At 44.1% G+C, this 69063-nt stretch overlaps 1 protein-coding gene across 2 annotated transcripts; it reads left to right on the top strand.

Moving 5' to 3' along the window:
• Nucleotides 1-10357: 10357 nt before the first annotated feature.
• Nucleotides 10358-65822, top strand: limk1a (LIM domain kinase 1a). Of its 2 annotated transcripts, XM_068009942.1 has the most exons (16): nt 10358-10509; nt 11005-11101; nt 30112-30250; nt 31309-31418; nt 32422-32628; nt 34475-34580; nt 35601-35779; nt 44642-44816; nt 52373-52459; nt 56897-57028; nt 59372-59431; nt 60144-60209; nt 60501-60672; nt 61703-61758; nt 62988-63145; nt 64526-65822. In XM_068009942.1, exons 1-16 carry the CDS (start codon nt 10452-10454, stop codon nt 64674-64676), a joined length of 1953 nt encoding a protein of 650 aa, XP_067866043.1. In that variant the 5' UTR covers nt 10358-10451; the 3' UTR covers nt 64677-65822. The 2 variants fall into 2 exon arrangements, with proteins under 2 accessions (XP_067866043.1, XP_067866044.1); XM_068009943.1 differs by lacking the exons at nt 10358-10509; nt 11005-11101 and adding an exon at nt 17136-17276.
• The last annotated feature ends 3241 nt before the right edge of the window (nt 65823-69063 follow it).

The raw sequence follows: 69063 nt of genomic DNA, 5'->3' as shown, positions 1-69063 counted from the left end.
GCTCTCTCAACATGTCTGACCATCAGTGCCTCAGGAGACTCAGACTCTCATGACAGGTCGCTGCTGACATCTGCGGCCTCCTAGAACAAGATTTCTTTCCCAGTGGAGCAGGTGGTCATGCATTGTGAGTAGCCAATAAGGTGCCTCTCACAGGAGAGCCATCCAAGCAACAGCCTCTCCCCACTGCCCCCCTAGGTCTCTGCCTCTCACCAAGGTTGTTGCTCTTTTCTCCTGCAAGGAGAGAAAGCAGAAAGGTGTGAGTGATCATAAAGGCTTTTATGGAGAGGAGGGAAGGAAAACACTTGTGGAGGGTCACTGTGAGCCATGGGTGCGAGAGGGCAATAGGCTGAGGGTGAGTATGAGTGTTGGGGCTGTGAGGAGGAGCCTGAAGAGAGAATAATGAGTGCAGCTTCAAGGTGTGTTGTCCTGAGGAGTGCTGTGCAGGATAATTCTGAGAAAGTCAGAGTGTGGAGCTTGGCACCTGAAAGTGTATGCCACTCACCTATCATGCCCTCCTGAGGTCCTGGATCTTCTTGGTGCACTGTCTCCAGGTTGGAAGGACCACACCTGCTGCTGACTTCCTCAGCCACTTCCATACATGGCTGCTTGGCTGGAGAGGCTGTACTCTTCCTCCCATCCTTGGAAGCGCTCACCTCACTGCAGCCTCAGATCCTACAGCAGTATCACCACATAAAAGTAAGAGACCCAGGGAGCAGCCTTACCAGGTGTTCTCTCCATTCCTGTGGTTGCTACAGCCTCAGAAATTCAAGTGCTAGTGAGCCTTTCGAACTGATGTCGTGGTCCCTTTAATTAGAATGCCACCCTTGGACAGATCCAGTGTGTCATCCTTCCCATCCTCCCTGATTGGCTGGTGAACCTGGAAACAGGGTGCTCATACCGTGGCTCAAAGAGCCTTGGCAAAGCCCGCTTCTTCATGATTCAGTTTCCCAACTCACTACTTGTCCATCGTTTAGCCAGCGACTAAGTTCACAGAATCACAGAATTGTTACACTGCAGAAGGAGGTTATTCAGCCCACCGTGTCTGCACCGGCTCTCCGAATGAGCAATTCACCTCATGCCATTTCCCGGCCTTCTCCCCTTAACCCTGCGCATTCTTTCTTTTCAGATAACCGTCTAATTACCTTTTGAATGACTTGGTTGAACCTGCCTCTCAGGCAGTACATTCCAGATCCTAACTACCCGTTGCATGAAGAAGTTTTTCCCCATATCGCTTTTGCTTCTTTTGCCAATCACTTTAAATCTGTGCCCTCTCGTTCTCGATCCTTTCACGAGTGGGAACAATATTTCCCTATCCTCTCTGTCCAGACCCTCATGATTTTGAATACCTCTATCAAATCTCCTCTCAGCCTTCTCTTCTCCGAGGAAAACAGTCCCAACTTCTCCAATCTATCTTCATAACTCAAGTTCTTCATCCCTGGAACCATTCTCATGTATCTTTTCTGTACTCTCTCCAATGCCCTCACATCTTTCCTAAAATGAGGTTCCCAGAGTTGTATGCAATACTCCAGATGAGGCCGAACTAGTGTCTTATACAAGTTCAACATAACCTCCTTGCTCTCATACTCTATGCCCCTATTAATAAAGCCTAGGATTCTGTATGCTTTATTAACTGTGCTCTCAACTTGTCCTGCCACTTTCAGTAACTTATGCACATAGGTCCCTCTGCTCTTGCACCCCTTTAGAGTTGTACCCTTTATATTATATTGTCTCTCCATGTTCTTCCTACCAAAATGAATCACATCACATTTCTCCGAATTGAAATTCCACCCATTCCACCAACTTATCCTTTTGAAGTTCTACACTATCCTCCTCACAGTTCACAATTGTTCCATTTCTTATCATCCACAAATTTTGAAATTGTGCCCTGTACACCAAGGTCTAAGTAATTAATATATAGCAGGAAGAGCAAGGATCCCAACACTGACCCCTGGGGAACTCCACTACAAACATTCTTCCAGCCCAAAGAACATCCATTAATGACTATACTCTGTTTCCTGTCACTCAGCCAATTTTGTATCCATATTGCTACTGATCCTTTTATTCCATGAGCTATAATTTTGCTCACAAGCCTGTTGTGTGACACTGTATCAAATGCCTTTTGGAGGTCCATGTACACCATATCACCAGCATTGTCCTCATCAACCCTCTCTGTTACCTCTTCAAAAAACTCCAAGTTAGTTAAACATGATTTTCCCTTAACAAATCCATGCTGCCTTTCCTTAATTAACCCGTATTTTTCCATATGACTATTAATTTGGTCCTGAATTATTTTTTCTAGAAGTTTCCCCACCGACGTTAAACTGACTGGCCTGTAGCTGCTGGGCTTATCTTTGCATCCTTTTTTGAACAAGGGTGTAACATTTGCATAAAAGGTTCTGAAGAAGGGTCACTGACCTGAAACATTAACTCTGCTTCTCTCTCCACAGATGCTTCTCGACCTGCTGAGTATTTCCAGCATTTCTTGTTTTTATTTTATATCATGTATGTAACATTTGCAATTCTCCAATCCTCTGGCACCACCTCTGAGTCTAAGGAAGACTGGAAAATTATGGTCAGTGCCTCCGCAATTTCCACTCTTACTTCCCTCAGTATACTTAGATGCATCTCATCCGACCCTGGTGCTTTATCAACTTTAAGCAGAGACAGCCTATCTAATACCTCCTCCTTATCAATTTTAAATCCTTCTAGCGTATTAATTACCTCCTCTTTCACTGTGGCCTGGGTGGCATCTTCTTCCTTGGTAAAGACAGATGCAAAATATTCACTTACTACCTCAACTATTTCCCCTGCCTCCATGCATAAATCCCCCTTTTGGTCCCCAATCGGCCCGACTCCACCTTTTACCACCCTCTACTATTTATATGCCAATAGAAGACTTTGGGATTCCCTTTATGTTAGCTGCCAGTCTCTTTTTATACTCTCTCTTTGCTTCTCTTATTTGCCTTTTCACTTCCCTCTGAACCTTCTATACTCAGCCTGGTTCCCCATTCTATTATCTACCTGACATCTGTCATAAGCAAACATTTTCTTCTTCATCTTCACCTCTACCTCATTTGTCATCCAGGGAGCTCTGGATTTATTTACCCTACCTTGTCCCATCACAGAATAATACAGTGCAGCAGAGGCCCTTCGGCCCTCGAGTCTGCACCGATGCATTAAAACACCTGACCTGTCTACCTAATCCCATTTGCCAGCACTTGGCCCATAGCCTTGAATGTTATGACGTGCCAAGTGCTCATCCAGGTACTTTTTAAAGAATGTGAGGCAACCTGCCTCTACCACCCTCCCAGGCAAGGCATTCCAGACCGTCACCACCCTCTGGGTAAAAGGTTCTTCCTCAAATCCCCCTTAAACCTCCCGCCCCGTACCTTAAACTTGTGTCCCCTCATAACTGACCATTCAACTAAAGGGAACAGCTGCTCCCTATCCACCCTGTCCATGCCCCTCATAATCTTGTACACCTTGATCAGGTCACCCTTCAGTCTTCTCTGCTCCAGCGAAAACAACCCAAGCCTATCCAACCTCTCTTCATAGCTTAAATGTTCCATCCCAGGCAACATCCTGGTGAATCGCCTCTGCACCCCCTCCAATCCAATCACATCCTTCCGATAATGTGGCGACCAGAATTGCACACAGTATTCCAGCTGTGGCCTTACCAAAGTTCTATACAACTCCAACATGACCTCCCTGCTTTTGTAATCTATGCCTCAATTGATAAAGGCAAGTGTCCCATATGCCTTTTTCACCACCCTATTAACCTGCTCTTCTGCCTTCAGAGATCTATGGACAAACACGCCAAGGTCCCTTTGTTCCTCGGAACTTCCCAGTGTCAGACCATTCATTGAATACTTCCGTGTCAGATTACTCCTTCCAAAGTGTATCACCTCACACTTTTCAGGGTTAAATTCCATCTGCCACTTTTCTGCCCATTTGACCATCCCGTCTATATCTTCCTGTAACCCAAGACACTCCACCTCACTGTTAACCACTCGGCCAATCTTTGTGTCATCCACAAACTTACTGATCCTACCCCCCACATAGTCATCTATGTCGTTTATATAAATGACAAACAATAGGGGACCCAGCACAGATCCCTGTGGTACACCACTGGACACTGGCTTCCAGTCACTAAAACAGCCGTCTGTCATCACTCTCTGTCTCCTACAGCTAAGCCAATTTTGAATCCACCTTATCAAGTTACCTTGTATCCCATGTGCATTTGCTTTCTTGATAAGTCTCCCATGTGGGACCATGTCAAAGGCTTTGCTGAAATCCATGTAAACTACATCAACTGCACTACCCTCATCTACACACCTGGTCACATGCTTAAAAAATTCAAAAAATTGCATGCACGTAAACAAAAGCAAAATACTGCGGATGCTGGAAATCTGAAATAAAAACAGAAAGTGCTGGACATACTCAGCAGGTCTGGCAGCATTTGTGGGGAAAGAAGCAGAGTTAATGTTTCAGGCCTGTGACTTTTCATCAAAACTGGCAAAGGTTAGAAATGTAATAGGTTTTAAGCAAGTAAAGTGAGGTGGAGGGAGGAAGAGAACAAAAGGCAAGGTATGTGATAGGACAGAGGGCTGGAGAGATTAACTGACAAGGAGGCCTTGGGACAAAGGCAAAGAAATTGTGCTAATGGTGTGGTGAAAGACAAAGCATTAGTGCAGAGAGAGTGTTAATGACAGAATAATGAACAGCCCTAGCCAAAAGCACAAACATGAAAAACCCAGTTTAAAGCAGGCACATGATAAAAACAATGATTAAAAAAAACAAAATAAAATAATGAGAAAGGGTTCAGTCATGCATTCAGAGGAGCCCCCTGAGAGGAGCCCCTAGCTGCAGCAGGCAGCTGCTCCTCCCCCCTTGTAAGGTAGGCTTGTGTCTCCCTGCTGACCTGAGAGGGTAGAGGACCTGGTGATGACTTCAGGTGCCTTGTCCCTTTACACCTTGCCACTGCAGCCTAAAGCTCATGGTCAAGAGAAGGGCATGCAGGTCTGCATGAATATCCTGAAGACACTGAGTGCTCTGCCAAATGTGGCTGTCCATGGAGGACGCCACTCGTGTGCCAGTCAGAGACAATGCAGCACTCAAGGCCTGGATGGACTCCTCCATCGTCCATGCTTCGGCACGTGTAGCCTCTTGCATCTCTGCCAGATGTTGCCTGATCTCTCGCTGCAGCTGTAGCATTTGCCTTGATGCTGGCGACACCAGAGGCACATCATGAGCCTGGGGCTCAGCATGGGCCTGGCCTCCCACAGTCCTCTGACTGTCAGTGGCCTGGGCTGTCATAGCCTCCATCAGCTGTTCGGAATCGTCCATGCTGCGCTCACCAGGTTGTGTGTCTGAACCTAATCGCAAGCACATACCCAGCAATGTGAGAGTATCTGCGCTGATGGAGGGTGCAGGGGTATGAGGTGATGGTGCATCCTCTGAGGCTCCCTCCTCCTCCTCAGAGGCAGCAGGCTCTCCCACACTCTCAGCGGCTCTTTGTTGATGTGCAGTGTGACCTGCTTGAGAGAACAGAGACATTGAAGGGTCAAGGGCCTCCCTTCCCAACCTTCCAATCACCCCTACGTTGGAGCTCCCTGTATGCAATGGTTGCCACATGAGCAGCATGGCCCCCTTTGCTGCAGATGCACCCTGCGCCCATGACGTTCATTCTCACTGTCTTGGGAAGGCGCCCCTGTCTCTCTCCATCTGCTATGGAATGTCCATCTTGCAGCCATGCCAACTCCATGGTCTCCTTCTCCATCTGGCTCAGTACATGGAGTTGTGGCAGTCCAGCTCCGTTTGCTCTCTGTGATTTGTGTGCTGTCTTCTCCTGCAGACAAAAAGATGACTGCCATTGGTCTCCCACTGGGGACAAGCCCAAGACATATGCTGGTGGTAGTCCAGCAGTCAGTGATGGGGGCACACAGATGCCTCCTGCATGAGGCTCCTTTCCAGGGATTTTGTCGAGGTATTCAATGACAGACAGGTGCCTTTCAGTGCTACTTAGCCATGCTTCAGTCAGCGTGGCTTTATGCCCTGACTCTTTGCCCACGACTGGGAGGGGTCTCCCTCTCCACCCAACACACCCTCTTGCTTTAACACATGTAAGGCTCAGAAGGTCGTGTTTATGAGGAACTCACTTTCACGGCCCGAATGAGGTCATAGAGCTACTTGCGGCATTGAATTGAGGTCCTTAAAGTGACCCCACAGCTCCTGAACTCCTCTGCCATCTACAGCTAGGCTTGCTTGTTCAGGTGGGCTGGTCTCACCCTCCCAGCTCTGGGGAAGAGGACCTCCCACCTTTCCTTTGCAGCCTGGAGGAGAACCTAGCGGACGGCATTGCTAAACTGTGGGGCCACCCGGGGTCTTCCTTCTGCCATGGTTGTGTTGCCTCTCTTCCTTGAAGAAATCCTTGCAGTTGAAAAGCCTATAATAAATGTAGGGTTGGCAGCCCTTTCAATATGGCACCAGCAACTGTCGTGGTGACAGCTTATGTTGCCATCATCGCCTCTGTGCCCACCACTGTCCCCTTCATTGGATGGCCCCCACGTTTCATTACTCTTAATTATCCGGCCACCACTTGATCGTGTGCAGCCAGCAGCGCATGGTCCAAATAGCAACTGCACCTGCTTCCGGTGCCGATATCGGGACCTGTGACTTCCGAACAAAATCCAGCACCATTTATACGCTCATAGACATTATTTGCAACATTGGGCTGAAATTTATACTCCCGCCGCCAATGGCAGCCCGCCCATGCGATCCATGTTGTGGAGCCGCCACGATATTTAAATACCTGGGACGGGCCGCCAACCCTGATGATATGGAGGGGGCGGCTATCCGTCCCGGCAATGACATCAGCTGCCTGTGCGTAGGTGCTGACGTCATCTTTAAAGGGCTTCGAGCCCTACTGTTCCATTTACATATTTAAAGAGACATTCAATAAAAAAATTAAATACATTTATTCTGCCCCTCTTCCACCCCCAATAACAATAACATTAATTGCTTGCCCTCTTCCCTGCCAAAACACTCACCTTGTCCACCTGACCTCCACCCCCCCCCCAAAGGAGAAGTACATAAATTTTAAACTATAACCCTTCCCACCATCCCCTACACCAATGATATTACTTTGACCCCACTCTCCACACCCCCACCCCCAACACACAACGATAAACTTACCTCCACCCCCCCTCTCCACACCAGTGTTCCGCCTCAGTTCCCTGAATGGGGATCCGAAGGTGCGGGAGTGCCAGCCTGTGGCACGAAGATCAAACTAGGACAGACAGTGGAAACGTAAGGGTAATTAATTCATTGATTTTAATTAATTTAAATATTTAAAGGGTGGTCCCGTCACCGAGCGGCAGATGGGGCCGCCAAGAGGCTTCACAACCGCCGGCAATATCAGGCCGGGCCTTCCCAGCATCGGGGTGCGTGGCGGCCCTCTCCCGGAGGCATTTTCCAGCCCCCCCGCCATAACCCCTGACGTCGGGGGGTATATAAAATTCAGCCCACTGACTTTGACATTGAATCTGTCCCTGCGACTGTTGGATTGGAAGCTCAATCTGTGCAGCAGGAGCAGCTCATTTTGCCCTCTCTCAGGATGTCAGCATGTCGGTTCCTTTGCCACCCCCTCACCAATACCAACAACAGTGTCAGAACTGCTGCAGTCTGCAGCTGAGCCCTCACAGGTTCCAGTTTCCTGAAGGTGCCGCCTGCAAGCATCTCAAGGGTCTTCACATGAGCAACAACAGTCTTCCACTGACTCTGAGGAAACCACTGGGAGAACATCTTGTAGGAATAGTAGAGTTAGTAAACCTTTCAAGAATAGCACTGTGGGATGCTCATTTTGGCAAGAAAATAATTCACTGTGTTATTGTGTTTGGAAATAAAATCAGCAGTTTTATCACATTGAGCACTTTAGTCTATAGTTTTATCATTGCAGCTTCTTAGTCTGTATTGTCAGAGTATTAGAGATTGGGTGAATTATTTCAATATTCAATAATCAAGGAGTGGCGAAGGGGATGAGGGACTGTTAATGTCAAGGAGCTTTTTGTAATCGTTCAGGTGAGGGGAGTGAGGAGGTAACTGAAAGCTCTGCTCTCTCAACTGCTGCCTAGCTCCTCTAACTGCAAAGCACTGTACTGCCCCTCTTTCTTGTGGTTTTCCCTCCCCTGTATCAAATTTTTCCTCATCTGATAATGGTTCCTCTTGTTGCTGTGCCTCTTCCAACTCCAATCACCTTTGAATTTCCAGGTTGTGCAGAATGTGGCACACTTCATCTGGGTTATATTGTAGGGAGTCCCTAGAGGAATCAAGACCCCTGAACCTTTGTTTCGAACATATGAACATATGAATTAGGCACAGGAGTAGGCCATTCGGCCCTTCAAGCTTGCTCCGCCATTCAATAAGTTAATGGTATACTCTCATGTTCCTCATGTTTTCATGGCTCTCCTTGTACCTGTGCTGTTCAGGTGAGGTGGTGTTGTGGAGATGTGCTATCAGCCATGGGTGTCCCCTAGGTCTGATGTTCCTCAATGGATGGGAAAATGAACAGCTGAATGAGTGTCTCGGATTGAAGGCATCATGGGACCTCCCAGTGAAACTGATACACATTATCCTTCTGGGGTAGTCATGCATTGGTTGAACATTAATGAAGTAGCATATTTTCAATAGTTTAATCGAGTCAGGGATAGTTCGCTTAGATTGGAAGTCAGCTCATGTTGTTCCTATTTTCCAAAAAGGGGATAAATCAGAGCCAGGGAACTACAGGCTAACATCCAGTATCAGGAAGATGCTAGAAGGGATTATAAAAGGTGCACTTTATGATCACTCAGAATTGGAAGGGGACATTAGAATTTCACAACACAGCTTCAGAAAAATAGGTCATGCCCAGCAAACAATGAGTTTTTTGAGAAAGTCACCAGGGTAGTGGATGAACAAAATCTGGTAGACATTGTCTACCTGGACTTTCAGAATGCCCTTTGATAAGGCACCTCACACTAGGTTACTTCACAAGATAGAATCTTCTGGTACAAATAGAAATTTGAAATGCTGGTTTAGTAACTGGCTCCAATTCAGCAGCCAAAAGATTGCAGTTAACGGATGTGGTTCAGCTTGGAGACTTGTTGCTAGAGATGCTCCCCAGGGATTGGTCCTGCGACCCCTACTCTCCGCAGTCTTTATCACACTCCTGACTTGGACAGACTTTGGGAAGTGAGGTGGTGAGTTACTCCCTATAGAATTCCTGCCCTTTAACCCGCTCTTGTCGCCACAGTATTTATATGACTTGTCCAGTGCAGTTTCTAGTTAATGGTAAGCCCCCGGATGTTGATAGTGGGGGATTCAGAGCTGGCATTGCCATTGAATGATAAATGGAGATGGTTAGATTCTCACTTGAAAGAGATGATCATTGCCTGGCACTTGTGTGACATGAATGTTACTTGCCATGTATCAGACCAAGCCTGATCATTGTCCATGTCTTGCTGTATGTATGGACAGCTTCAGTATCTAAAGAGTTGTGAATGGAAATATTGAAGCTCATAAGAGGACTTACCAGGTTGGATTTAATAGATCAGTATGAAAAAAGACAGAGGCTATGGGGCACAGCCAACTGTGTAACAGGCCCGACAAACAAATTTTTCTGCAGCACCTGTGGAAGAGCCTGTCACTCTAGAATTGGCCTTTATAGCCACTCCAGGCGCTGCTCCACAAACCACTGACCACCTCCAGGCGCTTACCCATTGTCTCTCGAGATAAGGAGGCCAAAGAAGAAGATGAAGTTTTGTATTGAGAATACTAATTCATTTAATCTATTTTAACAAATGGATGGTAAGGGGCCCTTGCAAACAATCAATTAAACACAGCTTCAATGGCTTATTTGCAAAAAGCAAAAGCAGCTGAAAAAGTGCAGGGGGCCATTCAGCTAAACCAATCAGACTAAAACAGCAGGAATACGATTGACAAGGCTTGTACTTTTCAACTCATTGAGAACATTATTGTCAGTTTAAAAGGTGCTCTGTGAAATTGTTGCATATTTAATATGTGTGCCTATTATAGGCCCCTATGAATCCAAAAATACTGATTGCAGTGTGGGTTCTAATGGCCTGAAACCAAAAATAAATCTATTTGACCATATTTTGCACTCCGTGATGAAATTCCAGCCTGAAAAGTAGATGTAGGGACTGCATTGGAGTGTTTCCATAATGATACAGAGGTTGCAGTGTCTGACCCAGTTCTGTTGGTGTTGTGACTGCATTGCTGTGAACCTCCCTGCTGCAGGAATTGCATTATTGTGCAGTTTGCAGCGATTCTGCTGCAAGTCTCAGGATCAGTTGCCAGTTGGCCAGCCGCTGTGTGTTTGAGTGCAGAGAGCTGCAGTTCAGTTCGAGCTTGCTCGGCACAGTCCGGTTCAAGGGTGGCAGGACTGTCGGCTCTGGATGTGGTTGATGCTGCTGTGCTGTACCTGGAGGGACGATCGGATGGGAGAGGAGGAGGGTGGGTTGTGCCTGACAATGTGTCGATGCAGTCAGTCATTCCGGGCTACTGCAACACTTGTGCCTTATTTAGGAGGACTTTGCTGTCCCGAGCTCGATTCAGTTGCATTTTATTACTCTTGAGTTACTTATGAGACTTTACTGGAAGCTAAATTTTGTAACATTGCGTTGAGCTATTTGTGTTGGTGTTTATATATTTCTTTCTGGTTGCATGTTCTGTTAGGCTCCATTCTGTTGCATTGAGTTGCTGTACTGTATGTTAATGTCTAGTTGCAGCAAGACGCATGGCCTTGCTGGGCTCCAGTCGGTTGTATTGTGCTTTGTCTCTGGCAGCAGCTGGGTGTATGTCTTGATGGGCCCTCCTTTGTATTGAGTTACTATACAGTGTGTGTAATGGGCCTGGTCTGATTGCAGGAACGGTGCATCGCTCAGCTGGGCTCTATTCTGTTACACTAAGTTACTGGGGTATGTGTTAACATTCAGTCTTGGGTTGCAGGAGGATGTTTGCCATGCTGTGCAGGATGTGGTCGCTCTATCTATGATGGTCAGTATCTTCAGGCTCTTAATACAGATTGGCACAACGCCTGCTTCAGGTAGGAACCCGAGCTCCTGACTCCGTGTGCAGTGTACACGCAGTCTGCACCCACTTCAGTCAGCATTAACCCTGGTCCACATCCTCTGCTCATTCAAAGCAATAGAGATTTATTGACCTGAAACTCAGCTCATGTTTATTCTGTAAATTGCATACAATGCATCTTTGTATAATACGCACTGCACAGTACCAGCATTGTCCATGGGATTTCAGTACATTGTAATGGTGACCTTGTGAAGTTTTCCAACTATATGTGCCAGAATAGTGAAAAACAGTTCAGTAAAATTCTTGATTTGGTCTTCCACATTTAGGTTGTATCTGAAGAGAATTTTTGAGCTGCATAACACTCAAGGTGAAGTACTTATGAGGGCACTGGCACGGGAGCGGTTTAAATTAAGAATATCCCACAAGTGTATTGGCGTAAATACAATTTTACCTGCAGGAAGTTGTACCGATAAATGTTTCAACAATACTGCATGTAGCAAGCAATGTACTGCAGACACGGGTGTACCACATGTGGTGTACACTGAAATAAGTACCATTTACCACATTTTCTAACCATCCCCACGCTGTTTGTGGGTGACCTATTCCACTATACAGTGATACAGTATGAATATTCTGCACTGTAGCATTTCAGGTATAAATAATGAACCAAATTACATCATAGATAATAGGTCACAAATAGAGCTTTATCAGACATTTTTGCTACTAGTTAATGATGAATCAATGTCTACTCTATTGTTAGGTTCATCTATCCTGCTCTGGTCTGTGCAGTATTTATTCTTGGATCAGTAGGTTTTACAGATATGTCTGCAGTATTATGGAATAATTCTGTAATCTTTTCACGCGGTTGTAGTGGATCTGTCAGTGATGTGCACACACTGTTGCACAGTTAACTAGTGTTACAGTGATGTGTGTGGTATTGAAAGACTGGTCTGTTGTACAGTAAACGGTGTGTACATTGCAAGGTTAGTCTTTCACATGGGTGGGCTGGGGGTTTGGGGGTTGTGTGCACATTGCCGCGGAACGCTCCGTGCAGTTGGGACGTGCCGTACCACCTATCCTTCGTGGAGCAGTTTCTGCGGAAAAACACCTTTGACCACCGGTCCATCAGGCAGTGGTCTGCACGGAATGTCCTCAAGGCCCTACGGGAAAAGGAAACGGTGGATCCTGTCGGATGGTTCCCCGAGCAGACCGTCAAAGTCATTTGGCGGAATGCCTCATCACCAGAACTTTCAAACAAGCACCAAGACGTAGCTTGGCTGGTGGTGAGAAGGGCCCTCCCCGTCAGATCCTTCATGCACACCCGAAGTCTCGCCCCCTCCGCACAGTGCCCCCGCGTTGGCTGTGGTGGGGAAGAGACGGTCGCCCACCTCCTCCTGGAATGTGCCTTTGCAAAGCAGGTGTGGAAAGAGATGCAGTGGTTTTTGTCAAGGTTCATCCCAAGCAGCTCTGTAACACAGGAGTCTGTGCTCTACGGGCTGTTCCCAGGGACGCACACCGAGACAAACATCAACTGCTGCTGGAGGACTATCAATTCGGTGAAAGACGCCCTTTGGTCTGCCCGAAACTTGCTGGTCTTCCAGCGCAAAGAGTTGTCCACCACCGAATGTTGCAGACTGGCACATTCCAAGGTCCAGGACTACGTGCTGAGGGACGCACTAAAGCTTGGGGCAGCCGCAGCAAAGGCTCAATGGGGAAAGACCACAGTGTAAGGTTCCCCCACCAAGCTAGACTGAGGGGCTGGATCCATGGGAAACCCCTCGAACTGTATCGTTAATATTCTGAATTGCTGTAAATGTAAAACTGTAATTGACATGACAATTGTGAAACGGAAGGGTTGGGAAGAAACTCATGATAGTATTGAAGGAAACTGATCTCCCTTGCAATGTTTGTATTTTTTGGTGCTGTTTGGAAACTGTTTGGCAATGTAATTTTTACAGATTTTTATGAATAAAGTATATTTTGGAAATAAAAAAAAAAAGTTTGGGGGTTGTGTGCACTATTGTAGAGTCAGACAGTGACAGTTTGAAATCCAGAAATCCAAATAAGATCCACGGGTACTGCCAGTCTGTAGTAATAGCAATGTTTTGCATGATGATCCCCATTTCTATCATGCTGGCATTTTATACTGTATTGATGAATATCAACATTCTGTAAATAATTGGTCACTGGCATTTATTAACAGTCTGTGCTATACTGCCTGTCTATAGAGGACTGTCGGCAATTGATATTGCCAGGTTGTAGAAAAATGTCAATAATTCTCTTCATCCTTTATAGCTTGGGAGAAACTTGCAATTACGCAGTGCCTGAAGAGGTGTCTCAAGTATTGCCAAGCTCTGTTTTAATACCAGTTTGTAGAACAGCACTGTCAGTACTTAGTAATGTCATCAATTAATACTAACTATATAGGATGGAAAGATAATATTGATGGGTATATTTATACAACATTTTTCGCAGCTTTTGGATGGCCCAATGTTTTTCACAACCATTGAAGTACAGCAAAGAGATAAAGACCATGTTATCTATTTTTAATGATAGTTGAGAGATAAATGTTGGCCAGGACACTAGGACTTTTATATCCACCCAGTGGGCAGATACAGCCTTGGGTTAACATCTCATCCAAAAGACAGAGCCACTAACCGTGCAGGAGTGGCTGAGTGCTGCACTAAAGTGTCAACCTGCATTATGTGCTCGTGTCTCTGGAATGGGGATTGAACTGACAACCTTCTGATTTGAGGCAAGAGTGCTACCACCGACCCAAGACTGATGCACTTCCCCTAGTCATAAATCCCTCTTGTACGCTCTTCTGCTCCGTCTGTTTATTGCTTACTCTTGGCTGAATGCATTAGTGGGTGCTCTGTTTAACACTATGCCCTGCCCTCTGGACCTCTGTCTGTAAGCCTTCATCATTTTCCTCTCTGCTCTTAAATGTCTCCCAAATGATCTTAGGGTCTTTTACTGACTACTAACCACCCCCATCTTTAGAGATATTTGTTCTTGTTACAGTTGATGTTGAAGTTTATGATGGGACAGTGGAGAGGAATCTTTTCTCAGGTTCTAATTCATGCTGTACCTCCTGGGAGTTTGATAGGCCAGTGGTAAGACTTTAGTCTGTAATTTGTGACCTAGTGTTTGTAGGCTTAAAAAATATCCAAGGTTCCTGTTCCTGATTGCTGCCTGGTGACTCCTACTGGGAAGTGTGCATGTCAAAGTTTATTCAGGACGTGTTTGGCTTGGACTGTTCACCCTCTGTGGGTGAATGACCTGCCCTATATGCTCACCGATGAAGAACGACTGCTTGTTTGAGACACCCAAGGGCTGCTGATGCCAATGGAACTGTCAGGGGAGGCGGCCCAACAGAGCACTTACCGTTTGGACGATATCACAGGAAGTAGTGCTCCATGTGTATAATATTGACCCTATCCTCTCCAGGCATTTAATGTGCATTTCATCTCTTAACCAAAAGAATTAGTGCAAGTATTAATATTTGCAAGTACAGAAAAATATACTTCCAATTTTCAGTTATTGAGTCCCAAGAGGGATACAAACTTAGTGTTCTTGAGCACAGTAATGTTTGCCCCTTGAATCCATAATTGCAGTTTAAAATCCATGTTCCTGTTAATTTAATGTTGGACATCTTATCGAAGTAAGTGTTAATAATAAAGCTGAACTATATAACTATAACTGGTCATAATGCTTTCTAAGATGCAAGAAAACTGTGGGATGCCTCAGCAAGGAAATGTGACTGGGATGGCATTGACTGTGTGAAGTATAACTTGAGTGGCTAGTGTCATAAACAGGTCAATTAACTATAGTATAGGCTGGATGTTTAGGAAGGCAAGCTGTTAATAAAACTACTAAAATTTTCAAGAACAGATGGTTCTAGAAGCCTTGTTTGAGGAAAATATATTTGAAGTAAATAACTAATACTGTTTATGTAAATTGTTTTCCACAGGATTCAGTAACATATGTCTTCTGTGACATCTACCTTTTTTGATAAAGGTAAACTAAGGTATATAAAGGAGCATGGTTTTCAACAGTTACTTGGAGAGCTTGAAAGATACAGAAATCGAAAGCTACTGTGTAGATAGACCTGCTGTATATGAATAAAGTACATTCTGTATGTTCCATCAAGCATGTTATTGTGAACCATAGTTGGCGGTTGATGTAACCTTTGATCCAACATCATCAACTTGCTGATACTAGCTAATCTTGGTGTTCTGTTTTGGGGGTTTATTTGTGAGCCAGGAGAATCTGTCCTTAGTGCTGTTGGCTCTGAATTCGAGCAGGGCAGGCTTAAGGTTGCCAACTTTGTTTGGATGTATTCCTGGAGACTTTGTCATATGACCTTCCACCTCCACTGCCCTGTCCAGTGAAACAGACATTTTTTTTTTCTCCCATCGCCGATATTTTTAGAACTATACGGAAATATTCAAAGAAAAATGGGAAAGCAAACACTTTTTTTATTTTCCTATGATTTCTCCTCCCCACCCCCCCACCCTCCACCAGTTGCTGTCAGCAGTGTCAAACAGATTAATCTTCAATTCCTGGAAGATTGGTAACAGTAGGTAAGTTAGCAAATAAAAGGAAAATTAGAACTGAGTTTCCTGAGCTTTGAGGGCCAGGGCTTGGAGGGATGTATGTGGCTGCAGTTTGCATGCACCTGCTGTAGTGCAGTGAATGAGTGGATTCCAACAGTGTCTGAGAGTTAATAAAAACAAGAAATGCTGGAATCACTCAGCAGGTCTGGCAGTATCTGTGGAAAGAGAAGCAGAGTTAACGTTTCGGGTCAGTGACCCTTCATCGGAACTGACAAATTATTAGGAAAGTCACAGGTTATAAGCAAGTGAGGTGGGGGTGGGGCAAGAGATAACAAAGGAGGTCTAGATTGGACCAGGCCACATAGCTGACCAAAAGGTCACGGGGCAAAGGCAAACAATATGTTAATGGTGTGTTGAAAGACAAAGCATTAGTACAGATTAGGTGTAAATACACTGAATATTGAACAGCAGCAAGTGCAAACCTGAAAAAATAACAGTGGGTAAGCAAACTGAACAAACTAAGATGAAATGAAATAAATGCAAAAAAAAAGATTGTAAAAAAGAAAGAAAAAATGACTAAAAATGAAAGTAAAATGGGGGGCTGTCATGCTCTGAAATTATTGAACTCAATGTTCAGTCCAGCAGGCTGTAGTGTGCCTAATCGGTAAATGAGATGCTGTTCCTCGAGCTTGCGTTGATGTTCACTGGAACACTGCAGCAATCCCAGGACAGAGATGTGAGCATAAGAGCAGGGAGGAGTGTTGAAATGGCAAGCAACCGGAAGCTCAGGGTCCTGCTTGCGGACTGAGCGGAGATGTTCCGCAAAGTGGTCACCCAGTCTGCGCTTAGTCTCCCCAATGTAGAGGTTTATAACCTGTGACTTCTAATATTTGTCAGTTCCGATGAAGGGTCACTGACCCGAAACGTTAACTCTGCTTCTCTTTCCACAGATGCTGCCAGACCTGCTGAGTGATTCCAGCATTTCTTGTTTTTATTTCAGATTTCCAGCATCCGCAGTATTTTGCTTTTATTTTAGTGTCTGAGAGTTGCATGAATCAGCTACATTGGAATTGGGGAGAGGGATTGTGTGAAGCAGTTCCACAGGGGAAGGGCAGGGCTATAGTTGTAACCAAATATGTCCATTTCAGAAGCTTGGGGAGTAACGTTTATCATTGTGAATCAAATCCATTTCCAGGTTAACTTCTCCAAACCAGTTCCTCCTTGGTGTCATAAAGAAATTGGCACAGAATACAAATGATGTTTCTGATAGCTGTTTGACCTTTTGGTTGGAGCAGGGAGTGGAGTTTGTTAATCACTTCCCCTATCTTCTATCTGATGCTGTTTGTGGGTTGCAATAGGAAGTGGGCTTGCTTGGTGTTGTGAGATCATCCATTTAGGTAAGCGTTACAATGGCTAATTTTGGAGTTAGTGCGTCCTGGCAGGTATCTGCCGAGTCCATGAGCCACCGCTGCTGCTGCAGGTTTCCTGTCTGAGTGGAGTTTCGGTGCAGACCTTTCTCAGATTTAGAAATTACTCAGCAGTGGCAAACAAGAACTTGAAGTGCTGTCACCCAGAGGGGCAGAAAATGTTAACGCGCTGCTACAGAGTACGCTCCTCAAACCATGGGATCAGGTGAGTAACTGAACCTCCAAGGTTACCCCTGCCTATTGTTAGAAAACAAACGGTAACATAATGGCTGTGTTATGGTTCTTGTAATCCAGAGGCCTGGACTGATAATCCAGAGACAGGTGTTCAAATCCTTCCTTGGCACCTGGGGCATTTTAAACTCAATTAAATAAATGTGGAATAAAAAAAGCTAGTATCAGTTACAGTGACCATGAAACTATCGGGTTATCGTAAGTTGGCCAGCCAAGGCAGTGATTACATTTACTTAGAGTACATTAGTACCAATATACTTGTGGGAAAACCGTACTTAAGGAAATGAGCTTCAATACTGTGCGATAATGTACGTCTTCACTAATGGCAGACCTGTACTGAAAGTACTGTATCCCAGTGAAGTACTTGCTGCAGCGTTTTAAAGTGACAGGCCCATTGTTAAAGGGGCAGAAACCCTCTAAGGTCTTGAATCAAATAGTGGCTTTGAATGAGCTAAGCTTCAGTGGAAGACTTCTTGTGGAATGTTGGGCGATGGAGAAGTAGCCATTTCTTAATGCTTACCCAGTCCTCCTGATCCCTACTGCTATAGTTCCTCCACCAAAGCCGCCTTTTGTTCTTTGTGCTTCAGCGACTGAAGGGCAGATAGGGGAAATCAGCCAGTGTCCCAACCCTGACTCTTCATCCTCCCCTGTCCTGGCCCCAGTGTCATTAAAAGAAATGTGGTGGAAGGAAAGTTCAGAGGGCAGTTTTCAGGATGGAGATGTGGTGGGTCTCCTCGCCCTAGTTCCTTCAGAACATCACTCCACAACGAGACAGAAACCGATGTGTTCCTGGAGAAAACTCCAGGTTAAAACCCAGTTGTCTCAATCTTGATTTGGACACAGGCTCAGATTTTGTATCTTGAGTCCAATTTGCTCAGGATATTGAGAGATGATATGGAGTTTGAGGTTTCTGTATTGGTGTAGGAACAGAAATGCAGTGTGTGATTATATCAACAATGCACTATGTAGGTCTTCTTAGCTTAAGGATAGGCAGTGACGTAGTGGAAATGTGATTTTTGGTTTAGATGTGTGCGTCAATGTTGAACACTCCCCTGGATGTGTTACATCAGCTGGAAGAAATAACCTTAGTGTAAAGCATCCAAGGGAGTGTTAAACCAAAGCCATCATCCTCAGCTGTGCAAAAAAAAAAAATCCAGACGCTAGCTAGCAACTCCAGCGCCCACCCACGTCACTGTCTCAGTGGAACCAGGCTGTTTGCAACCTCCGAATCCTATTCTACTCCAAACTGAACTTCAGATCCTGTCTCCTTTTGTCATAAAGGTCACCTACTTCCGCCTCCATAACGTCGCCCACGTTTGCACTATTTTATTCCATCTGCCGTTCCAACCCTCTGTCATGCCTTTGTCATCTCCAGTGATTTCTTGCACAGTCTTCCATTCTCCATAATCATCACCTCAAGTAAACCTCTGTAGCCTATAACCCATCTGTCACTAGATTGCCTCGGCAATCACCTCATCCTTATTAACTTGCACTTTACCCCCAGCCCCCAAGAACACAGATTTAAAATTCTCATCCTCGTGTTTAAATATGTCTCTGACCTTCTCCAGCCTTGTAAGTTACCCTCCCCGAACTCTCCACTCTTCTGACTTCAGTCTCTTGTGCATACACTCCCACCCTTTGCCCCACCATAGGTGGCTTTGCTTTCAGCTGCCTAGGCCCCATGCCTTCCCTAAACCCCTCTGCCTCCTATTCCTGCTTCATGATTCTCCTTTTACCAAGGTTGCCCTTCGTAATGTTTCCTCTTGGCTCAGTGTCTGTTTCCCTCATTTACTGTGAGGTGCTGTGGGATTTTTTTTTTACATGGAAGACGCTGCATATGAGTGCAAGTTGTTTTTATTGCGATGTCATCACCCTTTCACTCAAAGCAGTGATTGTGTCATAGTATTTGTATGCCTCTGGTTTTAAAAAGATGGCATGAAAGAGTTGAATGTAAAGGAAAATCTTGTCAACTCCGACTTCAACACGGCATCAGTATCTCACCGCTGAAATGGTCCATAACCTGGCCTCTTTGGAGCAGGCTCCTCCCCCCCCCCCCCTCCCCCCCTCCCCCCCTCACCCACCGCTGCCACTACATCTTCACTTTCAAAGGGGATCCCTGTAGCTCAATCTCTGGTGTCTGTGTGCTTGTGATGCAGTCTCTGCAGACCATACTCCTGTTTTGAGGGCCTGCCCTCTGCTTCAAAGGTGCTCAGGCCTATTTGCAGTATTTATAAAGTCGGACTTGAAAATCTAGCCAGGAAGAAATCCCCCAAGTTGTATTAGTGCTATGCAAAGATACCCGCAGTGTTTCGCACAAGTTTCTTTCTTAAATCTCAAAGAATGTGTGTGGAAATGTGCGGTGCACTGTCCTGATAGTCAACTCTCATCTTTCATGGTCTTACCACTACCCAAACTCAAATAGTTGCCAATAATTTTGAAGAGTGAAAGATCGTTTTTAGACTTCGAAACTTTTTTTTTAGAAAATGATTGCTGTGCGCAGGCTCGATTTGAGGCCTATTTCCTACATTGGCACATGTTCTTTTTGTAAGCAGACCCCGCCCCAGCTTAGTATGGATTGTACCAGGCTGCAGCCTTAGTCTTTAGTGAGTGGGGTAGTTCAGTATATAGTCTAGAGGCCTGACGATTTGTATGGCTGCTGTATTTTCTGTTTCTGATTTTTTTTTAAATTCGATCTCAGTCGCTGTCTGTTAACGTGTTTTCCTTTTCACTGAATATTCTTGGCAATGTTTCTTGAATTTTCTTCCGTCATTTCTGTTTTTGAGCCCATGCTTTGTCTGGCAGTAGCCTGTAGTTGAGAAACTGCTTAATTCCATTTTGCAACCCCCGCTCCACATAGGCTGTTGAGTCAAATTCACAGGGTGGCTACCAGTAATTTGGCCAATCGAAAGCTGGGCAGCTTGCTAAAATTGGTGGTAGGGTTTGAGTCTGCCTAATCAGCCCTATTTCTACTTGTATACCTGAAAGATCTGTTGCCTGTTTGGGATCTGTAAGACCTGTTTAGCACAGGCACCCAGCATGCTTAGAAATACTCCATTTGGTCTGCGTTTTGGACCAGGCAGCGTGACTGAGTGGCACTGCTATTCATTGGACAAAACACCTGTCGGTCAGGAGCTGTAAAGTCAAGCATGCTAATACATCTGTAGCTTCAGTACAGAGGTTGTGTTTGACCAGCGCTTTGCATCCAGAATAGTTGGGGAGGATTTTGATTGGATTATGAGGCAGGAGATTGAATCATTTTTCAGGAATCACTGAAGTTTATAAACCAGACTGATGTGATGTCACTATGGTGCTTATTACAACCATTCCAGTCTCTTGTATTGCCTCCTTTTTGTGAAGTAACCTGTGGTTGAATATCGAGCTGCAGCTGCTATTTTAAGGAACTTTCTCCAAAAAAGCTGTGGGAATGAGGTAAAAGCCACAAAACTGGTAACAGCTAATCGCAGTGCACGTTGCTGACGGTCAGGAGATTGGCAGGAGCTCCACCATCTCCTCTATGATGTGATGCTGTCAGGACCATTTGACCTGTGGTTTAAATGGATGGGGAAAAAACACTTCTCAATTTTAAAAATGGAAATTCTGGTGGCTGATCCATTATTTTTAATATTTCCATTCAAAACCCTGCCTGAATATTGAGAATCGGGGCTTGAGTACTGCCCTGGTGACTGTGTGGAGTTGCCCTAGGTATCACTGATTCCATCTCTGTGTGGTACAACACCCAATCATTTCTTTCACTATTGTCAGATCAGTGACTGGGGGCCCGCCTGCAATTTGTAAGTGGAACAACTGAAACATAGAAAGTTTACAGGACAGAAGGAGGCCATTCAGCCCATTGTATCAATGCCAGCTGAAAAAGAGCTATCCAGCCTAATCCCACTTTCCACCTCTTGATCAGTAGCCCAGTAGCTTATGGCACTTCAAGTGCATATCCAAATATTTTTTAAATGTTATGAGGGTTTCTGCCTCTACCCATCCTTTTCAGGCGGTGTGTTCCAGATCTGCACCACCTTCTGGGTGAACAATGTCTGCTCATCCCCTCTAATCCCTCTATCAGTGACTTTAAATCTATGCCCTCTAGTTATTAACCTGTCTGTAAAGAGAAATATGTCCATCCTATCCACTCTCTCTAGGCCCATCATAATTTTATACACCTCGATCTCCCTTCCAAAGAAAACAATCCCAGCCTATCCAAACTTGCCTCATTGCTAAAATTCTCCATTCCTTGTAACATCTTTATAAATCTCCTCTGTAATATCTCTAGTGCGATCACATCCTTTCTGCAATGCAGTGACCAGAACTGCATACAGTACTCCAGCTGTAACTAGTGTTTTATACATTTCCAGGTGGGACCTGTACAAGAAGGATGGCTTGCATCTAAACTGGAGGGGCACAAATATCCTGGCTGTGAGGTTTTCTAGCGTCACTCGGGAGGGTTTAAATTAGTGTGGCATGGGGGTGGGAACCAGAGCAGGTAGGTCAGCAGGTGAAATAACTGAGGGGGAACTAGTGAATAAGACCAGTAAGACTGAGAGGAAGAGCAGGCAGGGAGATGTTGCTGAGCACAGCGGGACTGGTGATCTGAAGTGCATTTGTTTCAATGCGAGAAGTATAACCGGTAAGGCAGATGAACTTAGAGCTTGGGTTAGTACTTGGAACTATGATGATGTTGCTATTAGAGACTTGGTTGAGGGAAGGACAAGGATTTAGATGCTTCAGGCGGGATAGAGGGGATGTAAAAGGGGTGGGGGAGTTGCATTACTGGTTAAGGAGAATATCACAGCTGTACTGCGGGAGGACACCTCGGAGGGGTCATGCAGCGAGGCAATATGGGTAGAGCTCAGGAATAGGAAGGGTGTAGTCACGATATTGGGGGTTTACTACAGGCCTCCCAACAGTTAGCGGGAGATAGAGGAGTAGATATGTAGACAGATTTTGGAAAGATGTAAAGGTAACAGGGTTGTAGTGGTGGGTGATTTTAACTTCCCCAATATTGACTGGGACTCACTTAGTGCTAGGGGCTTTGATGGGGCAGAATTTGTAAGGAGCATCCAGGAGGGCTTCTTGAAACAATATGTAGATAGTCCAATTCGGGAAGGGGCCGTACTGGACCTGGTATTGAGGAATGAGCCCGGCCAGGTGGTCGAAGTTTCAGTAGGGGAGCATTTCGGGAACAGTGACCATAATTCTGTAAGTTTTAAGGTACTTGTCGATAATGACAAGAGTAGTCCTCGGGTGAAGGTGCTAAATTGGGGGAAGGCTAATTATAACAATATTAGGCAGGAACTGAAGAATTTAAATTGGGGGCGGCTGTTTGAGGGTAAATCAACATCTGACATGTGGGAGTCTTTGAAACATCAGTTGATTAGAATCCAGGACCAGCATGTTCCTGTGAGGATGAAGGATAAGTTTGGCAAGTTTCGGGAACCTTGGATAACAAGGGATATTGTGAGCCGAGTCAAAAAGAAAAAGGAAGCATTCATAAGGGCTGGAAGGCTAGGAACAGACGAATCCCTTGAGGAATATAGAGAAAGTAGGAAGGAACTTAAGCAAGGAGTCAGGAGGGCTAAAAGGGGTCATGAAAAGTCATTGGCAAACAGGATTGAGGAGAATCCCAAGGCTTTATATACGCATATAAAGAGCAAGAGGGTAGCCAGGAAAAGGGTTGGCCCACTCAAGGATAGAGGAGGGAATCTATGCGTGGAACCAGAGGAAATGTGTGAGGTACTAAATGAGTACTTTGCATCAGTATTCACCAAAGAGAAGGACTTGGTGGATGATGAGTCTAGGGACGGGTGTGTCGATAGTCTGGGTCATGTTGATATCAAAAAGGAGGAGATCTTGGGCGTCTTGAAAAACATTAAGGTAGATAAGTCCCCAGGGCCTGATGGGATCTACCCCAGAATACTGAGGGAGGCAAGGGAAGAAATTGCTGGGGCCATGACAGAAATCTTTGTATCCTATTGGCTACAGGTGAGGTCCCAGAGGACTGGACAATAGCCAATGTTGTTCCTTTGTTTAAGAAGGGTAGCAAGGATACCACATCAGTGGTAGGGAAATTATTAGAGAGGATTCTTCGGGACAGGATTTACTCCCATTTGGAAACAAATGGACTTATTAGCGAGAGGCAGCATGGTTTTGTGAAGGGGAGGTCGTGTCTCACTAACTTGATTGAGTTTTTTGAGGAAGTGACGAAGATGATTGATGAAGGAAGGGCAGTGGATGTTGTCTAATTGGACTTCAGTAAAGCCTTTGACAAGGTCCCTCACGGCAGACTGGTACAAAAGGTGAAGTCACACGGGATCAGAGGTGAGCTGGCAAGATGGATACAGAACTGGCTCAGTCATAGAAGACAGAGGGTAGCAGTGGAAGGGTGCTTTTCTGAATGGAGGGCTGTGACTAGTGGTGTTCCACAGGGATCAGTGCTGGGACTTTTTGCTGTTTGTAGTATATATAAATGATTTGGAGGAAAATGTAGCTGGTCTGATTAGTAAGTTTGCGGACGACACAAAGGTTGGTGGAGTTGCGGATAGTGATGAGGATTGTCAGAGGATACAGCAGGATATAGATCGGTTGGAGACTTGGGCGGAGAAATGGCAGATGGAGTTTAATCCGGACAAATGTGAGGTAATGCATTTCGGAAGGTCTAATACAGGTGGGAAGTATACACTAAATGGCAGAACCCTTAGCAGTATTGACAGGCAGAGAGACCTGGGCGTACAGGTCCACAGGTCACTGAAAGTGGCAACGCAGGTGGATAAGGTAGTCAAGAAGGCATACGGCATGCTTGCCTTCATCGGTCGGGGCATAGAGTATAAAAATTGGCAAGTCATGCTGCAGCTGCACAGAACCTTAGTTAGGCCACACTTAGAATATTGCGTGCAATTCTGGTCGCCACACTACCAGAAGGACGTGGAGGCTTTGGAGAGGGTACAGAAGAGGTTTACCAGGATGTTGCCTGGTCTGGAGGGCATTAGCTATGAGGAGAGGTTGGATAAACTCGGATTGTTTTCACTGGAACGACGGAGGTGGAGGGGCGACATGATAGAGGTTTACAAAGTTATGAGCGGCATAGACAGAGTGGATAGTCAGAAGCTTTTTCCCAGCGTGGAAGAGTCAGTTACTAGGGGACATAGGTTTAAGGTGTGAGGGGCAAAGTTTAAAGGGGATGTGCGAGGCAAGTTTTTTTTACACAGAGGTTGGTGAGTGCCTGGAACTTGCTGCCGGGGGAGGTGGTGGAAGTAGGTACGATAGTGACGTTTAAGAGGCATCTTGACAAATACATGAATAGGATGGGAATAGAGGGATATGGACCCCGGAAGTTTTAGTTTAGACAGGCATCATGATCGGCGCAGGCTTGGAGGGCCGAATGGCCTGTTCCCTGTGCTTTACTGTTCTTTGTTCTTTTGTCCAGCATAACCTCCCAGCTGTTGTATTCTATGCCTTTGCTAATAAAGGAAAGCATTCCAAATGCTGCCTTAACCTTATCAACCTGCTACCTTTCAGAAATCTATGGACATGCAGTCCGTAGTCCCTCTGTTCCTCTGCATTTCTCAGTATCCTACCATTTATTGTGTATTCCCTTGCCTTTGTGTCCTCTGCAAATGCATTATTCACACTACTTCAGATTGAATTCCATTTGCCACTCTTCTGCCCACTCCACCAGTCCATTGATATCTTTCTGCAGTTCACAGCTTTCTTCATTAATGCAGGCCAATTTTTGTATCATCTGCAAACTTCTTAATCACGCCTCAGACATGTAAATCTAAGTCATTGATACAAACCATGCAGTGCAAGAGACATCGTACTGAGCCCTGTGAAACACCACTGGAAACCGCCTTCCAGTCACCAAGAGCACCTGTCAACCATGAGCCTTTTGCTTCCTGCCACTGAAATCAATTTTGGATCCAACTTACCACTTCCCCTGGAACCCTATGGGGCTGTTACTTTTCTGACCAGTCGGCCATGTGGGACCTTATCAAACGCCTTGCTAAAATGCATGTGGACTACAATCAAATGTGCTACCCTCATCGACCCACACCTTTACCTTCTCAAAATTCAGTGAAGTTAGTCAGACGCCACCTTCCCTTAACAAATCCATGCTGACTGTTCTTGAGTAATCCACACCTTTTTAAATGATTTCTACTGCTATTCAGAATTTTTACAGTAGTTTGCCCACCACTGAGATTAAGCTGACTGGTTTGTAATTACTTGCTGTACCCCTTCCTTTAAACAAAGGTACAACATCAACAGTGTCATGCTGGGCCCCCACCTGCCAAGAATGAGGCATATTAATTTCACCATCTGTACATTCAATTTCAAATTGTTGCTGGGAAGAGAAAGCCTGTTAAAAGGGCTACCAGACTTGGATGGAGGACATTTGCATACCTATAGGGACAAGAGAGGTTACTTCCCTTATCCAGTTTAACCCACAATGGACTTTGAGCACCAGACATTGAAGGTGAGGGAGTTCAAATTTCAGAATGACTGCTGGGATAGCCAAATCCACAAACAGACGTGGTCAGACCAGCTAGTCACGTGACTAGCCTGCTTGGCAACCTGGTTTTTCTGTATTGTACAAACAGTTTGAACTGAGAAAGACTGTTTGCTCCTGAACTGAGAAGATCTCTCCTGTCTGCTCCTATCTCTTTCTCACAAACCTCTGAATCCACTGAAGACAAATGAACCCCAAGAGAGAAAAGTCTCCTACAGCGAACAAGGTTTAAGAAGAATACTGGGCCCCAACGAAAAGCAAGATCTATCTACAATCAAGGACTCTACCGTGAGCTCGAAGAACCATAACAAAAACTCTTCAGATATTGCCTCAAACTTTTCCACTTTATTTTTCCTCTCTTTTCTGTCTCTATTTGCTTGTGTGTATCGTGTATGCATGCTCGTGTGGGCGTGTCATGTATCCGTAGGCGTCAACCGAATCAGAGTTTAAGTTTATTAAATTTCAACGTTTCTTTAAACCTAAGAAAACCTGTTTGTGTTGGTTTCTTAGCCTCATAATTGGAAAGCTGTGAACAAGGATTCACCAAGGGGGAGCTAAAAACATGGTGTATTTAAAATTAAACTTTGTTATGGTAAGACCAGGTGAAAGCTGAAAGGGATCCCTAGACACCTTTCTTACTTGGTCGTAACTGAAATTTGGGGCTTGTCCAGGATTTTACCCAGAGACAAACAAGAGAAATTGGAAGTGGAAGCCAAATTGCTCCCAATCAAAAACAAGAGCAAGATTTCAATACAGGTTTTCTTGTGGTTTTGTGATTGAATACTAACATGGCTGCAACTGAAGTGAGTAGCTCCCCAAGCCAGCGTGCAGTAACTTGGGATAAGTTAAAAGCATTGTCTATGGAGGAGTTGAGCAAAATGGCTGAGCAGTGTGGGATCACTGTACATGGCAAGGCTAGGAAGTCTGAACTCCTAAGGCTAGTGGCCAACCATTTTACCCTTGAATCTGAAGCAGCAGAAACAGGGTTAGAAGCAGACCCAGACAGGGTATTGTTAGCAAAGATACAATTGCAACAGAGGAAACTTGAATCAGAGGAGAGGGAAAAAGAAAGCCTTCCAGAAGGAATGGGAAGAGAAAGATAGGAGAAGGAATGAGAGAGAGAATATTCCAGAAGGAATGCGAAGAAAGGGAGCTGAAGTGGCTTGAGTTAACTCGGGGGTGACTGAGTAACCCCAGTGAAAGCATGGCCAATATGGGGCAGCAAAATTCACGGCTTGGTACAAAATTGTTAAAACTAGCTCAACTAATTCCAAAATTCAATGAGGAAGATGTAGAAATTTTTTGTGTCCTTTGGGAAACTGGCAAGGCAGCTAAAATGTCCAGCTGAGACCTGGCTTTTTATTTGTTATTACAAAGCAAGCTAACTGGAAAAACCCATGAGGTTTATTCCCTCTTGCCAGAGGAGAGTTCATCAAATTATGAACTGACCAAAAATGCTATCCTTGGGACATATGAATTAGTACCCGAAGCCTATCGCCAATCAAATTTATTTGGCGTTTGAAAGAAGTAGGAAGTAGCCACATTTGAACAGTGGCTGAGGGCACTAAAAATATAGCTCAGCTATGAGACTCTCAGAGAAGTGATTCTGTTAAAGGAATCTTTAAAAACTCCCTCCCACTCTCCAGAAAGACCCATGTAGAGGAGCAGCGGGTCTAGAGAGCCCGGCAAGTGGCTGTTCTGGCCGATGAGTTTGCTTTAATTTATGTCGGTTGATTAAAACAAATAAGATCCTGAGGGATCTTGACAGGGTGGACGTGGAAAGGATGTTCTCCCTTGTGGGAGAATCTAGAACTAGCGGCCCCCCTTTAAAAATAAGGGGGTCACCCATTTAAGACAGATTAGGAGAAATGTTTTCTCTGAGGGTTGAGTCTTTGGAATTCTCTTCCTCAAAAGGCAGTGGAAGCAGATTCTTTGAATATTTTTTAAGGCAGAGGTTGATAGATTCTTGGTAAGCAAGGGGGTGCAAGGTTATTGGGGTAGGTTGAAATGTGGAGTAATCAGTTCAGCCATGAGCTTATTGAATGGCAGAGCAGGCTCGAAGGGCTGAGCGGCCTACTCCTGCTCCTAATTCGTATGTTTCCCAGGGAGAACCTTTCCTCGTCACCCCCACAAATCCGAAATGGACAAAGGGTGGGAAGGTGATAGGAGGCCGAGCAGCCCTGGGAGGGAAAGGAAAGCAGGAGACATGGGGGGGCTCTCCTCTAGCCAAAAACGAAGGTGCTGTGAGCAAGAGTGAGACCTGGAGACCTGTGTGCTTCCACTGTAATAAAGCAGGGCATTTAAAAGCTGACTGCTGGAAATGAAATGGAAGACCTGTAGGGTTAATCAGGGCACACCTGCTAGTGAAAACAGGAACCTGATGGTAAGCACAGCAGAACAAGCTGTGGCTTTAACTGCAGTAAGAGTGAGACCCAGGAAGCTTACACCTGCAAGTGCAGGAATATTTAATAGGACTCCTGAAGGTTATCAGGGTTTTGTATCTGAAGGGATAGTAACCCCATACCCCTCGAGTGGGGCAAGCAAGCCCATAGTGATTCTCAGGGACACAGGGGCCACTAGATCCCTTTTACTGGGAAAAGGCCTGACCTTTCTCCCAGAGAGTGCAGTGAACACCAGAATGGTGGTGAATGGTATTGGAGGGCAGTGTATGCCTGTACCTGTACACCGGGTGCACCTGGAATGTGACCTAGTTTCGGGACCGGTGACCATACGGATTGCCCCTAGTTTGCCTGTGGACGGGGTTGACCTGCTCTTGGGTAATGATCTGGTGGGGATGAAGGTGGTAGCCCCCCCCCCCCACAGTAGTGAAATACCGCTGGAGGTCAGAGACAGACAGTGGCAGGAGATGGACCCCTGCAGTTTCCCTGAATGTATAGTGGATCAGGCCATGATCAAACCAGATCCCCCAGAGGAGACTGAATTAGCACTGCAGACAGATGACCAGGTCTGTCTGTCTGATGCTTTCTTTGGAAAGCTAGGAGACCCAGGGTTCTTGCATAGTTGGCCAGCTAGTGCTGCTGACTGCAGACGGGGAGGAAAGGGGTACTCACGGCATTGACCTCAAAGACGGCAATTGGTCCAGAGGTCATGGGTCAGAGCTGTGCTTTATTCTCACCTTTTGAGAGATCCAATTTCTGAAGCCTGTATGAAATTAGCTGAGGCCCTGAATAACGTTGCTTCCTTAGCCTGGTTGTTGGGGAGCTGCTCTGTGTTGTAATAAAAGGTGGGAAGAATGGATGCAAGAGCTCCTGACGGTGCTTATTTCGCTGCAGAGAGGAGAGGAGTAAATCAAAGCCTCGCAGTGTTCATTGTCTGACTGCCAAATCTTTCTGTTAATCCCAGACCCTCTGACTGCAGCTCCCTGCGTGGGATGTTTTACAAGATGCAGCTCTTGTGATTGCTGCTGTCAGAGGGAGGGGCATGGTTAGAGGCAGCGGGGGAGGTCACAGCTTGTGTGCTGACCAGGAAAATTTATCAGAAACCTTAATCAGCTCCATAATTAACGTGTCCATATCATAGGACTCAAAGTAAAAGTGGAAAAGAGTTTCATATTTAAAAATCAGGACTTAGGCATCTGATTTGCACCTTTAGAAAATTCTGTTGAATCCACTTTAAAAACCTGAGTATCCAGTTCAAACTGGTGGGAATGAGGGGTTAATAATTTCCACAATCCTTTATAACATTTGCAGTGGACAGGTCTCTACACTACCCGTTAGCGACTGTTATCCATTTAATGATCAGCTGTTAACTGCTTCGGGGACTCATCAACCCTTGCGTCTCCCACAGAGCAATGTCTAACAATACATTTCTTTCCTGGTTGTCTTCCTGACCTGGATTGCAGCCTGTGCTAGGGTGTCTGGCCAGTTTTGGAGTGTTGGTGAAATGCACAGAAACAGTACTGATGCCAGTTCCCTTCAGTATTCACTTGGTGCCGGAGATCACTCAGCCCTGTTCACAATAGCCCTGGCTCTTACACACGTCCTTTTCTATTCGTTCATGGGATGGGAGTGTCGCTGGCAAGGCCAGCAATTATTGCCCTTGAAGGTGGTGGTGAGGCACCACCTTGAACCATGCAGTTGTAAGGATACTCAGTGCTGTTTAATTGAGCTGCTGTTCAATGTGTTTGTTTGTCTGAGGTTGGGTCTGTAGCTCGGCAGACCCCAGAATATGAGAGTGGGTGATATTGAGTTCACTACCTGGAGCAAAGATGTGCAGGAGCTCAGCCTGGTAACCTGCGCTGCCCTTTGTTGCTAATATCTCTTGTTTCTGCCTAATGCAGATGCTGTGAGTGTAACGTTTCACTCTCTCACTGGTATTACGAGAAGGAGGGCCAGCTGTACTGCAAGAAGGATTACTGGGCCCGATTTGGGGAGCTGTGCCATGGCTGCTGTGAGCGTATCACCAAAGGGCTGATCATGGTAAGGGGCCTGCAGCAGGGGATGGGGCAGCAATAGGTTGCACGTGTTTCCTGAAATGCAAGGGTTCACGCATTAATACTGCTCTCCGACTGTCCCGCAGCCCTTTCACTGATCAGAAATCTCTAGACCTAAAATAAAGACATCTTGCATGAATTTGAGGGATAATAGTCCACGCAGGCAATGACAGATGTAACGGAACTCATGGAGTCACCATGTGTAACTGCTCACAAGAACAAATGGCTACAGTTCTGATGTTGTGAAGCTGAAGTGTAATGAGTTGAATTTCATTCTTGTTAACACAGATGAACGTGGAGTGGCTGGTGTATTCCCTAGGCAGAAATCACCGACAACCTCCAAGTCCAGCTAACTCCCAGCACCTCTAACAATCTCTCTTTGCAGGAATGAACGGCTTACTGGGTCTTGGAATGTATAGTCGGGGCAGTGTGTAACTCTCAAATTAATACTGATTGTGCACCACATTAGCCTTGTGAACTGTGCCCAATTCAAGTCCTCAAATAACAGTATAGCATTGGAGATGGTGCCGAAATTAATAATTAAATTAACTTGGCTTAAAGCAGCTGAGCTGTAAGGAGAAGTTTAAAAACTGGGAATTGTTTACTTTTGTGGATGAGTGGGCTTGGGGAAGGGGTGAAGAGAACTCCAATGATATAGGGACAAGGAGCCAGTTCTAGAAGAAGGAAGGTGCACAGGCAGTTTAGGTTTGAGTACCTGATGAGCCTGGTGTATGTGTAGAATTAAGACAGTGGAAAATTTAAAATGAGAATTGGAGAGAGTTGAGGTCGTAAGAAGTTGAGGGAGTTTAGTCTTTGGGATTAGCAAAATGGACTCCCCCCCCCCCCCCCCCCCCCCTCCCCCCCGAAACACCAGCACCTCCAATCGTTCCATTAACAACATCAACTGCTCAGGAAAGTGAACACTGCAACCCCATCAACATCCGCATGTCCAACCATCTGAGCAACATAACCAACAGCTGTGCCATGTGACCAGCCGGATGTAACTATCTGCTCTGTCTGAATCTTTGCTGGCTCATCTTGCAGGTCGCTGGAGAACACAAGTACCACCCAGAATGCTTTTTGTGCCTGAAGTGCGGTGCATTTATTGGAGATGGCGACACATACGCGTTGGTAGAACGCTCCAAACTCTACTGGTAAGAACTGACTGAGGGCATTGGACACTGTAGACCCTAAGCTGTGTCTCAGTTAAATTGGGTCTGTGTTTTTGATTTGCTATTACACGGGTAAGCTGATGATGGGGAGGGGGTGGGGGTAATTCTTCGTTTTGTGATTGAAGACAGTCCAGTTTATTCTACAATTTTATCAGTACTTTGTTCAACACCTAAGGCTTGTCAAGAACCAGTTGAGTTTTCAATAGTGGAGGAATGGCCAGTTGCACATGAGCAGCACTCTCAGCTGCCAGTGTTAAGTAATTGTTGGAAAATTGAACACTTCCCTGATGTGCTGAAATCTGATACCATGTGGTTCCTGTATGGCTTATGTTGGTAATGTCTCCATTCATGCAATTTGTTCCTGGTCTTTGCATAAACGTAAAACTGAACCATTCCTCTAAATGCTGTAGAGCAACAAGACCCATTCCTCAATGTAACCAGCTTCACCAAGAGGGATCAGTGTGTAGTGCTTGAGGCATCAGTTGTAGTAGCAAACTTTTTTTTTTAACAAACAGCTTGAAGATGTGACCATTTTCCTTGTCAGTTTTCTCCATCCTCACCTCTTGCTTGTCGACCACAGGAGGCATCACAGCTAGCTCAGTCCATTCCTCACCGGATACTTACTCTCCGGGGAGCATGGATTACTGGTTAGCAGTCTGAAGTGGCAACAGAAGCTGTAATTTTTTTTTTCTGGTCTCCAACCACCCCCACTCAAGTTGAGTTTAGCTGACTCCGCACAGGTCACAAACTGAAAGTGGGATGATCTGTTTTTTATGCTTTGAAGCCACACTGACTGCCTTAAAGATATTACATGGGTAAGATGATGATGGTGGGGAAGGGGGGGTTAATTCTTAGTTTTGTGATTTAAGATGGTCTCATTTATTCTATTGTAATAGATTTTTAAAATCTTTTGTACAGTTTGGTAGCCATTTTGATTTGTTATCTTGTGTTCCTGTATTTCACTTATTCATTGTGTCTCCTGCAGTGGTTGCTGCTACTATCAGACAATAGTGACGCCTGTCATTGAACATATCCTCCCAGACTCTCCCTGCCCTCCGATCCCGCACACTGTGACATTGGTTTCAATTCCAGCCTCCACAGAAGGAAAGCGAGGCTTCTCTGTGTCTATTGATCAGCTCTGCAGTCCCAGGAGTTCCTCTTCAGAGCATGTGCACACCGTACGGGTCAAGGAGTAAGTGAGAGTGATCACTATAATGGACAAGAGATTGTTGCTGTCCCTTTGTACTGGGTGAGGTGTTTATAGGTAGCTGCACCTTGATGGTTTGCAGCCAGTCTGCCGTCAGTGGTCTTCCCTCAGTTGGTGGGGATAGAGTGATGGGCAGGGTCAGTAGATCTGAGCTTTTTCCTTTCCTCAAGGTGCTAGTTTATGCCTGGCTATGGTCCCTACAGGACTGCACCCAGTGCCAGTGGCTACCAACTGAATGTGAACCTAGGCAGTGAGTGTTGATGACCTTTTTGGCCATGAAGCTCATCACTTTCGAGTCCTGTCCCCTCCCAATGGCCATGCTCGTCGATTTTCCCAGAAGGAGCAGCTGGGTAGCAGTCACATACGGGATCCTAACTGACCCTTGCCCTCCTGAAAGAGAGATGCTGAATTTAGTTGTGTAGAGCACCCACCGCTGCCAGTGCGTAAGTAGGGAGTTCCTGGCTTGTATGGCTCCAGACTTTTTATTTTAAACTGACTGGGAGAGGTCAGCCTTGAAATCTGAGAGCAGCTTGAATGCATAGCTCAGAATGGCCTCCTCTGCCAGAGTCAGCAGCACTGGTCACTGTGAAAACCTGCAGCAGTAGCTTGAGGAAAAACTTGGTTTGAGCTACAGTAACCCTCTGAATCAGCCTCACATTGTGAAATGAACACTAGCCTTGCCAAATCTGAGTGGTATCAATAGAGGCAACAAATGTAATACAACAATACAAGAGTTCAAAGTACTAGCCTGCTCCTGAGCTTGCTGACTGACAGAATTAACAGCAGCTTTTATCAAGTTTTCCTGGAAAATATACCATTAATTTTTATTAGCAAATTGAGAACATTCACTATGTGCAATTTGAGCAATGTCAAACATCTGGATCCCAAAGTGTTGCAGAGACACAGCTGGTTCTGGGTGAAGCTGCGAGAAAGTGTAATGGCAGTAACTTTGCTGGGTTGCAGCAGGGATTGTTAGTGATGAGACTTTACACATATTCCAGTTGGTGTTTTGCACAGGTAAAGGTCAGGAGCAGCAGTCTGAATTTCTGGGGGTGCTGGCCGGAGTATTATGCATTAGCCTTGTGTTGTTTCTTTTTTCTGACTTGTACAAAATGTCTGCTTTAGAAGAGATGGATAATCTAATTGTAACTTTAGGACAGAGTCATAGTTATATAGCACAGAAACAGGCCCTTCGGCCTATCGTGTCTCTGCTGGCCATCAAGCAGCAAGAAGGGTCACTGACCTGAAACGCTAACTCGGTTTCTCTCTCCACAGATGCTGCCAGACCTGCTGAGTATTTCCAGCATTTCTTGTTTTTATTTAGGAGATGTGTTGCCTGGAAGGGGTCTTGTAGGGATTCATCAGCATTTTCAACCACTGAATAAAGTTAGCAACCAATGTTCCCACTAAGCTGCATGTGTGCTCGGCCACGCAGCAGCCTGCAAAGTACCACACAGGCCTTGTTCCATTTAAATACTGTACGTGTAAAAAATGTAAAGGGACCACACAATGAAATACTGTTTGTTTTTTTTTAATCTCTTGGTACAGTTTTTTAGTTTTCTCTTTATAGTGCATGTGGTTGAGCTAATGCATACTGAAGACTGGCTTGTATAGTCACACAGTCACTGTTAATTGAAATATGCTTTCAAAGATGTTACCATCTCTGCCCTCAAAATTGGATAGACTTCATGGGCATAACCAATTTTTGAGGGGCTTGATCAAAACCTTGTTTTGCAGGTATCCGTGATATAGTCAAGAATAACCTTGTAGTGATGTCCTATCAGAAACCAGTAATGGTAATTTTATAATTCTCATGATACCTTTGTTGCAGAGTCAACGTGGACTGCATCAGTCCAGATGTGAAAAACTCCATTCACATTGGTGATAGGATCCTGGAAATCAATGGAACACCAATCAGGAATGTGCCTCTGGATGAGGTAAGCTGAGATGGTAACACAAGGAATCAGCAAGTTACGGTATCTTTCTCCACCTGTAAATTCCATAAAATCCTGATGTACACTTGTTAGACTTAATGCATTTAAAATGAATGTGAGTCTATTAAATGAGATTAGCCATAACTTCGTGACAGCCTCTTGAGGGAGAAAGGAAGATGCTAACTGTATATAGTGGGATAAGGGAAACTAGGAGAAGACAGCTCCATATAGTAGGGGACTTTATATATGGAAATGTCAGATCCATATAGTGGGGAAGGGGAAACCGCTAAAGCCAGTCATACAAAGTGAGCCAGGGAAGTGTGGGTGTTAAGTTATATTTGGTAGGAAAAGATTGGAGATTTCGAGCTGTATATAGTGGGGAGATGGATGTGGAATATGCCAGCTGTTTATCGTGAGAAGTATGTACCCGAACCTTATACTTGGATGGGAACTGAGAGTTGAATCGTCAACTATTTGATGGGAAGGGAATGAAGGATGGCAACTGTATAAAGTAGTGAGTGGGAGATGCCAGCTGTGTATAGTGGCGGGGATGGGAAACATGAGCTGTGTATCGGTTTCGGGGTGATGGGGTGGGTATTGAGTTTTAGAAGTCAACTGGAAATAATGGAGTTGGGGAAAGGGAGATGCCAACTGTATGTTGGAAGGGAGAATAGGAAACACTAACCATATGTAATGAGGAGTAAGAAGAAGCAACTGTAAGTGATGGGACAGAATGGAAGATACTGATATTAAGAAGGGACTGGGGGCCACCTAGTGGGTGAAATGGGATAAACCAGTTGAGGAAGGAAGGTGGGAACAATTTGAAAATGTCATCTATTCAGTCAGTAACTGTATGTATAGTAGTGAGGGGAGTAATGTTGACAGATACTACTGGAGGATAATGTGATCCATTGTAAAGTGATCGTGACGTTCCACCTTCATCCCATCTTGTCCTTTGAAAGATTTACTGTTTGGATCCTGAAGCTGGCAGTGTTTTGATTGTGTGATCTTTGACCTTCTCAGATTGACCTCCTGATTCAAGAGACCAGTCGTTTGCTCCAGTTAACCATTGAACACGATCCACATGACGTGTTGCTGGAGGATCACGTGGACACCATCAGCCCTATGTCGGATATTTACAGCCCACGGAGATCGAGCGCCCCGAATGGAGAAGGTAGCACGGTCAAAAAACGTCCTCTCATGTAAGGACACACTATAGTTTGTACTGAATGTCCGGTTGACCTGCTATTTCTTAACTTAGACTATCCTATAATCTGACTTTTAAAGTAACGGAATCATCGAATAATAATGCACAGATGGATGATTAATTTGGCCCATCATGCTGGCTCTTTGAAAGATGCATGCTCCTTTTCAAGCGCTCATTCTTGCATTTACAAAAAACAAACCATAAGACACTCAGTCAATCCTCCATTCCATTAAGTTCTCAATCTTGGCTGTGGGGAAGCATCAAGTGGAAGATGGACACCAGTCCACAAGGTTGGAGGGATGAAATTGGGGTGTGAATCATCCTTGAGACACATCTTTGCCTTTTTCATGACTGCCAATGCGACTCTGAACCAAAGATCTGACTGAAGTTAAAGCTGAGTTCCCTCAATCAGAGGACCTCCGTTGACCTGGCATTTGAATTATCCTTTACCATTAAGGGAACCAAAATAAGCTGAACTCCTGCCAAGAACATGAGCCTGTAAATTTCCTATTTGAAATTGTTTTCTCTGTTCCATCCGGTAATGTTGTTTGGATGAAATCAAAACATTTTACCAAAAAAGGCCCAATTTAAATAAAGCCTCCTTGGCATGATCCTGGGAATTACGAATGTTTCTATACTGGGGTTAATGAAGGAAAATACCTGACTTAAATACAGGAGAGGTTTAAATATTCTTGGATACAAGGTATTCAGAAAAGATAGATAACGGGGAGGGATGACTGTTTTGATTAAAGAGAACATTGCAGTGCTGAAACAGAGGATATCCCAGAGGGGTCAAGGACAGAATCTATTTAGCTAGAGCTAAGGAACAACAAAGATACAATTACATTGCTCGGTCTAATCTATAGACCACCAACTAGTGGCAAAGATGTAGAGGGACAAATGTGCAAGGAAATTAGGTGCAAGAATTAGAGTGGTTATAATAGGGGACTTTATCCGAATAAAGACTGGGATAGTAGTAGTGTAAGGGGCTGAGGGGCAAGAGTTCCTAGAGCATGTTCAGGAAAATTTTCTACAGGACTATTTTTCCAGTCCAACGAGAAAGGAGGCACTGCTAGACCTGGTTCTTGGGAATGAGGTGGGCCAAGTGGATCAAGTGTTGGTAGGAGAACAGAGAACATTTAGGGAACAGCGATCATTGTACTATAAGGGTTTAGGTTGGCTATGGAAAAGGACAAGGAACAATTACAGGTAAAGGGATGTCTGGCAAGTGGGAGGCTTTTAAAAGTGAGATAGGAAGAGTTCAGGGCCGGCATGTTCCTGTTAGATGGAAGGGCAAGGCTGGCAAGTTTAGGGAACCTTGGTTGAGGAGGGATATTGAGGGTCTGGTCGGGACAAAGAAGGAGGCATATGTCAAGTATAGGCAGCTGGGATCGAGCGAGGAGTATAGGGGATGTAGGAGTACACTTAAGAAGGAAATTAGGAGGGTGAAAAGGGGCCATGAGATTTCCCTGGCAGATAAGATAAAGGAGAATCCTAAAAGATTCTGTAAGTATATTGAGAGTAAAAGGGTAGCTAGGGAGAGAGTAGGTCCCCTTAAGGATCAGTCTGGCAATCTATGTGTGGAGCTACGGGAAATGGGCGAGGTCTTAAATGAATATTTCTCGTCTGTGTTTACTGTGGAGAAGGTCATGGAAGCTAGTGAGTTCAAGGGAGGGAACACCGATATCCTGGAGCATATCAACATTACAAAGGTGGAGGTGTTGGAGGTTTTGAAGCGCATTAAGGTGGATAAATCCCCAGGGCCTGACCAGGTATATCCTAGGATGCTATGGGAAGCAAGGGAGGAGACTGCTGGGGGCCCAGCAGAGATTTTTGTATCATCATTGGCCACGGGTGAGGTACCAGAAGACTGGAGGATAGCTAATGTTGTGCCTTTATTTAATAAGGGCAGCAGGGATAAGCCAGGGCACTACAGGCCGGCGAGCCTTACATCAGTGGTGGGAAAGTTATTGGAAGGGATTCTGAGAGACAGGATTTATATGCATCTGGAAAGGCAAGGTCTGATTAGGGATAGTCAGCATAGCTTTGTGCATGAGAAATCATGTCTCACGAATTTGATTGAGTTTGTCGAGGAGGTGACCGAGAGGATTGATGAGGGCAGGGCGATGGATGTTGTCTACATAGACTTTAGCAAGGCCTTTAACAAGGCCTCGCATGGTAGGCTGGTTCAGAAGGTTCGAACTCATGGGATCCAGGGTGAGCTCGCAAATTGGATACAAAATTGGCAAAATTGGTGATAGGAGGCAGAGGGTGGTAGTGGAGGATTGTTTTTCAGATTGGAGGCCGGTGACCAGTGGTGTGCCGCAGGGAACGGTGCTGGGCCCTCTGTTGTTTGGCGTATATATTAATGACTTGGATGTGAACGTAGAGGGCATGATTAGTAAGTTTGCAGATGACCCCAAAATTGGACAGTGAAGAAGGTTGTCTAAGATTACAACAGGATATAGATCAACTAGGAAAGTGGGCAAGGGAGTGGCAAATGGAATTTAACACAGACAAGTGTGAAGTGATGCATTTTGGGAAGTTAAACCAGGCAGGACACATGCAGTGACTGGCAGGGCCCTGGGGAGTGTTCTTGAGCAGAGAGACCTTTGGGTGCAAGTACATAGTTCCCTGTAAGTGGCAACACAAGTAGACAGGGTGGTGACGAAGGCGTATGGCATGCTTGCCTTCATCGGTCGAGGCATTGAGTACAAGAGTTGGGACGTCATGTTACAGTTGTACATAACGTTGGTTAGGCCGCATTTGGATTACTGTGTGCAGTTCTGGTCACCGCACTACAGGAAAGATGTGATTAAGCTAGAGAGGGTGCAGAAAAGATTCACAAGGATGTTGCCTGGTTTGGAGGGCTTGAGTTATAAAGAGAGATTGGATAGGCTGGGTCTGTTTTCCCTGGAGCAAAGGAGGCTGAGAGGGGACATGATAGAAGTATATAAAATTGAGAGGCATAGATAGGATAGATAGCCAGAGTCTGTTTCCCATGGTAGGTGTGACTAAAACTAGAGGGCATAGATTTAAGGTGAGAGGGAGGAGGTTTAAAGGGGATCAAAGGGATAAATTTTTCACACAAAGAATAGTGGGTACCTGGAATGAGCTGCCCGAGGAGGTGGTGGAGGCAGGAACAGTAGCGACATTCAAGAGTCATCTGGACAGGTACTTGAATGAGCAAGGCATAGAGGGATATGGAATTAATGCAGGCAGGTGGGATTAGTATAGATGGGCATTATGGTCAGCATGGACACGGTGGGCCAAAGGGCCTGTTTCTATGCTGTACGACTCTATGACTCTAATCCAGAGCAAGAATAATTAACTGGGGGAAAGCCAACTTTGGTGGGTAAGAATGGATCTGGGCCAGATAAAGTGGAACCAAAGGTTGGCGGGGAAAACTGTAACTGAGCAATGGGCTGCCTTTAAAGAAGAGAGAGCTCGGGCACAGTCAAGGTATATTCCCACGAAGAGGAAAGGTAGGGCAAACAAATCCAGAGCTTAATAGAGATTAAGATGAAGAAAGTTTGCTTATGACAGGTGTCAGGTGGATAATACAACTGAGAACCAGGCTGAATATAGAAGGTTCAGAGAGGAAGTGAAAAAGCAAAGAAGCAGCGAGAATATGAATAGATTCTAGCAGCTAACATAAAAGGGAATCGAAAAGTCTTCTATAGGCATATAGACAGTAAAAGGATAAAAGGAGTATGGCTGATTAGGGACCAAAAAGGGAATTTACACATGGAGGCAGGGCACAATGCTGAGGTATTAAGTGAATACTTTGCATCTGTCTTTACCAGCGAAGATGGTGTTGTGCAGGACATGGTAAATGAGGAGGTAACTCAGATACTTGGGTTTAAAATTGATGAGGAGGTATTTGATAGGCTGCCTGTACTTAAAGTGGATAAGATGCCAGGACCAGATGAGATGCCTCCAAGGATGCTGAAGACAGTGAGTGTGGAAATTGCAGAGTCACTGGCCATAATTGTCCAGTCTTCCTTAGGGGTGGTGCCAGAGGACTGGAGAATTGCATTTGTTGCACCCTTTTTCAAAAAAAGATGTACAGTTAAGCCCAGCAACTATAGGACAGCCAGTTTAACCTCTTTGGTAGGGAAGCTTCTAGAAATGATGATTCGGGACAAAATTAATAGTCACTTGGGTGAATGCAGGTTAATTAAGGAAAACGTTTTGTTAAGGACAAATTGTTTAATTAACTTGGCGTTTTTGATGAGAGTTGATGAGGGTCATTCTGTTGGTGTTGTCAGTAGCCATTTTATAAAGTGCCAAACAACAGACTTGTGAGCAAAATTATAGCTCGCAGAATGAAAAGGCGCAGCAGCAGCATTTATACAAAATTGGCTGAGTGACAGGAAACAGTAGTAGTTAATGGATGTTTTTCGGACTGCAGGGAGGTTTGTAGCAGAGTTCCCTAGGGGTCAGTATTAGGATCATTGCTCTTCCTGATGTATAGACCTTGGTGTACAGGGTACAGTTTCAAAATTTGCAAATGATGCGAAACTTGGAAGCAGCATGAACTGTGAGGAAGGTAGTGTAGAACTTCAAAAGGACATGCACAGGTTGGTGGAATGGCTGGACAAGTAGCAGATGAAATTTAATGCAGAGAAATGTGAAGTGATTCATTTTGGTAGGAAGAATGTGGAGAGACAATAGAAAATAAAGGGTATAATTCTAAAGGGGTGCAAGAGCAGAGGGACCTGGTTGTATATGTGCATAAGTCATTGAAGGTGGCTGGACAGGTTGAAAGAGCGGTTAATAAAGCATACAGTATCCTAGATCTCATTATTAGGGGCAGAGAGTACAAAAGCAAGGAAATTATGTTAAACTTGTATAGAACGCTGATTTAGCCTCAGCTGGAGTATTGTGTCTAGTTCTGGGTGCCGAACTTCAGGAAAGATGTGACGGCATTGGAGAGAATGCACTAAAGATTCATGGGAATAGTTCCAAGGAGGAACTTCAGTTACATGACTAGATTGGAGAAGTTGAGACTGTTTTCTTTGGAGAAGAGAAGATTGAGAGGAGATTTGATAAAGGTATTCAGAATCATGAGGGGTCTGGACAGAGTAGATAGGGAAAAACAGTTCCCATTGGTGGAAGGGTTGAGAACAAGAAGGTACAAATTTAAGGTAATTGGCAAAAGAAGCAGTGGAGACATGAGGGAAAGCTTTTTCCATATCCCTTGGTTTGACCACACTTGGAACCACTGTGCACAGTTCCAGTCTCCATATTCCTTAGTTTGACCACACTTGGAGCACTGTGTACAGTTCTGGTCTCCATATTATTAAAAAAGGATAGAGGCACTAGAGAAGGTGCAATAAGAGATGAGGAAAAGTTTTTCACCCAGAGGGTGATGGGGGTCTGGACCTCACTGCCTGGAGGGGTGGTAGAGGCAGAAACTCTCCAATCATTTTAATAGGTGTCTGGATATGCACCTAACCTGCAGGGCTATGGACCAAATGCTGGAAAGTGGGATTAGGCTGGGTGGCTTGTATTTCAGCCAGCGCAGACATGATGGGACAAGTGGCCTCTTTCTATGATTCACAGTGAGTGATTAGGATCTGGAATGCATTGCCTGAGATTGGAGGCAGGTTCAATCAAGACATTCAAGAGGAAATTGGATTATAATCTGAAAAGGAAGAATGTGCAGGTTTATGGGGAGAAGGTGAGGGAACAGCACTAGGTAAATTGCTCCTTTGGCGAGCCAGCATAGACACAATGGGCTGAATGATCTCCTTCTGTGTTGTAACAAATCTGTGAATTCAGGAACATTTCTTTTTGAATGAGGTTGTTGGATGGCTGCCTGGCTGCCTGCTGTTGGGGTTTGGATGGATGTTAAAGATCCTCTGGCAATGTTTGCAAAGGAAATGGGAGTTACATAGAAAAACAGATATAATTTACAGTACAGAAGGAGGCCATTCATTTGTGCCAGCCCAAAAAAAAAACTTTCCAGCCTAATCCCATTTTCCAGCTCTTGGTCCATAGCCCTGTGGGTTATGGCACTTCGCATATCCAAGTGCTTTTTAAATGCAATTGGGTTTCCGCCTATACCAGTGGTGGTGAGTTCCAGACCCCATCATCCTCTGAAATAATTTCCCCTCAACTCTCCACTAATCTGCCAATTACTTTAAATCTATGCCCCTGGTATTGACCTCTCTGCTCAGGAAAATAGGTCCTTCCTATCTACTAGCTAAGCCCCTCATAATTTTTAGCATCTCAATTCAATGCCTTCTCTGTTCCAAAAAAAAAAAAACAACCCCAGCCTGTCCAATCTAAAATTCCACATTCCTGGCAGTATCCATGTAAATCTCCTCTGAGCTTTCTAGTGTGACCACATGCTTCCTGTAATATGGTGACCAGAACTATACACGATACTGCAGCTGTGGCCTACCCAATGTTTTCTGCAGTTCTAGTATAACCTCCCTGCGCTTGTATTCTGTGCCTCGGCTAATAAAGGCAAGTTTCCCTTATGCCTTCCTCCCCACCTTATCAGTCTGTCCTGCTACCTTCAGGGATCTGTGGACATGTACTCCAAGGTCCCTCTGTTCCTCTACACTTCTCAGAATCCTATCATTTTTATTTTGTGTGTTCCCTTGCCTTGTTTGCCTTTCCCAAATGCACTACCTCACACTTCTCCAGATTGAACTCCATTTGTATTTTCATTTGTGCCTTTCTAAATGACTATTTATATACTCCCTCAGAAATTTTTCCAATAATTTGCCCATCACTGAGGTTAGGCTGACTGTAATTACTCACTCTACCCCTTCCTCCCTTTTCAAACAACAGTACAACGTCTGTGGTCATTCAGCATTACGCCTGTAATGGAAAGGATTGGAAAATAGTCAGAGCCTCCTTTTTATTTCCTACCCACCTGACCAGTCCATGGATATATTCCTGCAGTCTACAGCATTTTTCCTCACTTATCAAGCATACACAGCCAATTTTTTTTATCTCCTGCAAACTTCTTAAATCATGTCCCCTACATTTAAGTTTAAATCATTGATAAATACCACGGAAAACAAGATACCTATCACGATCCCTGCGGAACCCCACTGGAAACAGCCTTCCAGTCACAAACACCCATCAACCATTATCCTTTGCTTCCTGCCACTGAATCAGTTTTGATTTCAGCTAGCCACTTTCGCTTGGATCTTGGGCTTTTACTTTTCCGATCAGTCTGCCATGTGGGACTTTGTCAACAGCCTTGCTAAATCCATGTAGACGACATCAAATGACTACCCTCATTAACCCTCCTTGTTAACTCCTCTCAAAACATTCATTTGAAGTTAGTTGGACAAGGCCTTCCCTTGTCAAATTCATGCTGTCAATCCATGCCTCTCTAAATGAAGATTTATCCAGTCTCAAATTTTTCCAATAACTGAGGTTAGGCCGATTTAGTCTCTAATTATTCAGTCTATCCCTTTCCTCCCTTTTTTAAACAATGGTACAATGTTGGCAGTCCTCCAGCACCACACCTGTAGTTGGGGAGGATTGGAAAATGCTGGTTAAAGGCTGCAATATTTCGTCGCTTGCTTCTCAACAGCCCGGGATACATTTCATCCAGACCTGGCATTTATCCACTCTCAAGGATGCTAGACCCCTTGATACTTCCTCTCTCACTATGTTTATCCCATCCAATGCATGGTCACCCTCTTTTATGAAGACAGACACAGACTTCATGTAAAAATCATGCCCACGTCTTCCACCTCCACACAGTTTACCTTTCTAGTCTCTAATAGGCTCTACTCTTTCCTTCGTTTTTCTCTTGCTCTTTGTCATTATAAGACATCTTTGGATTTCCTTGATTTTTACTTGCCAATGTTTTTTCATGTGCTTTTTTTTTGCTTTTCTAGTTTTTTTAATTTCACTCCACTTTCTATACTCCCTTGGTTTTTTGCCGTATTGAGCTCTTGGTATCTGCTATAAGCTTCCCTTTTTTTTTTGCCTTCTACTCTATGTATGTTGTTTGATATGCAGGGGAGGGATGAGCTTCGGGAATCCTATCCTTTTTCTGTTTGTGGGAACATTTTTTTTGTTCTGAGCCTTCTCTCTCCTTGAACGCCTCCCTCTACTCTGACCTTCAAGTAGCTATTTCCAGTTCATTTTGCCAAATCTAATCTCAGCTGAGTAAAATTGGCGCCTCCCCAATTTAGACCAGGAATAAAAGTTGTCCTTTTCCATAACTACACTGTACCTAACTGAATTATGATCACTACTTCCAAAATGCTCTGCCACTGATGCCCCTTCCACCCACCCAGCTTAATTCCCTAAAACTAAGTCCAGAACTGTCTCTTTTTTTTGTTGGGTTTGCTATGTACTTTTTTTTAATAAAGTATTCTTACAATACCACCAGAATTCTGCACCCTCTATACCTTTTTTTAACTCTGATTTTTATCCCAGTTAATAGTGGATTGAACTGCCCTGATATTACTGCCCTATTGTTTTCTGCACTTCTCAGCATTTTGTCTACATATTTGCTTTTCTATCTCCCTCTGACTGGGGATTGTAGTACACTCCCAGCAGTGTGCTTGCCCCTATTTGTTCCTCAGGTCAACCAATATTGACCCTGAAGTGTTTTATTCAGGTCAATATTTTTGACCTAACCTAGAGCCCCATTTATTGTTTTTTAATTGTAGGCCTTTGCTTTGCTAGAACTTAGACACACACGGGCTTACAGAAACTGTGCGTTGTCTCCTATGCTAGTCCTGGCTAGAACCTTCAGTTTATTTAATAACTGATATTTTAATGTAACAAAACATAGACTGGAACTCAGTTTAATTTATTGGACCATTGTCGGTGCCATTCGTTATGACTATTGCTCTCTGTCCACCTCCAGGAGAAGCTGCAGTACTGACAAATCTCCAAGCACTGGATCACCTGCCTCTCAAAAGAAAGATTTGGGTCGCTCTGAGTCACTGCGAATTGCCTCTAAAATGCATCGTATCTTCCGACCTTCTGACCTGATCCATGGGGAAGTGCTGGGAAAGGGCTATTTTGGACAAGCCATTAAGGTATACTTTTCATAAATCCCTTTCCCTATTCCTCTCTGCTTCTTGGAATGTTTTACTGGAGATAACTTTCTATTCCCTGCTCCGTTCTGTCCTAGAGAGTGCTTTCCATCGAGGGCCTATGTTGAAAAGGGTTGATGACTACATAAACAGCTGAATGGCCCCGTTGCAAAGTGGTTGATCTTTCATTATCCACTGGATCACAGACCAACATTCTCTTGTGAGACTGAAGAGCATTATAACCGGTCTCTGTGTCCTTTATTTGTCCTTCATCTTCTAACAGACGTTGAGGTACATCCTCTGAGATGGAGAAGGCTAGAAAATGCTGTTTCGTCAGCCAAAGACACTGAGGCTGGAATTTAACAGCACCCAACCCCCCACACTCCCCTGGGAACAGGTTAGGCGGGAGGGGATAAAATCATGTGGGGGGTGCCATGCCTGTTGCCTACCAGCAGTGGGAGAGGTGGTAAATGGCCTGCCAACCCCTTATGTGGCCAATTAATTGCTATTTAAGGGCCTCTTCCGCCACCCAGAGCAAGGGCACTTCACCTGAGGAGGCTGCTTAGTAATACTTGGAGGCTTCCTTGTGGTTGGGGGCAGCACTCTGTTCCCCATGGAGGAGCCCCCCGCCCTAGACTCTGACCTACACACCCCCATTCCCCTTTGCCAGAGCCTGGCTGATTATTCCAGCAAAGCCCTACCCCGCACTTACCTTGTTGGAGGCTGGCGTCCATTGACAGAAGCCCCGACTGAAGCCAATTAAGGGCCTGGGCCACGCAAAATAGCAGCATGGCTTTTAGGCCCAGCAGAGGCGAGCTCACCCCCACCTTTTCAGCTGCTGGGCGGGACCACTACCTCAGTTAAATTCCACCCTGAATATTCCAGCCCAATCCAAGAACCTTGACTCAATGGCAGCACTCTGGCTTCTGAGTCAAAAGGTTGTGGATTCAAGACTCATTCCAGGGACTTGAAAACAGTGTAGGCTGATGTTTCAATGCATACTGAGGGAATGCTGTCCTTTTTTTTTGATGAGATATTAATCTAAGGCCCCACCTTCCCCCTCAGTTGGACATAAAAAATCCTATAGTGCTGTCTTGAAGGGCAGGGTGTTCTCCCTGGTTTATTGGCCAATATTGATCCCTTAGAAAATACTTAATAAAACCACCTTATCTGGTCATTATTGCACAGAGCGATTGGAAAAGGAGTGCATCATAGAGTGCAAAAATTGGGAATTTGATGCCGTGGAAGGAAGTGCTGTTGCTTTTTGACTCCAATATTTGCAATGGTTTGTGTAAGCTTGAGGCAATAAGCTTTTTAAAAATATTTTGTTCCATGTTGTGCTTCATGAAGTAGAAAAAAAGCTTACAAACTAAAAAGTTGCTTGTTACGGCCAGGTGAGAAGGAGTCTAGGGGTTCCCTCTCAGCCTTTGCCTGGTTTAACCGTAACAGGGTTTAATTTTTAAAAACTGATTTTAGCTCCCACTTAGTGAATCCTTGTTCATTGCTCCAATTGTAAGGCAAAGAAATCAAACAGATTTCCTTAGATTTAAACAAGAAAGGTAGAATTTTATTAATCTACACTCTAATCCGGTTAACGACTGCAAATATGCAACGCGACCACACGAGCATGCCTACGTGACAAAGACACGCAGATAAAGACAGAAAAAGTAGAAGGAATAAAGGGGAAAAGTTTGAGGCACTTACCTGGTAGTTACAGTCCTTTTAAGTTCAATCTGGAGTCTTTGGTTGCTGGTAAGTCTTGCAATTTGTTGGGGTCCAGTTCACACTTCAACTTGTTCCAATGTAGGAGTCGTTTCTCTCTTGAGGTTTGCGTGTCTTCTGTGGGTCCAGTGGCTTGGGAGAAAGTGAGAGAGAGAGAGGCTTCCTTATTCCAGCTTCAGTTGCACACTGCCTTCTGAATTCAAACTGTCCTGTGGCTAGTTCAAAAAAAAAACCTGACCAGCCAGTTAGTCATGTGACCAGCTGGTTTAACCAGTCCTGGCTTTGGATTGCATCATCTTAGCAGGGCCTGGAATGCGCTTCCTTACACCTTCAATGTCTGGTGATCAAAATCCATTTGGGTTATTTGGAGCAGGGCATAGTCCGTTGTCTCCACAAGCAGTGTCTCTTAGTATGCAAATATCCTTCCAGCCTAGTGTCTGGTGATCTTCAAACAAGTCATTTCTTCACTCCAGCAACAGTTTAAAGTCAATGTTCATATGACAAAATTAATATGCCTCATTCTTGGCAGGTGAGGGTGTCTGCATGACAATATAAATAATTTTAGACTAAGATATGACCAAGCAGGTTGTGTCTAGACTGCAATAGGTGGGACAGCAGTAGATGTCTCTATCTTTAATCTCTTCAGCTCAGGAGCTGGAGACACTGTGACAAAAGGGAGGGGAGAAGTACCTGGGCAGTTAGCTCCAGACTTTGGTCACACCTCATAGAGAGGTGCAGATTCAAAACAGAGTTGGTATAAAACAATTACGTACAGATTAAGGAGACCCCAGATCAGAAACACAAATCTAATGCTATCCAACAGGTCCAATAAACTTGCTATCTATGAGGATAAGGATAAAGACTGAAAAGATAAGGCAGAAGCATTTGCAACAATCTTCAGCCAGAAGTGCCGAGTTGATGATCTATCTCTGCCTCCTCCTGGCGTCCCCAGCATCACAGATGCCAGTCTTCAGCCAATTCAATTCACTTCATGTGATATCAAGAAATGACTGAAGATACTGGATACAGCAAAGGCTATGGACTGTGACAACATGCTGTCAATAGTACTGAAGACTTGTGTTCCAGAGCTTGCTGCGCCCTAGCCAAACTGTTCCAGTACAGCTACAACACTGGCATCTACCTGGCAATGTGAAAAATTGCCCAGGTATGTCCTGTCCATAAAAAACAGGACAAGTCCAACCCGGCCAATTACCACCCCATCAGTCTACTCTCGATCATCAGTAATGTGATGGAAGGTGTCATCAACAGTGCTGTCAAGCAGCACTTGCTTAGCAATAACCTGCTCTGTAACACTCAGTTTGGGTTCTGCCAGGGCTATTCAGCTTCTGACTTCATTACAGCCTTGGTTCAAACATGGACAAAAGAGCTGAACCTCAGGTGAGAGTGACTGCCCTTGACATCAAAGCAGCATTTGAACGAGTATGGCATCAAGGAGGCCTAGCAGAACTGGAGTCGGGAATCGGGGAAAGTGCTCCGCTGGCTGGAGTCATACCTAGCACAAAGGAAGATGGTTGTGGTTGTTGGAGGTCAATCATCTCCGCTCCAGGATATCATTGCAGGAGTTCCTCAGGGTAGTGTCCTAGGCCCAACCATCTTCAGCTGCTTTATCAATGACCTTCCTTCAATTATCAGGTCAGAAGTGGAGATGTTCGCTGATATAGTTCCAAGTCACACACCATCCTGACTTGGAACTATATCGCCATTCCTTCACTGTTGCTAGGTCAAAATCCTGGAACTCCCTTCCTAACAGCACTGTGGGTGTATCTACCCTTCATGCACTGCAGTAGTTCAAGAAGGCGGCTCACGACCACCTTCTCAAGGGCAATTCGGGATGGGCAATAAATGCTGGCCTATCCAGCAATGCCCATGTCCCATGAATGAATTAAAAAAAAAAAAGTAGCCAGAATGCAGACCATAGCAACTTGATGCAAGAAACGGAATGGGGTGGTGGTGTGAGGGGGAGGAGGAGAAGTGTAATGCTTTTAGTTGTAGGGGATTCAATAATTAAGGGCTCAGATAGCATTCTTTATAAGCAGAATCAAGAGTCCCACATGGTTTGTTGCCTGTTGGTTTAAAAGGATATTGGAGAGACAGGGGAAGGATCCATGTTGTGACCAACACTGGGAAGAGTAGGCAAGAGGTTCCATCTGGAGAGTAGCAGGAACTAGGAGCTAATTTTTTTTTTCTTTTATTTAAAAAAAAAAAGGACCTCCAGTTGTAATCGCTAGATTATTACTTGGGCCATGTGCAAATTAGAGTAGGGATAAGCAGATGAGGGAGGTGACCGTGTGGGTAAGAGGGGTTCCATTTCATGGGACACTGGCACCAGTCCAGGGTCAGGAAGGGGCTGTACTATTGGGACCAGGGTCCTCGCAGAAAGGATAGTGTGGTCAAGAGGACTTGAAACTAGTAAATGGTGGGGTTGGGGGAAGTTCTAGTGGAAAAGGTAGTATAAGTAATAGTTTGAAAACTGAGAGGTAAGAGAGTTGAGTGACTATCAGAAACTGTGCTTTAGGCAGTACAGGTAGAGCGAAAACTAAAATATGTAAAGCTATTAAATCAGGAGAGAAAAAGAAGAAACATGGGTAAAACACTAGAACAGAAGGGCAGGGTTAGGGTGTGTGGCCCAAATAAGCGTTCTTTTATACAATGTATGGAGTAGAAGGAACAAATTGAATGAATTGCACATTCAAGTTGGAGGGAAGATATGGTAGCCATTACGGAGATGGCTGCAAGATGGACAGGACTGGAAACTAATTTATACCAGGTTATACGATCTCCAGGAAAGACATAAAATGGTAGAGGGGACAGAGAGAGTAGCCTTGCTGATTAAAGATAATTAGGAGAGAGGATAAAATGACTGGTAAACAGGCAGTGGAGACTTGGAGACAGGGTAGAATTGAGAAATAGAAAAGGATTTAAGACTTTAGGGGAGTTGTGTATAGGTCCCCTGGCAGCAGGTGTGAAGTGGTAGATTGTATAAATGCAGAGATTAGACAAACATGTAGTAAAGGCAGAGTTTAATGAGGGATTTTAACTTTCATATACATTGGGTTGGGTAGACTAATGCATGTAAGAAAGGTAGTGAATTTCTTGAGTGTGTCCAGGAGAGATTTCTGGAACAATGTCCTAAGCTAACAAGGGGGCATGCCATATCAAATTTAGAAATGAGCCAAATTTAGTTCACCGCCTAATAGTGAGTGAACGTTTATCTAATAGCGATCACAATATGATGAGTTTAATGTAGTGTTTGAAAGGGAGAAACGCGAAACAGCTGCTAGGATTCTAGATTTGGGTAAGGCTGGCTTCAATGGGGTGAGACAAACACTGTCCACAGTAAACTGGGCAAATCTGCTAATGGGCAAAATGACAGAAGGTCAGTAGAAGGTGTTCAAAAAAGAATTTAATGTGATACAGAGCTGGTTTATAACCCCTAAGGGGAAAGAGCTCTACTTGCCAAAAAAAAAAGCCATACATAACTGAAGAGGTAAGCAACAACATAAAACTAAAAGGAAAAAGCATGCAAAAATGCAAAGGAAAAGAGGACAGATCCTGGCAAATAGGAAAGACAAAGGATGACAAAACAGGTAGCAAGAGCAACAAAAGGAGTAAGAAAAACCTGCAAGGGATATCAAATTTAGCACAAAACCTTTACAATTATGTTAGGAAAAAAGAGCGTGGTCAGGAACAATGTGGGCCCTTGAAAATTGATAATGGTGATATTGTCTGCCATTTCTGTATTTCCATTGACATGTTGAATAATTACTTTGCATTAGTATTTATTTCAGGAAGAGGTCAGCATGCCAGACATTCCAAGAAAACTAATAGTAGAGACTCACAAATTAAGCAAAGTGATAGTAATGAAAATAATGCCTCTGAAGAGTGTAAAATCCCCAGGAGTAGATGATTTCCATCTCCGTGTTTTAAAGAAAGTAGGTGAGGACACTGCAGATGTCCTAACTATAATCTTCCAAAGTTTACTTGATTCAGGAACCATTGCTTTAGGTTGGAAAATCTTACATGTCACCGCTATTTAGGAAAGGTGAGAGGGAAAAGCAGGAAATTATAGACCAGTTAGCTGAAGATTTATTGTTGGGAAATTACTAGAGCAAATAATTAAGGATAGGGTGATGAAACATCGAGAAATTTTTGAACTGATCAGAGAGAGCTGGCATGGATTTGTAAAAGTTAGATCATGCCTGACTAATCTGAGTGAATTTTTTGGAGATGACAGGGAAATGTCTATAGATATTAATCATATGGACTTCCAGAAGGCATTTGATAAAGTCCTTCGTAAGAGACTGTTGAAGTTCATGGAATTAAAGGCAAATTATTGACCTGTTGGGAAATTGAGCAGCAGGAGACAGAGAATAGGGATAATGGGCAGGTACTCTAATTGGCAGGATGTGACCACAAGGATCTGTGTTGGGGCCTCAACAATTCATCATATTCGTTAACAACTTTGGGATAAAAAGCCACATATCCAGATTTGCTGACATTGCAAAGATGGGCAGCATTGTAAGCAGTGTAGATGGAGTCATAAAATTACAAAAAGATATTGATTGGGTAAAACTGGCAAATGGATTTCAATGTAAGCAAATGTGAGGTCATCCACTTTGGGGATACTTTCAAAATGATGAAAAGCTAGAAACAGTAGAGGTTGGGAGTCCGTGTACATAGATCATTAAAATGTCCTGATCAGGTACAGAAAGTAATCAAGAAGGCTAATGGAAAGCCGGCCTTTATATCTAATATCGAGAGAGCTGGAATATAAGTGGGTAGAGGTCATCAGCTTCAACTATACAAAGCCCTGGCTACAGCCAACCTGGAGCACTGTAAGCAGTTCTGGGCAGCACACCTTATAAAGGGTAGATTGGCCTTGGAGGGAGTGCAGAGTAGATTTATCAGAATGATAACTAGACTCCAAGGGTTAAGTTATGAGGAGAGACTAAACAAACTAGGGTTGTATTCTCTGAAATGTAGATGGTTAAGGGGTGACTTGATCGAAGTTTAAGATATTAAGGGAACAGATAGAGTAGACTATTTCTATTGGTTGAGAAGTGTAGGACCAGAAGCATAGGCTAAAAATTATAGCCAGACCTTTCTAGAGTAAAATTAGGAGAACTTCTACACAAAGGGTGGTAGAAGTTTGGAACTCTCTTCTGAAAAGAGTAATTAATGCGAGATCAATTGTTAATTTTAAATTTGAGATTGATAGATTTTTGTTGATCAAAGGGATATGGGGAAAAGGCGGGTATATGAAGTTAGGTCACAAATCAGCCATGATCTCGTTGAATGGCAGAATCATCTCTGGGCCAAATGACCTGCTTCAACCTTCCTATCACATTGCTGTTTGTGCAACTGTTATGACCAAATGAGAAGGGGTCTAGGGGTTTCCTCTCAGTCTTTGTCTGGTTTAACCGTAATGCTGTTTAACTTGAAAACGCCATGTTTTTAGTCCCCCCTCAGTGAATCCTTGTTCACTGCTCCAATCATAAGACAAAGAAATCAAACCGGTTTCCTTAGATTTAAACAAGGAAGGTAGAAGTTTATTAATCTTGGTCGTTAACCAGATTAGAGCTTAAGATTAATAAACTACTACCTTTCTTCTTTAAATCTAAGGAAACCTGTTTGATTTCTTTGCCTTACAATTGGAACAGTGAACAAGGATTCGCTAAGGGAGAGTTTTAAAAAAGTGGTGTTTTTAAGTTGAGCCCTGTTACGGTTAAACCAGGCAAAGGCTGAGAGGGGACTCCTAGATCCCTTCTCACCTGGTCGTAACATTCTTCACATCTCTTATTTTTTTCTTTGATCAGGTGACCCACAGAGAGACAGGAGAGGTCATGGCGATGAAGGAACTGATCCGCTTTGATGATGAAACCCAAAGGACCTTTCTGAAAGAGGTTGGTAAATAAGAGTTTCTTTTCTGTGTTAGTGTTTGTGTTCTAGTGTAACACCATCCATTTAAACCATATAGGTTAAATACTTGAATATTACTATTCATGCTATAGGATACTAATATACTGTTGGCCTGATTAGAGAAGTTACTGATGTAGAGTGAAGGTGTGACAGGGTAGCATTTGTCCTGTTAAGTGTGGGAACGTGAATTCACACCATCCATGTACCTTGTTTGTGGGATCAGCAGACGATGAGTTAAAACTGTTTTTGGCTGAACAGGGATGTTTTTTGAAGCAGGCCTAAGGCAAGGATGAGGAATTGAAAATGTCTGAAGGTCATCCATCCATGTCTTGAGGGTCAGGGAGATGTTGATCTGGTCACTGTTTATAGTAATCGTGATTGGAGGAGCTTAAGTGGACCACATAACCATGGTAACAGAATGATTTAGGAGAGTTTGAGATAGGCTAAGTGCATCTTCCTGGTTTCTTGTTGGCAACAGTGGCTTTGTGTGTCTTTTGATGAATTGTGATTTAGTGGCGGCATGCATGAAAAGTAGAGATCAAAGGTAGAATTAGTATGAGTTTTGAGTGAAACACAATGTGTTTTAGCCATACTGGATTGTGTAGTATGATTTACCTGAGTACTCCTGTTACATTATCTAACAGAACTTGTTAAAGACTTGATGTTTGTGTACTCTGGCATTTAAAGTAACAAAGTGAATTGGAACAAGAAAGCAGCTCCAACATTAAATACCATTAAATTCCCAACAGGACCCTGTTGGGAATTTTAGATTTGAAACAGTCTGTAGGATTTTGGCGGAAGTCCACCAGAAGAACTATAAACTAGGCTGGGTCCCAATAGTCCTCTGTACCCTGTTGGGGTTGGAGCCGCTGTCCAGTTGCAGTCATGGCCAATTCCATAAAGAAGGAACTGCTGTGTGAGGGCTAGTGAGATGTCTTTAAATGGACTAGTGTATAGTCAAAAAATGGGGGCATCACAGTTGGCCTGATCAGGAAGATATTGATCGTTTGATGGTCTGGTCAGATGGGCAGAAAGGTGGCAAATGGAATTCAACCTAGAGAAGTGTGAGATGTTGCATTTGGGGAGGTCAAACAAGGCAAAGGAATACATGATTAATGGGGAAAATACTGAAGTGTAGAGGAAGTAAGGGACCTTGGAGTGAATGTCCACAGATCCCTGAAGCTAGCAGGACAGGCTGATAAGGTGGTTAAGGCATATGGAATCCTTTCCTTTTATTAGCTGAGGTATAGAATATAAGAGCAGGGAGATTATGCTGGAACTGTATAACTCATTAGTTAGGCCACAACTTGAGTACTGTGTGCAGTTCTTGTCACCTTATTACATAAAGGATGTAATTGCACCAGAGAGGGTACAGAGGAGATTTATGAGGATGTTGCCAGGACTGGAAAAATGCAGCTATGAGGAAAGATTGGATAGGCTGGGGTTGTTCTCCTTGGAACAGAGAAGGCTGAGGGGAGATCTGATTGAAATGTACAAAATTTTGAGGGGCTTGGATAGAAAGGAGGTGAAGGGCCTATATACCTTAGAGAGGTCAGTGACTAAGGGGCATAGATTTAAAGTGATTAGATTAGAGGGGAGATGAGGAAAAACTTTTTCGTCCAGAGGGTGGTGGGGATCTAGAACTCACTGCTTGAAAGGGTTCTTTCTTTCTTTCTTTCTTTCTTTCTTTCTTTCTTTCTTTCTTTCTTTCTTTCTTTCTTTCTTTCTTTCTTTCTCTTCTTTCTCTTCTTTCCTTTCTTTCTTTCTTTCTCTTCTTTCTTTCTTTCTTTCTTTCTTTCTTTCTTTCTCTTCTTTCTTTCTTTCTTTCTCTTCTTTCTTTCTCTTTCTTTCTTTCTTTCTTTCTCTTCTTTCTTTCTTTCTTTCTTTCTCTTCTTTCTTTCTTTCTTTCTTTCTTTCTTTCTTTCTTTCTCTCTTTCTCTCTCTCTCTCTTTCTTTCTTTCTTTCTTTCTTTCTTTCTTTCTTTCTTTCTTTCTTTCTTTCTTTCTTTCTTTCTCTTCTTTCTTTCTTTCTTTCTTTCTTTCTCTTCTTTCTTTCTTTCTTTCTTTCTTTCTTTCTTTCTTTCTTTCTTTCTTTCTTTCTTTCTTTCTTTCTCTTCTTTCTTTCTTTCTTTCTTTCTCTTCTTTCTTTCTTTCTTTCTTTCTTTCTTTCTTTCTTTCTCTCTTTCTCTCTCTCTCTCTTTCTTTCTTTCTTTCTTTCTTTCTTTCTTTCTTTCTTTCTCTTCTTTCTTTCTTTCTTTCTTTCTTTCTTTCTTTCTTTCTCTTCTTTCTTTCTTTCTTTCTTTCTTTCTCTTCTTTCTTTCTTTCTTTCTTTCTTTCTTTCTTTCTTTCTTTCTTTCTTTCTTTCTTTCTTTCTTTCTTTCTTTTTTTCTTTTCTTTTCTTTTCTTTTCTTTTCTTTTCTTTTCTTTTTCTTTTTCTTTTTCTTTTGGGCCTCCTTATCTCGAGAGACAATGGATACGCGCCTGGAGGTGGTCAGTGGTTTGTGAAGCAGCGCTTGGAGTGGCTATAAAGGCCAATTCTGGAGTGACAGGCTCTTCCACAGGTGCTGCAGAGAAATTTGTTTGTCGGGGCTGTTGCACAGTTGGCTCTCCCCTTGCGCCTCTGTCTTTTTTCCTGCCAACTACTAAGTCTCTTCGACTCGCCACAATTTAGCCCTGTCTTTATGGCTGCCCGCCAGCTCTGGCGAATGCTGGCAACTGACTCCCACGACTTGTGATCAATGTCACACGATTTCATGTCGCGTTTGCAGACGTCTTTATAGCGGAGACATGGACGGCCGGTGGGTCTGATACCAGTGGCGAGCTCGCTGTACAATGTGTCTTTGGGGATCCTGCCATCTTCCATGCGGCTCACATGGCCAAGCCATCTCAAGCGCCGCTGACTCAGTAGTGTGTATAAGCTGGGGGTGTTGGCCGCTTCAAGGACTTCTGTGTTGGAGATATAGTCCTGCCACCTGATGCCAAGTATTCTCCGAAGGCAGCGAAGATGGAATGAATTGAGACGTCGCTCTTGGCTGGCATACGTTGTCCAGGCCTCGCTGCCGTAGAGCAAGGTACTGAGGACACAGGCCTGATACACTCGGACTTTTGTGTTCCGTGTCAGTGCGCCATTTTCCCACACTCTCTTGGCCAGTCTGGACATAGCAGTGGATGCCTTACCCATGCGCTTGTTGATTTCTGCATCTAGAGACAGGTTACTGGTGATAGTTGAGCCTAGGTAGGTGAACTCTTGAACCACTTCCAGAGCGTGGTCGCCAATATTGATGGATGGAGCATTTCTGACGTCCTGCCCCATGATGTTCGTTTTCTTGAGGCTGATGGTTAGGCCAAATTCATTGCAGGCAGCCGCAAACCTGTCGATGAGACTCTGCAGGCACTCTTCAGTGTGAGATGTTAAAGCAGCATCGTCTCGTCAGCAGACGTGGTCTCTTCAGACTACTAGAAAAGATCGGATGTCCACCAAAGCTACTAAGTATCATCACCTCATTCCATGACAATATGAAAGGCACAATTCAACATGGTGGCTCCTCATCAGAGCCCTTTCCTATCCTGAGTGGTGTGAAACAGGGCTGTGTTCTCGCACCCACACTTTTTGGGATTTTCTTCTCCCTGCTGCTTTCACATACGTTCAAATCCTCTGAAGAAGGAATTTTCCTCCACACAAGATCAGGGGGCAGGTTGTTCAACCTTGCCCGTCTAAGAGCGAAGTCCAAAGTACGGAAAGTCCTCATCAGAGAACTCCTCTTTGCTGACGCTGCTTTGAAAGGGTAGTAGAGGCAAAAACCCTCAACTCATTCAAAAGGAGTCTGGATATGTAACTCGAGTGCCGTAATCTGCAGGGTTACAGACCAAATGCTGGAAGGTGGGATTAGAATAGGTGAATCGTTTTTCGGCCGGCAGACACGATGGGCCAAGTGGCCTCTTTCTGTGCCTTAAACTTTCTATGATTTCTATGATCCTGACATTCGCTTTCTAGAAAAAGCTATTTGATCAAGATCAGATGTATGGTGTCTCTTCACACTTTCCTCCCTTCCGGGTCCAGGAGCAACAATATGCAGGCTAAAAATCAGCTCCGTCAGCATCTGCTGGATTCTTCGTAGGCTCTGTGGCTAAGTTGCACACTAGATGGTTCGGTAATGAATGTATACATCAGGGAGAGCTCTCTGTGTGATGTTTTAAGAGAATGTTACAAATTGAGTGCATGGTTCAGTATTTAACCCTCAGCTTTGAGATCTGATTTGGAGAGTTTGTAAAATGTCTGAGTATTGTTCCACATTATTGTGCAAGAGGTGAGTGAGTCAAGTGTGTGACATCGAATGAGAATGGAGAGTGTGCTAATCTTATACTTGGCTCTCTGTGGCTTGTGGCTGATTAACAAAGCTTGCCTTTCCCTCCTATGATCAGGTTAAGGTGATGCGCTGTCTCGACCACCCGAATGTTCTCAGGTTCATTGGTGTCCTTTATAAAGAGAAGAGGTTGAACTTCATTACAGAGTACATCAAAGGAGGGACACTGAGAAGCATCATCAAAGATTTAGTAAGTGATGACAGAATGAACAACATCTGCTTGTTGAGAAGATGTACAGGATTTCTCCTGTTCAGAACCACAGTACTTCAAGGAACTGTGTCCCAGTGAAGGCTGTACTGAACCAATTGGCCAAGTTGTTTACTGTGATAGTTGTCATCGTGAGAAGTTTCTCGAGTGGGGAAAGACTGTTCAAATGGCCAGACAGCATTATTTATAGTGTAAGACTGTCCATATAGGAGAGGCAGCACTATCTATTCCATTTTATCCCAAGCATACAATCTGCAGCTGGAATGATTAAAGAAAGTGACAGATGTGCACAAAGTGTAAATGGAGAAATTGGGGAAGGGATTAGTGTAGATCTGTTTTTGGAGTCCATGTTTTCAATAGATCCTCTGGCCTCACCAGTATATTGGCTGGTAATGCGTCCCGGGGCAACACGCTCAAGCGAAAACTTCATTTTTGGGCCTTGTTGCAGTGACCCTCCAGTAAGCCTCAGGAGGTGATTATTGGGGGAGGGATGGGGGAAATTAGAACTCCTGAGGCGTCAGGGGTGAGAACTTCTGCTCCTCCAGACTTTTTATTAAAGTATGTTTTATTTCACAACCTTCCTTTTGGTCAGGGGGGTGGTAGGCCCAATGGTTGCCCTGCCCATTGGGACAAACTCCTAAAAGGAGTCCTCCATATTCAAGGGGCCTAACGCCTGTTTTAGGTGTACGCACAGGGCCACAAATTTAGCAGTGGGACCAACGCCTGCAGTTTGGGTGCAGGCTGTCCCACTGCTAAAGTGGTATGCTTTGCACTAGGTTTACAACTGAAAAATGGGCACAACGTGTACCAATTTCTACTCTTTTTCTGACAGTGCAGTACACAAGGTGAACACGATATGACCATTTGGCCCAACACGTTTGTCTGTTTCCTTCACCATGTCCCTCAACCCCCTTATCTCTTCATAAACACATTGATGCCTCTTGACACCATTTCACTATCCCCACAATGTCCTTCTATGGTAACCTACTCCACAAATTAATTATCCTCTGGGTAATTGTTATGGCCAAGTGAGGAGGGGGGTGGGGGGTGTCACAGTCACCCCTCTTGCCCTTCCTCTTATTTGGCCACAACAGGGTTTGTTCCTTTTTAAACAAGGATTGTGCTTACCACCTCGGTGAGAGTGTTTTACCTTTTACCTTTAATGTGATCGTGAAAGAACCAATGGGACAGGTTTTCTTGAGTTTAAACAAGAAAGAGGTAACTTTATTATACTTAACAATCTAAAACCGATCTAGATAAAATAGTAAACTTACACTACACATTCACATAGGAATCTCACACACACAAATAGATTACAGAGGGAAAAATGGATTTGGATTAGAGTCCAGAATAAATGGAACTTAAATGCTCATTCTGTGGAGTGGATGATTCGGTGGTCTTCCGGCAGAAGTTGTATTCTTGAAGTCCTTGGCTGGTCAAAGTGCACTTTGTGGTTGGCCCGCTTGGCTCAAGGCTTTCTTGGAGGCAAACTTGCAGTTGGTTCTCTTCCCCTGGTCTCTGTCTGTAGCAATCTGTAGGCTTTGAGGGATTCACAGTCGCAGACGGTTTTCAAACTTGTGTTGTCTGGTGGGAGGAGAGAGAGAGAGAAAGGGAGGCACGCAGTCTTTTCCTGCTGCACAGTCTGAGTTACTGCTTGTCTTTTTGTCCAAGGGGAAAAACAGCTTCCCCCGAGATGGACAGATTGTTACATGGCTGCTTCAGGTTTTCTAGAACCTTCTAATGAAATTCAAGGTTAGGAATTGGCTCCACAGGCCCCAGGATGCCAATTTACACTTGGAGTGGGTTTGCTCTTTCAAAGTCAAGGTGTTAGGATTGCCTTGACTGTTGTGCTAATGAAGAAATTTTAGGTAATTCAATCACTTAGAGCAAGCCATGTCCTGGATCCATGCTGCTCAAACCTCTGGCCTCAGTCAGATCTTTTGAATATGAAAAGGTGTTTCAGATGCAAATTGCAGTGGCCATCTTGGCTGCCAGTTTTTTTAAAGTTAACTGCAGGGATTTTCCCATTAAAAGTTTTTAATGTAAGTTTTCCTCCAATGAATTTTAAATTCCTCATCGGGCATATCTGGTTTTCTTGACAGTAATATATTCCCCCTGACTTCCCTTCATATCTAACTTTGGCACTTTTAACTTCTACTGCTGGTGCTTAAGCTCTTTGCTGTAGTTTGGCTGCTTGAAATAACTGCAGTTGGAGAAAGCATGTAACCAGTAAAGAGGTTGCTTTATGGGAGCTACTTTCTTTCAATTGAAAAGTTAAAGATGCAACACTGACTGGGACCTCTGATTTTTTTTCCCCTCCAACAGGACCGCCCATTGCTATGGAATCATCGTGTGAGCTTTGCCAGTGACATTGCTGAGGGGATGGTAAGCTTCTGTCTGTTGTGAAGGATTGAACAGAACTGCATACAGTGCAGTGATCTCTGGCATCTGAATTCCAATCGGTAGCAGTAAAAGGGGATTGTTAGTGTCTCATTTCAAGTGGTTGGGAGAACTTGTGGATGTTAAAGCTGTCATCTGACTCTGGCCCGACCTCAAATTTATCACCCGATAGTGTAATGAAGTTGAGCTTTGTCTGTCTGAAGTCTGGTTCCTTCATCTCTCTAAAACTGATAGGAACAGGACAGAGGTGTGAACTACTGCTGTTGAGATCATGCTGCCAGATTCAGTCTTTACTTATGCACACTCCATTTTAGAATGATCAGAAGGATGTTAATACACAAGGACCCATTTCAAACCATATCAGTCTGGTTTAGTACACTTGAGTTTCTTGTCCCTTTTGTTTTTGTCTCAAATTTCACTAAATGACCAGCACCAGTGAACTGTGATCCAAAAGCATAATGATTGTGTGAATTGGTGGCTGCAGGTTTTGTGGATGGCTTTGTCTCTGCAGTCAGTTTGGCAGAGGGGCTGGGGCATTGTAACCATGTTGGCCTCCACCCCCGATCCTCTCGAGGTCTGTCTGTCTGCCTGCCCTCCAGGCTGCATAGAAGAGGAGAACATTATTGAATAAACTAAAGGAGAAATGGTAATTATTTTAAAACTCTTCACTTTGCTCCTGGTCTCTTTCTGATTTCAGTCCTATCTGCATTCCATGAACATTATCCATCGAGATTTGAACTCTCATAACTGCCTAGTACGTGAGGTAAGCATCAGTGAAAATGAGTGGGTGGGGCAGGGGTGCTGGGTTCCTTTGGTTGGTGGGGGGAGGCCTTGGGTGGTGATTTGTCAGCTGTCCCAGTCTATATGGGGTGGGGGACATTGGTGTGTCCTGGGCGATGGCGACTGCTGTCTGGGGGAGGGGGAATAGGGGGCACCTCAATCAATGGTGGTCTCTGTCTTGGTTTTGGGGGGGTGGGGGGGTGCACCTCCATTGATGGCAGTTTCTGTCAGACTGTATCTGGATTTTCCCATTGATTTCTATCTTGTGTTTCAGAATAATACTGTAGTGGTTGCTGATTTTGGACTGTCTAGATTAATGGTTGAAGATAAAAAGCAGACAGAGAATCAGTCACCAGGAAACCTGCCCACCGTGAGGAAGCCAGACAGGAAAAAGCGTTACACTGTGGTGGGAAACCCTTACTGGATGGCTCCAGAGATGATTAACGGTGAGCATATAAAGGGAGAAATATCTTTTCCCCAATTACTTATTCTCTCTCCTCAGGGTGCTCAGTGTTATTGAGATTACATCATTACCCTGCCCAAGGTTCCACTGTTGATCTGTGAGCTAGGCACTGAATGTCAGCAAGCAAGTCAGCTGCACAGGATATGGTCCTGTCCTCACACAACCTCCATGAGTGAACACTTTCCAGCATGATGGTGGATGATGATCAGGAATGAGAGTCTCTTAGCAAATTTTTTTTTTTCTTTTCCTCATCCTAGCACAGGGATGTTGCTGCCCCCATTCAACAGATACAGGAATCAAACCTGGAGCTTTCTAGCTCAGTAATACATTTGGCTGTACCTTTACCCAGTTACAACTGAATTGAATCTTTCCACAAAAATGTTTTAAAATGATCATCTAGTACTGGTCAGGAGCAGGTGTTGCTACTGCATTCCTGCATTCGGGAGGTTACGTGAGGACAGGATCATGTCCTGTCTAGCTGAAATGACTCAGTTTGATTAGATAATCCTTTATAGAGAGGAGATTCCCATTCCTTCTCTCTGGCCAAGATTACAGACCACAAATTAATACCATTTGTGAAATATGTGCTATCCAGGTTGTTCAGAGAGTCTCTTCCACCAGCATCTTTTAACCAAGTATAGGTGGTTCAACCTTGCACTAATGCTTTCTGACTACAGGCAGAGCATGAGAGGAGCATGTGTGGATGAGACAGAAGGTGATGCTGAAGTAGTTTTCTTCAGTACTCTATTATAGTATAGTCGTGTCAGTGAAAGCTATCCAACATTTCAGCAGTACTCTCTGGTCCTCAGTGCTACTTTATGGTACTTGTAGTATTCTTTGCACAGTGGTACTCTGATCCTCAGTGATGCTTGTTTAGTGCTTTCTGGTGCTTGTTGGGATTCTTTATTACTGTGTTGCCTGCCTGGCTTTTGACAGTACTCACTTGTATTTGGCACTCTATTCACTGGTATTCTCTGGTAGTGATCTTCACTGATATATTTTTATATTCTCAGGAAAAAGCTATGATGAGAAAGTTGACATCTTTTCATTTGGGATTATGCTTTGTGAGGTAAGACATTAAATTGAGTAGCTGCCACTCTGCTCTTAACTATGTAAAAAAAAAGTAAAGACTAGGAAACCCCCTTCATGGCAGTTTTTCAATCCATCAGTTCTGTAAATTGTGATGTGATTGAGAATTCCTACCAGAATGTTGCATTCAGTGTTTCACCTCCTTTGTGATTGTCGCTCACTTCATTTGCTGTGTCATCAGGGATTATTTTGTAAATTGGCACTGTAGCAGCGTGATTGAGGGTTGGTATATCGGCCACAGGTTGATGAGCACCCTAATCCCGGGGAAGGGTATAGCCCTTTAAGAAAATCCCCTTTAAAAGATAATTGCACCTAGAGTGGGAAAAGACTTCGAAGTGGTCGGACCTTGCATCAGTATCATTACATTTTTGAGGAAAAACTCCCTTGTGTGAGTTATGTGATGCTTTTTATTGGTTAGCACTAACCTTAAATCATTGCTCAGTGTTCCCACCAGAAAGACACCTGTATCCACTTCAAAGCCTCCTTTCCCCTGACAAACAGCAGTCTGTGAACAATCCAATTTCCAAACATCTTTTTTAATGCACATAACGCAAAGCAAGACTATACAGTGCATCTTTCAGCTCTTTTTTTTTATTCATTTGAGCCTTGTCCTTTTATTCTTAGCTGCCTGAGGAAAGTCTCCTCCTACTCTAGGTGCAATTAGCTTTTAAAGGGGATGGTCTTAAAGGGCTATACACTTCACACTAGTTTGATGCAGCTCAAAATGGTGTCTTATCCCAGGTTTGGAAGGGTTTTTATCTATACTAGGCTGCCAGGGGTTTCAAATGGATGAAATACAGAGGAGATCAGATACGCCCACTATTACTCATAAGTAAAAATCTTAATGACTGCATTGGTTATGAAGAGATAAATTGCTCCTGAAACTTGTGCATCCCATATGCAGAACATTTTTCTTTAGCTGTTATACACTGAGATGAGATTTTTAACTCAAAACCCCCTTTCAATTGCACAGGGTTAAAATCGAGCCCTAAGACTCATAAGGACAGTTGTACAAAGAGCTCCATTAGTCTTGGTTTTACAATTTATGACTCTTGATTGTACTGATAGACAAGTCTGTGGTGAACCAATGAGCTGAAGGCATAATATACCCAATATTGTGAACTGGTTCTCTCTTGTGTGACAAGGGCATTTGTGCCCTCAGTAAACACCTTACTTTCTTTTCTAATTTGTTGATCTTTTTACTTTCAGCTGATTGGTAGAGTAAATGCCGACCCAGATTACCTGCCCAGGACAACAGATTTTGGCCTGAATGTCCCAGTTTTCTTGGATCGATACTGTCCAGAAGAATGTCCAGCTGCCTTCTTTCCAATTGCAGTCATGTGCTGTGACTTGGATCCTGAAAAAAGGTGAGTCTGTCATTGAATGGTTTGAGGTGTAAGGGTTTGGGTGATGCTGAGGGTTGAGGTATGGGATGAAAGGTTTTGGGATGGCTAGATTTGGGCTGAAGTTGAAAGACTGATTTTTTAATGAGTTGATGTTGGGATGGAAGGGTTTGAATGCGGTCAAGTTGGGGATGGAGAAGATTGCATAGTGTGGCCCTTGGTTGGAAGGTGCTGAGGAATAAGGTGGCAGGGTTTGAAAAGAGCCGAACTAGGGAAGATTAGGATGACGCTATGGTTTGTCTCAAGAATTTGAATGACCCCGCTGTTGGGGTATAAGAGTTTGGATGACGCTGCTGTTGGGGTATCTGGATTTGGTTTTGCACTGAAGTTGGCGAAAAGGGTGTAAGTGGTGCTTGGGGTGAAAGGACTTGTTTGCAGCATTAAAATTAATATGGAAATGTTTGGGTGGTACTGCCGTTAGGAACGTAGGAATTGCTGGACAAAAGAGACCAAGGCCCATTTAGTTCACCTAGCAACCTGATAGTCACATCATCCAATGCTAATAGAGTTATTGACTAATCCTAGTGATCAATCTCCATCAATTAGTCCATAATAGGCCCAGACCTGACAGTTGGGGTAGAAGGAATTGAGTGGAATGTTCGGGTGATGCTGAGATGTGGCTTTCTTGGCTGCTGACTGTTCGTAGGGAATATGGTTGTTTCTGTTTGTCTTTTTTGTTTCTGGTTGCTTACCCATCTCCCTGCCTCTGACCATTAAAATTTACATCATAACCACTGGTGCTTTAGTGAATTTTCTTTAGTTTAATCACCAGGATGGACATGTCGGGCCAAATGGCCTGTTTCTGTCCTGTAAATACTTTATTGCACAATAGTGTATGTAATACTTCAGTGAAGTTTTTACAATTAAATATCTTTGGTTAGTTTTTGCATTTGTATTTACATTCACAAGCTAGTATCAAGCTCTTGGAATTAAGCGTGATGAATTTGTGGGAAAATATAGTTTAGTTTCCCCATGCTGCTTCCTCACACTGGATCATCTCTCCTCAGTCCACCAAGGAATGGTTTGAACCTCAATAATTCAGCAACCATTTCTGGAGGTGATCTCTGCCATATTATGAGGCAGGCAGGTCAGCAACTCCGAGGACTTGCATAATGAGGACAGACAGATTTGGCGGTTTTGTTAATAAATGCAGATGGGGGGGAGGAGTTTGACAGTCACCCAAGGCTGGGCTTCCTCCTTCAGTGAGGGGGTAGGTTTGAGTTTTGGTGAATTAATTTCAAAACCATATATTGAACTGCATTGTCATGATGTCTTCCAGAGCACATTGTGTTGCCTTGGTAACTGGCCCATTATGCTAGACCTGATGGTTTTTGTTTTCCACAGGCCATCCTTTATGAAGCTGGAACAGTGGCTAATGGCCCTGAAACTGCACCTGGAGATGCACCTCGCTCTCACCTCTGACCTGGAACAGATCAATCATTCCTTCTTTGAGAATCATTCAAGAAGCAAAGAGAAGCTTCTAGAAACCATGTGAGCTGGCCCTACTGAGCAGGAAGCTGAATCATTACAGTGTAATCTACAAGCATGCTGATGTTCAGCTGACCATCTTCACATAACCACACATTTCATCATACTAGGTGCAATCAAACCTGCAAGTACACAACTGTGCTGTTTATATTCCTGCAGGATGACCCTCAGCTTTAACATTTCACCGGACAGCAAGACTCTGCTAATGTAAATAGCTGGCCACCTCCAGTTGGACACAAAGGACATAGGCAATATATAGGATATTGGTGTATGTGGCTATTTCCACAGTGTTACTCAGTGCCCAGGACACTGAATATGATTTATAGATAAGTGAATCCTGCAGTTAGTGTCAAGACAGAGGTGCTGCTGAAACTCTGGATACAGAGAAACCTGCTTTTGGGAAAATGTGTAAAAGGCATTTGGGCAGTGCCATCCCCCGCCCCCAATAATGCATGGACCTACAGTACAAAAATACCCCTAACTTGGCAATCTCATTCATAGAGCGACCACAGGATGGGTGGTGTAAGAATTTGAAAGTTGCCATGCTGTGCAGTAGGAGATGCTGTTTAGGTTGGGGCAGAGTGGAAGAATTTTACTCTGCAGATAATGAATGCTGTGCCTGAGTTGGGTATGCATGATACTGAAATGAAAATAGTCCATTCCAAGGACGAACATCCCTTATCTTGAGCACAAAATAAGAAACTGGTGTTGTGCATCTAGCAGGGAGATGAACTGCTTATAGTTCATTCCAGTTTGGAAATGTTGGTGACTGGGGACAAAAAAACCACAGCTCAAATTACGTCCCATCACTTATCTAAGTTATTTAATTCAAGAGGATGGATCAGGGGATGGGGTCTAGTGATAACTTGTTACTTTGAAATGTAGTGAGCAGCTGCTTAATTAAGATTAAACCCTTTAGTGGAATGAGGAATCAGTTAGCTGCCTATTGAATGAAGGAGTTTCAAAATGGTGACTCCACTATATAAATTTAGGAGCTGTGAGTTTGGATTATTGTATATGTGAGGCACTCCATTATACCTCCTTACTCTTGTGTGCAGAGTTTAAGCCCCTCTTGGCCTGACCCACTCAGTCTGTTCAGCCTCCTGAGCTTTATCTTGTCTCACTCAGCAGGTCTGGCAGCATCTGTGGAAAGAGAAGCAGAGTTAACGTTTCGGGTCAGTGACCCTTCTTTGGAACTGACAAATATTAGAAAAGTCACAGATTATAAACAAGTGAGATGGGGGTGGGGCAAGAGATAACAAAGGAGAAGGTGCAGATTGGACCAGGCCACATAGCTGACCAAAAGGTCACGGAGCAAAGGCAAACAATATGTTAATGGTATGTTGAAAGACAAAGCATTAGTACAGATTAGGTGTGAATACACTGAATATTGAACAGCAGCAAGTGCAAACCTGAAGAAAAACAACCTGAAAAAAACAGTGGGTAAGCAAACGGAACAAACTAAGATGAAATGAAATAAATGCAAAAAAAGATTGTAAAAAATGTAAAAAGGAATGTAAAAAAAAAAGGAAGAAAAAATAACTAAAAATGAAAGTAAAATGGGGGGCTGTCATGCTCTGAAATTATTGAACTCAATGTTCAGTCCGGCAGGCTGTAGTGTGCCTAATCGGTAGATGAGATGCTGTTCCTCGAGCTTGCGTTGATGTTCACTGGAAGACTGCAGCAATCCCAGGACAGAGATGTGAGCATGAGAGCAGGGGGGAAGTGTTGAAATGGCAAGCAACCGGAAGCTCAGGGTCCTGCTTGCGGACTGAGCGGAGATGTTCCGCAAAGCGGTCACCCAGTCTGCGCTTGGTCTCCCCAATGTAGAGGAGACCACATTGTGAGCAGCGAATACAGTATACTACATTGAAAGAAGTATATAGAAGAAAGAAGTAGTATACTGTATCCGCTGCTCACAGTGTGGTCTCCTCTACATTGGGGAGACCAAGCGCAGACTGGGTGACCGCTTTGCGGAACATCTCCGCTCAGTCCGCAAGCAGGACCCTGAGCTTCCGGTTGCTTGCCATTTCAACACTCCCCCCTGCTCTCATGCTCACATCTCTGTCCTGGGATTGCTGCAGTCTTCCAGTGAACATCAACGCAAGCTCGAGGAACAGCATCTCATCTACCGATTAGGCACACTACAGCCTGCCGGACTGAACATTGAGTTCAATAATTTCAGAGCATGACAGCCCCCCATTTTACTTTCATTTTTAGTTATTTTTTCTTCCTTTTTTTTTTACATTCCTTTTTACATTTTTTACAATCTTTTTTTGCATTTATTTCATTTCATCTTAGTTTGTTCCGTTTGCTTACCCACTGTTTTTTTCAGGTTGTTTTTCTTCAGGTTTGCACTTGCTGCTGTTCAATATTCAGTGTATTCACACCTAATCTGTACTAATGCTTTGTATTTCAACACACCATTAACATATTGTTTGCCTTTGCTCCGTGACCTTTTGGTCAGCTATGTGGCCTGGTCCAATCTGCACCTTCTCCTTTGTTATCTCTTGCCCCACCCCCATCGCACTTGTTTATAATCTGTGACTTTTCTAATATTTGTCAGTTCCGAAGAAGGGTCACTGACCCGAAACGTTAACTCTGCTTCTCTTTCCACAGATGCTGCCAGACCTGCTGAGTGATTCCAGCATTTCTTGTTTTTGTTTCAGATTTCCAGCATCCGCAGTATTTTGCTTTTACTTTATCTTGTCTCCCCATTTACACATTGCCCGTTCAACCTCTCCAGCCTTGACCACCAGCCCCATTGACAGGAGCTCAGCTTTTGTAAACAAATGTGCAAAGCACCATCTGACAGTTCAGCTTATACATTAGTATATTTGAACCAAGCATTTATTTGGCTTCTTTCCCATTTATTTTCAGGAGAGTTGTCTCCTTTTTCTTCAGTCTCTATCTCTCACATTTACCCTTTTTTTTTTGATGTTTATTAATCTTGCTCTATTCATGTTACTCTCTGCTTCAAGAATCTCAGTTCCAGGCCTCCTTCCATCCTTGACAGCACAACCATTTTTTAGTCTAGAACCTCCTTTCCAATCTTAACCGTAGATTATAAGATTACCAAGATGTCTACTTTGAGTTGATGGCTAGTTAACATGGTACGATTATACTTAATCTCCTGCCATACTTCTGACACTCTCTCTTCCTTACCTTTTTCTCTTTCTCCCCACCCAGAAAATGACCAGTTTTCCCCTTCCCCGAACCATCTTGACACCTCTTGGTATGGCACCGCTTGGAGATTTTGAAGTTGGCTTGGTCATTGATCTACATATTTGTATGTCCACCTGAATCAATGTCATTTTAATCATTGCACCATCCAACATCCAGCTGCTGCTTTTCCTTAAACTTGAGGTTTAGGTTGTGGCCCTCGAAATGCAGGGACGTAAAAATTCAATATCTTCCAATCCATTGACTTTCCTAGGAATTGTGCATCATCTCCTTCATTTATTCGACTGTGTAAACTCCAATTGGACACAGCCCTAAATTTCTACAGAGCCAACAGCACCCTCCTGGAATCCCAGGACTGCAGTGTAACCACTGGGAAATTGTTTGGGAGCCCAGATCCCAGTCAGGCCATTCATTTCCATCTTGCCCTGATGGGAGCAAAACTACCATCTGCACCAGTCATGATTCATGATGTTAGTGGGATTGGGATGAAGGAATTCCCAAGTTGGGCATTTCATTGGCTGCAGCCTAATGGCCAAATAGCCTAGAGATTGGGATGAACTCAGTGCTCAGGTCTATTCAGTCGTGCAAATGGTGCCTGCCTAGAGTTTGAGCCTGATTTCAGGCATAAAGCCCCCTACAGAACAATGTCTTCAATAGTCTTCAAATATTTTTACACATGGTGACTTTGACTGCAGCACAATGGCTGCCTCGCATCACTTTTCGCACACGTTCACACACCATTTCCAAAGGACAGAATTCACTTTTTGCTTTCTATTCTTCATTCCTGTGATTTATTATTTCTGGTCTGTAATTTGTATAATTACTGCTTTTCGTAGACCATTTGAGATTGTGTTTTCACTTCTGCTTCTCTAATCAGATTCAGATATTATAGATTGCATTTTTGAGCTTCCAGGCTAATTATTTCCTGCTCTCTCCATGTTCATTTTATCTATCCTGTTCATATCTCACTATCTGCTTTGCATTGGTGAACAAAGGAGAGCCACGATTACTGAATGCCAGGCACTTTCACAGTCATAGTTGGGTACAAGAGTGGAAGTTACATTTCAAGACCTAGATGATCTAATGTTAGATGCTCTTTCACTTTTGGGACCTGGTTTCTAATCTACCCCAGACTGAAGAACTGAAAATCTCATCTCTGCCCAGATACATCCTTATGGCCACCACAATCTCAATCCTGCAGCACTTGGTAA

Source organism: Heterodontus francisci, chromosome 30 (genome assembly GCF_036365525.1).
Source record: "Heterodontus francisci isolate sHetFra1 chromosome 30, sHetFra1.hap1, whole genome shotgun sequence".
NCBI classification, from domain to species: domain Eukaryota; kingdom Metazoa; phylum Chordata; class Chondrichthyes; order Heterodontiformes; family Heterodontidae; genus Heterodontus; species Heterodontus francisci.
Note: the sequence above shows the minus strand (reverse complement) of the source record. Positions and strands in the feature narration are given on the sequence as shown.

Coding starts and splice junctions, on each gene's coding strand:
- limk1a (XM_068009942.1), top strand. CDS start 10,452: ATGTGGTTGATGCTGCTGTGCTGTACCTGGAGGGACGATCGGATGGGA. Junction 30,251..31,308: donor TCACCAAAGGGCTGATCATG/GTAAGGGGCCTG, acceptor CTCATCTTGCAG/GTCGCTGGAGAACACAAGTA. Junction 60,210..60,500: donor ATAACTGCCTAGTACGTGAG/GTAAGCATCAGT, acceptor CTTGTGTTTCAG/AATAATACTGTAGTGGTTGC.